This window comes from Rhea americana, unplaced genomic scaffold (genome assembly GCF_003343005.1).
Source record: "Rhea americana isolate MKP2758 unplaced genomic scaffold, rheAme1 scaffold_65, whole genome shotgun sequence".
Taxonomy (NCBI): domain Eukaryota; kingdom Metazoa; phylum Chordata; class Aves; order Rheiformes; family Rheidae; genus Rhea; species Rhea americana.
Window position 1 is genome coordinate 3479858 of NW_028186812.1, and position 72089 is coordinate 3551946.

Genomic DNA, 72089 nt, shown 5'->3' on the forward strand with positions numbered 1-72089 from the left:
TATATGGCCATCCACAAACTAGATCAAAGTCAATAGTGTGTTCAGCACCGTGGTTGCTCTCCAATTGTAAACGTATTCCTATACTGAAAGCTGTATGAAGAAGACCTTTTCCAGATATCATAATATCATACTGGAGCCTGGAGTTATGGATGTTTCAGGAAAGTATGAGCAAGCCCATTATCGAGTTATTAGTAGGGATGTTAATCCTTTTTATGTCTAAACCATCTGTCTTTTCTGCTGAAGGAGTGTTTTATACAATATTTCTGCCTAGTGTGATAAAAGCTAAGCCAGAAAGGGAGAAAACTTTGGGAAAGTGGGTTTGAAGAGACTATGAGATAATGACCTCTAGCCTGGGTGAAGAATTATTGACTGTAACAGTGAGGAACAATCTTGTCTTGGCAAGGACATTGACAACATGATCTAATAAGACTTTTCCATCTGTAATGTCTCTGATGTTCTGATCTGCAGCTGTAGAAATAATAAAAACTCATTTCTTGTACAGCTGTATTCTTCCAGACTTGCTTCTGTTTGGATTGTGACATGACGTACGTTTGGCTCACATTTTCAGAAGTCCTTTCTGAGGAAACCAGGAGACAGGGACACCATGCAGTCTGGTGTCATCCCAAAAACAGAGGGCAAGACTAAGACATACAGCAAGATCTAGGATCCTGGAAATACTCCTGGGACTTCTGCAGATTTTGCAGTAGATGTATGCCTTGAAGTGGCTCCACAGCTTTCTGCAAAGGTTCTGAAAATACAGAATAAGCCTTTCCCAAAGGCAGTGCAACCCCATCCACATCTGTTTTCATATGAAAATGCGAAAGAAACAAAACTATAACAAAATACAGATCTTATTTTCAAATACTTTTAGATAGAATTCCTGTTTAAAAATTATACCAATTGTATTTACTGTTTCTGACCAACTGGGATCCAGAAATGAGATATCCCTCTGCCTAAGTCCCTGGGAGGAACAGTCATTTCCAGTCAAAATGTAGCTGTTCCCTTCAGAGGTGGAGCAAGGTGATTCAGAGTCACATTGAAGGCATACGTTAGATCCCACATTTTTCACTGCTGTATGGGCACCTTGTACTGTTGGTCTTTATAAAGACAGAAACAAATCCTGCTCAGTTCTTCAGACATATGGATCTAGGTGTCTGCGGACAAATAGATTGCTGCCTGCTATGTAGAACTGGGGGTTTTGTACTTCTCTATAGATCATGGCATCAGACTTACAGCAGCAAGCAGAGCTGAGGTCTGGAAGACTGCAGGGAGACCCTTAGGCCTCCTTTGCAGCAGAGCCAATAGCCTGAAGGGCTGAGGGTAAGTTCCTTGAAACCACACCTCAAGCCTTCTGTCTGTAGCCCTGAAAATGTTCCTATCTATTGCCAACAGTGTTTGCATTATTAAATTTTTATTCCTTAATAAATATGTTGTTGTAATTCCATGCAGCATCACATAACATGGCTTCAATGTGGCCCTGATTCAGGGTTACTTTTGTTACTGGAAAAAGAGTTGAAAAATCTATAAAATATTTGAGTGAGAAAAAAAACCCTATAATTAGATTAGCAATTAAATTAAAATTTCACAGAATCACAGAATGGGTAAGGTTGGAAGGAACCACTGGAGATCATCTAGTCCAACCAGCATACTCAAGTAGGGTCACCTAGAGCATGTTAGACAGGGTTGCATCCAGGCGGGCTTTGAATATCTCCAGAGAAGGAGACTGCACAATTTCTTTAGGCAACCTGGTCCAGTGCTCCGTCACCCTCACAGTGAAGAAATTACCCCTCATATTCAAGTGAACCTTCCTGTGCTTCAATTTCTGCCCATTGCCCCTTGTCCTGTCACATGGGACAACTGAAAAGAGTTTGAACCCGTCCCCTTGACACCCTTCCTTCAGGAACTTGTCCACATTGATAAGATCCCCCCTCAGTCTTCTCTTCCCCAGGCTAAACAGGCCCAGCTCTCGCAGCCGTTCCTCATAGGGCAGGTGCTCCAGCCCTCTGATCATCTTTGTAGCCCTTTGTAGTCCATCTTTGCGCTGGACTCTCTCCAGGAGCTCCATGTCCCTCTTGTCCTGGGGAGCCCAGAGCTGGACACAGGACTCAAAATGAGGCCTTGCCAGGGCTGAGGAGAGGGGCAGGATCACCTCCCTCCACCTCCTGGCAACAGTCTTCCTAATGCACCCCAGGACACCATTGGCCTTCTTGGCCACGAGGGCACATTGCTGGCTCTGGGTCTACTTGCTGTCCATCAGCACTCCCAGGTCCTTCTCTGCAGAGCTGCTCTCCACCAGGTCAGCCCCCAGCTTGTACTGGTGCCTAGGGTTATTTTTCCCCAGGTGTAGGACTCTGCACTTGCCCTTGTTGAACCTCAGGTGGTTCCTCTCTGCGCAGCTTTCCAGCCTGTCCAGGTCTCTCTGAATGGCAGCACAGCCCTCAGGTGTGTCAGCCACTCCTCCCAGCTTGGGATCATCAGCAAACTTGCTGAGGAGGCACTCTGTCCCCTCATCCAGGTCACTGATGAAGAAGTGGATCAGGATGGGACCCAGTTTTGTGCCCTGGGGACCTCCACTAGCCACAGGCCTCCAACTAGTCTCCTCGCTACTGATGACGACTTTCTGAGCTCTGCCTTCCAGCCAGTTCTCAGTCCACCTCACTGTCCACTCATCTAACTCACACTTCCTGAGCTTCTCTAGGAGGATGTTATGGGAGACAGTGTCAAAAGCCTTGCTGAAGTCAAGGTACACAACGTCCACTGCTCTCCCCTCATCTACCCAGCCAGTCGTTTCATCATAGAAGGCTATCAGGTTGGTTAAGTAGGATTTCCCCTTGGTGAATCCGTGCTGACTACTCCTGATCACCTTCTTTTCCTCCAGATGTCTGGTGATGGCATCCAGAATGAGCTGTTCCATCACCTTTGCCGGGATGGAGGGGAGGCTGACCGAACTAGAGTTGCCTGGGTCCTCGTTCTTGCCCTTTTTTAAAGACTGGAGTGACATTGGCTTTCTTTCAGTCCTCAGGCACCTCTCCAGTTCTCCATGACCTTTCCAAGATGATGGAGAGTGGCCTGGCAACAACATCCGCCAGCTCCCTCAGTACCCATGGGTGCATCCCATCTGGGCCCATGGATTTGAGGATATCAGGCTTTCCCAGAAGATATCTAATCCTACCCTCCTCAACCAAAGGAAAGTTTTCCTTTCTGCAAAATTTCTTCTTTGTCTCCAGGCTCCAGAATTCTTGAGGGCTGCCCTTATTTGACTGTGATTCAATCCAGGAAGAACTAAAATAACTATAAAAAGAGCCAAAATGTGTTTTAATGAAATGTATGATTATCGAGTGGATATGCAATAAACATTGGTCCTCGTAGCTTAAACATCCCATGCCCTGTGACCTGCAGTATTTTCCATTTCATAGTGGTGTCCCCCAGGGGTCAGTAGTGAAGCCAATACTACTTGACATCTTCATTAATAACATGGACAACAGGACATTGTGAACCCTTAAGAATATTGTAGATGATACAAAATCAAGAGAAGTGGTTCATATACCAGGTGGTTGGGCATTCAGAGAGACTGCAACTGGTTGGAGAAATGGGCCGAAAAGGATATCATAAGTCCAACAAAGGAAAATTCCAAATCCTGCCCCTGGGGAGGAATAACCACATGCACTAGTTACAAGCTGTGAGTTGACTAGCTGGACAGCAGCTTTGCTGAGAAAGACTTGGGAATCCATTGATCATAGGCCAACAATGTGACCTTGTGGCAAAGAAGGCCAATGATACGCTTGGCTGCATTAGGAAGAGCATTGCCACCACGTCAAGGGAGGTGATCCTTCCCCTCTGTTGAACACTGACAATGCCGCATCTGGAGTGCTGGGTCCAGTGCTGAGGTCCCCAGTACAACAGAGACACGGACATGCTGGAGCCTTGAGGTCCAGTGAAAACCACAAAGATGGTTAAGGGACTGCAGCACCTGTCATATGAGGAGAGGCTGAGAGAGCTGACTGCTCAGCCTGGAGAAGAGAAGGACCTTTGGGGGACCTTGTCAGTGTGTATAGATATCTGATACAAAGGTTTACAGAAGATGGAGACAGATTCTTCTCAGTGGTGCCTAGTGTCAGGACAAGAGAGTTTTGACCCATGCCAGATTGCAATTTCTGAACCAATTCCATGCATAAAACTGTGAATAACATAGTCTAGAAAAGGTTTCAAAGGAAAATATAGACAAGACTGCATAGTTTGGTTTTCTTTATTCCTCCAGCAGTTACTCCTATGTACTTTACCACACTGCATCCAAAACAAAGCTTTAGTATCATGCTAAAACATGATCTAAAGTAGAAGGGAAAAAAAATCCAGGAGAATAATTAAACCACAGAGGCATCCACTGTTAAAAGAAATTGAGGACAAAATGTTGTGTAGTGTGGGTACAGATTAGGTGGACCACAACGTCTAGAGTGAGAGAAAAATCTTGTTCTTTTTTTATTCAGCAGTACAAAGGTAGTAAGTATAATCAAAAGAGAGGAAATCAGGGAAAGTAAGAGATAGATTAGAAAGTAAGACAAGAATGCAAAAAATATCTAAAGTATTGTAAAAGCAGAGAAATTGTGTGGTACTGTAGCACAAAGTGTCACATAGCTGTGAAATACGATGGGCTAGATCTTCATCTGCTTTGTGCCCCTACTGTATGAAGATGCCAGAACTGATGGGGGGACTTGTTCAGTCCAGTGTAAGGGCCAGATAGACTCCACATACAACTCCATTGTAATGGGCAGTGCTGTGATTCAGTTGATGTGCATCATCCTTAAGGAAAACTTCTAAGTTGCCTTGCTTCATGGAAATTAATTAGCATATAGACTAAAATTTGATTAATCTACTAGAAAAGAAAATGTCGAAAAACAGTGGAAAACAACCACAAATATTCATCCTATCTGAATCACAGCCTTTGTGCTGTACTTACTCTCTCAATCTAGACTGTGTTACTCCCTCAGTGCTATGTGATATGTTCTTGGCCTCCCCTTTCTACTACCAAGTCTCCTGTTTGCATACATGACCTTAAAATCATTAAAAATGATCATTCATTAAAAATGATCACATTAAAAATGATTGCTTTTCAAAATCCACTCTGAATGCAATGGCAAAGGTCAGTCACTGAGGCTGTTATTTTGACCATGGTACCCTTCCCAATATCCTTCCACTGGCTCTTTGTTTTCTAGCATGTCAAACGTCAGTAGTTTCCTCACTTTGTCTATCAGCTCAGGACCCAAACACTGGACTCTGTTCCCCTTTAACCCAGAATGTCATTATCTTTTACCTACTTGTTTTATTTTCAAATTGGCATCTTTGGTCTTTCTCTGTTCATGCCTGAGAGGAACATTTGCCAACCTACTCAGTGTTTTCCTTCAGAATTCTCTTTGTATTTCCCCTTTACTTTCAGCCAAGGGGAAAAAAAAGAAACTCCAAACCTGAGATTTTTTTTCATTTGCTGTTGTTTGTCATTGCAATATGAATGTGCTCTTAGGCTCACATATCTACCTGGCCCTTTCACTGTCCCCTGTATAGTGACACGACACCCTTTTCAAGCGTGCGAGTTGCTCCCCTTCCGTGGCACTTCAGTGCATGGCCAGCTCTTGGCCTTTTCAGTAGAAGATTACATCACCAGGAAGATTAGCTGAAAGCTGAAAATCTCTTGATCTAAGCAGCCTTTTTTGGTAAAAACACCATGTTTTACTCTGCAAATGCAGGTGCCTAAGGTCATGCATGAAATCAGACACTAAATCCTAGATGATGGACAGTATCTTATATTATTGTGATATCATTCCTTCAAAATAGCTGCCTATCTCTTTAGAATTTAATCCCCTGAGATCTGGATGATTTTTTATGCTATCCTGGTATACTACAACAAAGCACAATTCTTGCTCCTTATAAGAACACTGATGTCATAAATATAAGATGATTATAATCCATTCATTTGTCTTGTTTATGTAAGGATGTATGGGTGATTCAAACAAAGGCATCATACTCAAGTTCTCTGTAAACTTTATATCACATCACAGCACCATTCGTGACTCCAGCTGTCAAGATCAATTTATGCAACTCATGAGGGTGGTTGGACTTCATAATCTGTAGTGTTAGTGCTGGTGTCATTCCTTTGAAATACATTCCATTATAAATGTTACTTTTGTTTAATAATGAAGAAACCATAAAAAATGCTTTAGCTCTGTGGTATTTAAAGGATGCCCGTTAAAGCAACAAGAAAAGAAACCATATTCATCTAACATAACATCAGGAATAAATTATAATGGCTATAAAGGAGACCAGAATAACTAAATAAAAAGTACTTTCAGCTTTCAATCATTAATGTACAGGATTCTTCATGATATAATGCCATCTTGATGTTCTTGTACTAATTACCTATGCCATGAGGAATTTTTCTCCTTCCTATTTGAAATCTGTACCTAAAATTTCCTTTTTTTCCCCCTAGCAATTAAATAGAAAACTTACATTGGTGAATTTCTAATTAATACTGATTAAAAAAAAAAAGGCAGAATACTGCTGTGAACCTTTTTGTATATGCTGAAAATAGATTCCTTTTGTTACACTGAAAAAACAGTCCTCGATAAATGTTGGCAAACTTTCAGGCTTGCATACTTCACTTTCCTGAAATGCTATGAAAACATTCATTTGGACAAAGGTGACATAAAAGAGAAGGCAAGCTTCTGAAATTTTGTAATTTGTGACTTATACAGAGGAGAAGGGGAGGCAAACTGTAATTTAATAATTTGCAGTGAGATACTGGCAAATAGTTCAAGCCAAAGTAATAATTAGAGCCACCTGAGCTGAGTAGTTATAGGTCTTGACTATTACAAATGAAACCCTGTGCCCTAACGAAATTCAAAGAGATTTTGTACAGCAAAACAAAGACCAAGCCCTAAGCAGCTGATGCTACCAATGGGAATGCTGGCAACACACTATCCAAAGGAATTAGGTCTTCTTTTGTTTGATATTTGCCTGGGCATTGGTTTCTTTACTCATGCCCTTTCTCTGGGACTGGCATTTAGCAAACTCCGAGCTTCAGACAGTAAAATATCAGTGATAGCACACATACATCTCTCAGGACTGCTGTTTGCACCAACTATTTTAGTAAAATGTTTTGTGGCCCAAAAGTGCAATTCATTCATTCAGTGTTACTCTTCTAGATCTTTTGCCAGATGGATTACATGAAATATAGATACTGCGCTTCCACTGAACAGGATCATTTGTGTAGTACTGTTCCATTTGTCAAATGAGTCCCATCCTGTTCAACTTCTTCATCAGTGACCTGGATGAGGGGACAGAGTGCCTCCTCAGCAAGTTTGCTGATGACACCAAGCTGGGAGGAATGGCTGACACACCAGAGGGCTGTGCTGCCATTCAGAGAGACGTGGACAGGCTGGAGAGTTGGGCGGAGAGGAACCCTCTGAGGTTCAACAAGGGCAAGTGCAGAGTCCTGCACCTGGGGAAAAATAACCCTAGGCACCAGTACAAGCTGTGGGCTGACCTGGTGGAGAGCAGCTCTGCAGAGAAGGACCTGGGAGTGCTGGTGGATGACAGGTTGACCATGAGCCAGCAGTATGCTTTTGTGGCCAAGAAGGCCAATGGTGTCCTGGGGTGCATTAGGAAGAGTGTTGCCAGCAGGTGGAGGGAGGTGATCCTGCCCCTCTCCTCAGCCCTGGTGAGGCCTCATCTCAAGTACTGCATCCAGTTATGAGCTCTCCAGGACAAGAGGGACATGGAGCTCCTGGAGAGAGTCCAGCGTAGGGCTACAAAGATGATCAGAGGGCTGGAGCACCTGCCCTATGAGGAACGGCTGCAAGAGCTGGGCCTGTTTAGCCTGGGGAAGAGAAGTCTGAGGAGGGATCTTATCAATGTGTACAAGTTCCTGAAGGGAGGGTGTTAAGGGGATGGGGACGAACTCTTTTCAGTTGTCCCGTGTGACAGGACAAGGGGCAATGGGCAGAAATTGAAGCACAGGAAGGTTCACTTGAATATGAGGGGTAATTTCTTCACTGTGAGGGTGACGGAGCACTGGACCAGGTTGCCCAAAGAGGTTGTGGTTGTGTCTCCTTCTCTGGAGACATTCAAAGCCTGCCTGGACGCAACCCTGTCTAACATGCTCTAGGTGACCCTACTTGAGTATGCGGGTTGGACTAGAAGATCTCCAGCGGTTCCTTCCAACCTTACCCATTCTGTGATTCTGTAACAAGATGTCAATTTTTTAAAGTTTTCAACTTTCTTCTCTCCTAACTTTTTTGGTGCTTATCTATTGGACTTCAGCTTATCTTTCTCTTTATCTGAAAAACATTGCTTTGGTGAAACCTTCATTCATTACACTTAATCCTGGCAATACTTTTTACTCTTTATGGCTGTCTTCTTTCCTGGTTTTTGTCTTTGTGATTTAATGAAAGAAGAGTCTGTTGCTGTGACAAATCTGAGGTCTTTCTCCATCAACCCAGTTGCTGTTATTATGATATCTATTTTGCGGACTTCCACAATTTAAAACTGCTGTGTTCTAGTGGTCTATTGATGAACCCTATATTATCGTAGCCTCAGGAAATGGACCGATTTGTGTTTTCCTGAAACATTATGATTGTGGTACTTTTTGGGCCCACTAAGCCACGAAACGTATCAGTTCAACGCTCAGGTAGCTTTACCACTCATCGTGAAACTGAGGGAACAGTGTTCATGGTGTTTGTTTATTGAAATAGTAGAGACTTTTAATTATCTTCAATGAGCTATGGATCTGTCATTTGTTACTTAACAGAGTAATGCAGTTGAGGTTCATTAACTTTAGCACAAGTTTCAGGTGCTAAGTGAGAAAGGTAAAAATCTGCTTCTTTCCGTGAAAGCACATTTTTATCTAAAAACTACCCCAAAATGTTTAAGAATATTTAGAAATTACTTAAATGTAAAGGCTTATTTACAAATAAAAGCAAGTACGATTCAGCCAAATTATTTATTGAGTATTTGTTTCAAAACAGAAGTACAAAAGCACACCAGATAACTCCTCTTAAACTTTGGTTTGCAGAATTAAGGCACTTTGAAATTATTATTTGCTTTCCAACTTTTGTTAATAAAGGCAAATGATTTTTATGAGTACAAAACTAGAGTTATAAAAATGACATAATTTACAAACAACCCACATAAGTATCAGACACTAGCAAAGCATGTTTTGATATAAAAGCCATCAGACCTAGCCTCATTTTTTTCCATGCAGAATTAACTGTTTGCATGCATTTTATGTATCCCTTCCACTTTAATAATCAAAAGACACATTTAGGGAAATGTAGGAAAGCATTTTTAAGGATCTTACTATATGTGTTGGTAAAGGATTCCTATCATGGGAATGATTTTTCACATAAATAGATAAAAAATCAACATGATCACAAATACATTTCAGGAAGCTCATTTCTAATGTTTGCCTTTTTTCTTCTTAAGAGCTTCCACTAGCCATGTTACCAGAAGGCATTTGGATATGTCATGTAGAACAAAAAGATACATTTACTCTAAGGCATATTTGTTTGTTTAGAAAAGGTAATGTTGTTGGAGTCATCATGACAGTTTGATGTACAAAAAGCATACAATATTACTAAACTGAAAGTGCTACGTTTACAGCTCATATTTCCTTAGATTACTCATCCTAAAAGTCACTTGAAGTGATTTTTTTCTAGAAATGCTCTAATTTCACTTATATTTCTCATTTAGTGGAAATAATAATAATAGAAAAATACATTCTGCATTGTTCCCTGCTCTTTTTGATCCCAATTCTGCAAACGCTACCCAGCATGAGTGGGAACCTGGTTCTGTTGAAATCAATGGAAGTTTGGAAGTTTTGCTTGTGCCTTCAGCAGTGCCAGGATCTCACCCAGCATAGTGCTTACTAACAAGAGTAGTCACACCAGCTCCAATGGACAACTCCTCCTAGTGAGCATTATGCCAGGAGTGAGCATTTGCATCTTCACATCTTTTGTGTGGACTCATGGTTCAGTTTATATTATGTTATCAACACTATGTTGTTTTCTTACTTTCTCTTTTTCAAAAGAATTTCTCTTCTTCTCCAAGGCCATGCTATTAATTTGTAATTCTGTAGCTTCTATCCTGGAAGACTTTCAGGGACGAACTAATCTCGTCCTCCGTCTTGCTGCTCCTCCTGGGAAAAAAATCAATTATTAGCTATAATTATATATAATACAGTTGTTATATACAGTATTTACTATTGAAACACACATGTGAGAAGGAAAGAATGCAGCCTGATGATGAATCTTTCACTGTTATGTTGACATCAAGGAAATTATAATAATCTCTCAGCTTTTCAGTTGATCAAAATTATGTGGAATCATAGTGAGTTACAAATGTGGAATCACACAATGCCTTTTCAATAGCTAGATCCAGAGTCAGACCTCACTTCGATGCTTTTATTCTAATCTGAAGCAGTGTTTGATCAAAACACATAATCTAAGTGGTTTTCAGATAGCAAAATATAAAATAAATAATCTAAATTGTAATTAACACCCTGTAATAGCAATTACTTTGTTAAAGAATATTCAACGTATAAATACAATTCTTTCATTTGGAATTCTTTTTTCTTACTGTTGTAGGGTTGGGGTTTTTTTGACAGTCATCATGCTTGGAGAAAAAAATATCTGATGTCTGTTAAAGCATTTTAATATATTTTTTCTTTTACCTTGTGTCCTTCTGGTTGCTTGTACTTTCCGTACTGGTGCTTCTACAAAATAGAAATGTTGCAGTCAGAAGTTATTTTTAAGAGCATTTTAGTTAAAATAATGAGAAATGTTGGACCCCATAGCTGACTTGAAAAAGTCTGCATTTTTTTTTTAAGGTTATTAGTAAATTAAATGTTTCCTCCTGTTACCTTGTTGACTCAATAACCTGAAACATGAACATGAATAATAAATACAGTCCACAGATTTCCATCATGTGCATTCATCAAATCCTGTCAACATATCAATTATATCTTTACTTTTTAAATAGTTTGAATTAACCCATTATTCAAACTCGAGATGATTACATGATACATTCTAAGCAGGTACCCAGGCATTTTTCCCAGGCTCTTCACTCAGCAAAAATCGTCTGACGTGTAAGCCCAGGCTAATGTATTGCCCAGGATTCAGTCTTTCAGCTTTCGGCATAGGAAGTTCAGGTCTGCTCGTGCTATGCTGTGTACATATTTCTTCAGAAATTATAGATGAGTAATACACTCGGAACTCCATCATCACAAGATGCAAGCTGAATTTCTAGCTGACCTTGATGTGATTTCCAGTTTGCTTGATGTATAACTGCAATGCGACCTCACAGGATCATTCTGCATTTATAGGTCAGTTCATTTGCTCAGATACACTTTTAATAAAGTATAGAGGGATGCAAGAGCCATTGAATAGATAGTACCCTCATTAGCAAACACATCTATTTTCCAAAATACTCGCTTTGTGAAAAGCAACAGATACTTTTTCCTCTTTCTCTTCAACCTTGAGAGATTTTCTAAATATGGTATCCCTTAATCAGGAGGAAAAATATTCCATAGACTTCGGAGAAATTTTTTCTGTCATTATCATAGAAACGTGATGCCAATAGAAATGAGTCTGCAGTAACTTTTTTTTCATAACCGTGGAGCACCCTAGTACTAATGTGGAACAGTGATTGCTCTAGGACACAAGTTAAGAATGCATTTTTCTAATTCTCCTTTATGAAACTTTGTGAAATAAGAGTTGTGCTTACAAAGACAAGCAATCAGACATGTTTGTACTTTCACTTAACTGACTGCTCCTAACAGTCTTTTCATTCTGAAGTATAAAGTATAAGGCGTTGCCCTGAGACATAGGCTGCATGTCATCATAGGTGCGCTTAATCTGTGCACCTGGGTACCTGCACTGAGGGGAAAGCAAATTTCAAGCTCTGCACTGCCCTGATGAGGGCAGAATATGGTCCATCTGAATGAGTACACTTTTGAATACAACCCCATTGTAGAAGATCATCTCTGCTGTTAAATATCTGTCCTTCATATTCAAGAAATATTTGATTTTTCTGGATATTTTACACTATTCAACACTGAAGTTATGCAAATAGTATGATATAGCTTCAGAATGTAGCATCAGCTTCAAAATTTAGTTGGTTCTTTGTAGCTTACTCTGTGCATGTGTCTATATACATATTATACATATGTATATGTATGTATATGTATATACATATATATACACGCACACTTCTATACCGTATTGTTTTATATATACAAATAGCTGGCATATTATATCAAATGGCCTACATGAAATTATGATTGTAGGGAAAAAAATCAACTCATATATTTTACCAATGGCCCTTGTGAATTTTTCATATTTGTAAAGCTTACTTACTTATACACTAGAAACTAATTCATTTCTGTAACTTAATTCCCCATGGGACATTTCTTTCTGTGAATCTGTAGTTCAAAGACTGAAGGAATGAATAACTTCTTATTCTGCCTTACTAGAATTAGAACTGGAAATGGAAATACATTCAAATACAGAAGAAATCCAAATCAAACCACTTTGACTTCTGTGAAGATTGTTTTTTAAAAATGTTGAACTTGAAAAAAAGTTCCTAGGATATACCTGGGCTGAATTTTATTTGCCTCCTTTAAGAATTTCATTTTGAACCTCAGTACTGTTAAACTTTTTTTATCCTAGGAGTTTCCCTTGTTTAATAATAGTAGAATGGTAGAGAAAATCCAAGGCCTGTGAGATGTTTACTTATTCCCAGAGGTTATACTTCTTTCCCCCTTTTCCCCCAAATTGAGAACCTCCCGCATCAACAGATCACATTAACACTGACAAAAAAAAGTACACTCAAGTTAAAAACAACTCACGTGGTCTTTTCCTGGATGTGTTGCTTACAGAAAAGGCAATTCTTATGGTGTGTGTTCTTTCAAATACATTTCCTAAGCTTTGTGGGTAGACATTTCCTCTTGTCTACTATGCCTGCCACACCTTTTATTTACTTTGAGCCGCAAGATAAGCCTCAACATTTTTCTCTGCAGTGTCAGTAAAATAATTCCTTTTCAAAACAATTATAAAATTCTTCTTGCTGAAACTGTGAGTTTAGACCTAAGAAATTGTCATTCATAGATGCTACAAACCCCACCTGGAATGATCCCATCAGACAAAGGAGGTCTTGGTGCTATTAGATTTTCAGGCAAACTAACCTTCCAGATGGACTTTCTTGATTTCTCTCTCGAAAATCTGTGGCTCTCCCTCAATTACTTTAGTAACCTTGGTGTACTCAGTTCCAGCTATGATAAGCATTAAAAACAAATGAGTTAAATCTGGGATAGCATTTTTCCATATGTAAGGAACCTTCAGTGGAAACAATGTAATTTGGGGGTATAGGTGTATGCAGGCCACCATGTTATACGTGCTGTAAAGTCCTGCGGATTTCCTTGGCCTTGACATATGAGGTATCAGCTTCTCTAGGACTGAGAGTCATTCATTGCAAGCTTGGCTTGAAGTTTTGTTTCGGTAAAGAGTTCCAATTGTAATAAGCACTGCTGGATGTTATATGAGGTGAATTACAGCCCATGTGAAATCATTCTTTTTCTTTAGGCAATGGGAATACATCCATTCGTGACCGGTCTCAGGTTTAAGGGCTTAGGAAATTTTCAGTAAAACAGAAGTGATCTGATGTAGACAAGGAGGCCATAAAGCACATCTCTATTATCACCAAAAGCCACAAAGCAGCATGTGTATCTGCTTTTTTTGGCTAAGGGGATAGTTTTGTCATGGCAGCCAAGGGTAGCCGACTGGATAAATCATGGAAAAGATTAGAGAAAATTGGATGAAAACAAGAGCCAGAAATCTGCCTATTTGGTCCATTCTGTAAAGCAAGATGCTTACACAAACTAACTTATAATAGCAAGGAGAAGAAAAGAATTCAAGAGACAATGTTGTCTTTTCCAAATTTACTACAGAGAATCTATTTATCTCTATTCTGCACACCTATAGGATCACTTTCTAAAAAGTGAACATAAGGTAAAATGAATTCAGTTAATCTAAACCAGAATCAGTCTACTGTATGCCAAGAGAAACATCCATATACATTTTTCTGAGTTTCTGACTCAAGTTTACCCTAACTTTTACTAAAAAAGGACACTTGAATTCTCTTTTTGATGCTCCATTGCTATTATAGATAGTTGTTCTAAACTATGCATTAAGCAGAGAACATTCCAGATTTATAGATAAAGATTAATTTCATAAGCACAAGTTCTTTTACCAGTTTTCTACAACTACTGGTTATACATTGCCAAAATTGTTAGAATTAAGAGAGCGAGAAGGAAGAAAAACCATTCCTCGGTATGCTAAAAGAGAATTAAAGTTTATGCCTTGATATCCATCACCTGTAGCATTTAAAGAGAGATGCTTAACATGCCTTTCATTATTAACTTGAGGGCAATGAATATTCATTTCTGGAGAACTGAAAAGTAAGTTGAATTTAGCCTAGTACAATACTTTCCACTTCATAAGTGTTTTCCACTGATTTAAATTTTTTGGGAAAAAATGGTTCACAGCTAGTGGAATAAATCTTCATTGCTCCCCTGGGTTATAATTAGATAACTTTTTAAAGACTGAAAAAAACAAATAAACTTGTATTTATTCTGATCAATATCATAATAAATTGGATTAATCAAATTTTGACATTTAAATCTATTCCACAAACATCTGGCACATTATCCATGACATTCCATTTTTTTTTCCATTAAAATTACACTTCAGTTAGATCAGTCTTTAAAATGTTGAGATCAGCATATCTGAGATAGGTTCCAGTTACCATAACCTGTTGCAAAAAAGGTTAGTTTTAATACACCGAATTACCTCCCTGCAGAAGTCTTTTGATTTCTTCATCTTCAAGTAAATGACCATCACCTTCAATGAATTTGGTCACCTTGGTAACCTCTGATAGGATACAGGTTTATGGCAAAAACAGACTTATAGAAAACATTTGACAATCCTATAACAGAATATTACTGAGTTAATTCTATTACAGCATTTTGTTGAGTTACAAAATCTACATATTATGATAGTAGTGAGTGCCATCCTAAATACTGAAAACTGTACTGCATGACAAGTATAGCTTAATATATAGTAAATACAAACAGTCTCGGCTCTAGTCATCTGACTTGAACACCAGGCTCAGAGATTCAAAAAAGATCCCTGGATCTGAACATTTCTCAGTTTCTGAAGTTTAATCTCTGGATCAGATTTTGTAGGATAAACAACTTGGCTGAAAACACAGAGCATCCATTCAGTAATTAAACACCTATGCAAGGAACTTTTATTTTTAAAGGAAGAAAATAATGATACTAACCTTCTTCAAGCAATTTCTTTAACTGTTCTTCATCGTCTGAACTACCTGCAGTAATTCGGGTGTATTTTATTTCAGGACCTGGAACAAAGAGGTTTAAGAGAGAGACCTGAATCAAATACAATGGCTTTTTTTTGGCTTTTGATTTTTTTTCTATTTAATACTTAGGATGGTTTTATCTTTAATGCACTTTAATCTGCTTTATGATGGTTTTATCTCTCACTGTGTTCAAAACTGAGATGCAAGATGGCTTCAAACAGTATTTAGTGCTATTTGCCAAAGTGTTTAGAAAAATTTAACACAAAATGTAAATATCGGCATACATTCTTAAACTAAGACACATTTTTAATCACTTTTTTTTTTGTATTAGGCCATAGACCAGATATTTCCTCAGTGCAAAAGGGTTTGGATCTACTGTTATAAATAAATGCTACTGCTGTTATTAGTGCCATGAGTCATTTGAGAGTTTAGTACATCTATTCTTCATCAGTTTCTGTGAGGGAGTAAGAGAGGAACCATCAGCTCTGGAATCCTGGCGTTATGTGGGCTGTAAACACTCTACATGATAATGTCCATTTTAAAAGGGATGCTAATAAAACTTGCATTTCAGCAACGAGAAAACAGTATTTTCCTTTCTCTCACACAAATTTTCTGTGTTGAAGATTAGTCCCTGATTTATTCAGAAATAATCATTCTTTTTCAGCCTGTGATTTTCAGTGGAGTAAATACTTCTATGAAAACAAATTCTAGTTTCTTACTCATTTCTTGCTTGAATGTCATCTTAAATTGAATTATAACATTTTCCACATAAACTGAATATTAAGACTTTCTGATAAGTCATTATGCTCCTATAACATTGTCTTTCTTTTATAATTATTCTTGAAGACAGTACTTTAGCTGTAGCATTCAGACTGAGACATGAAACCAAGAGGGTCAAAATTTATTAGAAGATAATCTGTTAATGTTCAAATATCCCTCTCTTCGCTCTTCAGTTTCTGTGATTTTTCTAGGTGTCTTAAACATAAAAATCACAGGTCAAATACAATGGAAATTGGCCAAAGAGTTTAAATGTTATGGTGGCAGAAGATAGAGGGACATGAATACACCTTAATTTTATTTTAAGTTAGCTCAAAATGGATTTTTATCCTGTGGATGTCAGAGCAGCCTTGGCATCTTTTACAAAAAAAAATAGAGAGAACTTGTCTTCCTGAAAGGAATATCAAGGGAGCTTGGGATGACATGCAAAACTGGGTAGCTGCACACTGAAGGTCCATCTTTGCTGCTGATGAAACCTGCCCAGAGATATACAAACAACCCCAAAATTTGCAAAAGTCTTTTTTTATATATATATATATAGTAAGTCAGACTAAAAATGAAATGGTAGCATTTGCTACTGAAGTGGTAGCAAAAAGCTTGCAAAAGTAGATATTTTTCAAATACAGCAGAAAAAAAGATAAATGTTAATGTTTCTGCACGCTGTTAAAATATTGTTTCTATTTCTGCATATAAGTGTGTGTCACACACAGCTAGAATTTGAGCCATACATAGAAAGTGAGAAAGATTTGGAGGAAAATCCACCTCTTCAGGAAACGTCAGTTTAGACATTGAGATGAGACTTAATTTGTGTTACTTTTGTAAATGGTGAACTTTACTAAGTATGAACAGCTCCATGTGACATACCTTGAATAATTCTTTCTTCTGTTACTTTTTTCTCTGTCACTTCCACAGGTCGTCCATCAATGATTTTGGTGTATGTTTTAATAACTGGTTCTACAGAGATTTTTAAATTGAAGACATTAATCAAGTGATGAACACTATTTCAAGTGCTGTTTTGAGACTCCTTTTCACACTGAAATTTGATGAAGCACATGGGAACTACCATAGCATATTTTATGAAAAATGATCAGAATAGACCAGAAACTAAGTTTTCCCCCAATTTAGGGTGGCCAAATTCAATTTTTCCTTTAAATCACCCTAGACATAAATGCCTCAGTGGTTTTAGCATAGTAGGAGATGAAGCTTATTTCTTTGACTGATACTGTTGCTTTTCTGTCACAGCCACCAACTGCATTTCTGATTGCAGGACAACAGCCAGCAAATAATTCTTAACTGAAACAGACTGCACGCACAGCATTTCTAATACTGTCTTGAATGTAGCTATGGAATACACCCAGGCAAAACAAAACAAAACAGAACAAAATAAAACATTGAAAGGTATGAGAGGTGAGACTGAAATGATAAAATGAAATTACAGCACTTCCAGAGGGACCTGTTAGAAATAGATCAGTCATTTAATATATCACACAAATCGTCTACATTAGAGTAAAAACCTGACTGGGAAGAGCGAATGTTTCAAATGTTAACTAAGAAAATATAGCTGCTGAAAGCATACGAACCTCCGTGAATCACTTTAGTAATTGTCTCTCCTTCTCTGACTATTTTGAACTCAGGTTCTCCTTCGATTAATTTTGTCAGCTGTGTAATAGATGGGTCTGCAATATAAGAAAAAAAATGTTACAAATATTCATGAAAATATTCTATGGGGCCAAGGAAGAGCTAGTATTACCCTCCTACCCCAAATAAACCACATTACCACATCAGTGGCTTTTTAAAATCTCAGAATCCATGTGCAGTAAGGGATGTACAGTCTTGTGCTTCCTCTCACGGTATTTTAAACTTGCATCCTGCTGAATACTTACTATTTAAAAAATGGTTGAATACTGTATATCTGTTATTTTTGATATCTGTTGACAAGTCTGAGGCAAAACCAGATTCCGAGCAGATTAAAGAAAGCTTTGCTGGATATGCAATGGTAAGATGACTGTTCTGTGGCACAGATATTGCTCTGCTAGTGATCAGCATGTAAAATATTATGTGAAAACTTAGAAGAGAGCTGGAGAGAGAAATGTTTGTCATATTTTTTCTACTAACTGTACAGATATCCATGATGAAATTAGGTCTTTTAACTAGAATTCCCTTCAGATTTCTTTTTAAGTTATCAATACTCAGCCAGTGGTCACTCAGCTTAAAAGAAAAAAAAAATCCAGATGTCCACCAGATGTCCGTAAGGATATATACCGGTGTTAGTAACAGTTATCCTTCATTTGCACGTGGAAAGTCACCTTGATTTCTGTGGCCAAAGTAAATCATTCCAAAACCTCTTAATCTTGTGCACTACCCATAGACCGTGCTTATCCAAACACATCTCTGGCTGACAGTCTGTTGCAGCGAATACTGAATAAATTAGGAACATACTATAGATGCAGTTACTTAAAAAGAATAGCATGATGCTCTACTTAAGATGTTTCTACAAACCTTGCCTTATTCCCTGCTCAGAGTAGAAACATGACACTATTTCTATTATTTTATTGTCATTTCTTAAAAATCTTTCTTTAACTGACTCCCCATAGAAGTTGGTTCTCCATAAAGATTTTACTAAATTACCCATCAGGATTTAACGTTAGTGTTTGAACATGTGTGCTTGGTGTTGACTTGATGAAAACAGTGCAATTAAGGCTTGCTATTGTCCTTCAATAGTAACAAATTCAAGAATATATATATATATATATATATATTTGCTTTTCTAGTAGAAGGTGATTTTATAGGTTAGATCTTAGAGCCAAATAATTCACTTATTTGTTGCAGATGAGAACATATGATGGGATCATAATGATATTCAGTATTACACAGCTCTGTTGATCTACTCAGACTTTGAATAGCTGAACATCTCATTATTTTTTTTTAAAAAAATATTTTCTAACGGGTCTGTCTGATAAACCTTTATAAATATTGTAAAGAAGGAATCTGTCAAGTTGCACTCACTTGCTTCTGTTCTATACTTACAGGTAATTTTGTATTTTGAGAGTCCATTCGATAATATACACTGATACACCTGATCAATATTAGTGAAAACATATCAAAGGTATATTGTTTACCATTTATATTTGTAAATTCTCATTTTAGCTTCTAAGTTACTTTACACTCCTACATGATCAATATAGCAGATGTACATGGAGCTGAAGGTAAAACCATAGTTTGCTGTCTAGGCTGGGATCAACCCTTTGAACACGTAATCCATTAAGAGTTCAGTTTCAATCAGATTTAACTCTTTACATCTCTCTGATTTTTTTTTTTTTTAACTGAAATCTCTCTTGCATCATGATCTGATGGAGCTTCCCGGTATACTTTGCGAAAGTTAACATGCAGCTTTACTAGATTATTATACAGACAGTCATGTGCATGTGTGGTTTTGAGGGGAGCTTCAACAGTAACTGTGGTTGCTATTAAGAAGCTCAGAATGGCCTAAATTGGCTTTATTAGGACTGTTTCTGAGTCATCAGCAGGAAAGCTTTGCTTGCCTGGAGCATAGCCCAAACAGAAATACTGTGCTGGCAGTGGGACAGAATGACTCTTCAATGTTCACTAATTTATACAATTACTTATACAATTATTTATTCTCTCTTTGATGAATAGCACTTATTAGTACATTTGGTTATAGCAGTGATCAGACATTTTGTTTTTTCTTTAAGGGAGGTTTTTGTCTCACCTAACTTTCAACTTCTAAATGTTATATAAACAGCCTAAACTATCTACCCTGCCTCTGGAATTAATGGATAAAAATAGATACCTCCAAAGAGTGAGTCACTCTTTCACAATGACATCACAAAGACTGATTTCACCCCAATCAAAGTTTCTAAACTATCTTGGTTGAATTGCCATATGGAAGAATCCATTTATATTGCTCTGTCACCCTCTCTAATTTAATAATGAAGCAAAGACAAGCTTCAGAACAAGAAACCTCATGTCACTTCTACTGGTAGGAAGTCCTCTCAGAAACAGTGATTAATAGATCTGCACAAAAACTTTGCAAGATGTTTTTAACTCCCTTTCTGATGGGTTGAGCCCATCAGATTCCCTTTGAGCAGTGTTGTTTCAGTGGGAAACACGAGCTCATTCCAGTGGCACTGGTCTAGTGAAACCAAAGGGTGTTTTACTTAAGCCATTAACCACAAGTACTTTTGACAGTCCCAGCCCCACTTTTTCTTCTCTGTAGTCCCACCACCAATCTTAAGGTCATGCTTTTTCTTGAGAAAATAAAAAGAGAATAAAGTTTGGCTAACTGCCCTTTCCAGGCATTTGACAGATATTGGTATTTAGAACTGGTTGGAAATTATAGAAAAAAGAACTGAATTTTTAAAATTCAAAGCATAAGGAACAAGCCTACTTCATTTTTAAAAATAATTTATTTAATATAAAATATTGGAAATACTCAGCCTTTCATTTATTGAAAGTATAGTTGGGGCATTTAAAAGAAAAACTTTGAAAAAGGATAAATTCTTCTGAATAAGTTACATTAAAAAATGCCAATATGAAAAGAAGATCCATTTGGGGAGAGTACCTCTGGGACACTTTTTCATTTAAAATATTTCAGCCAGTTCTAATTGCAATATTTGTATCTTTGCTTTTCAAGCAAAGTGATGAACATCCTGGAGTTATTATGTAAAAAATGCATTCTGTTACAGAAATAAATAAAACAATATATATATTCTGCATATGTATATGTATATATACATCGATACAGAAATATATTGAATTAATATGGGCCCCATTTACCTTCCTTTCTGATGATGGGCTGGACGTTGCTTTCAATTATGTTAATCTCTGAAAGTATAGAAATTGGAATATAAAGCACATTCCATTCTTACAGTTTCTTTATAGTAGTGATCAGTTAGATTTGGTCTGGTTGTAAAGATTTAGGTAAAATCACAATGATTAATGGATGGAAAGTAATTTAAAAGAATTTACAGTGTGGGTCTCAATCCTAGTTACTAAATAGTGTCGTATACAATTTATCTGCAGACGGCGTCTACTTGCATGCTATTTTGACTTTAACTGTGCCTAATGAAACCACTGCTTTCATGACAATGTAAGATACAGAATAATAAAAGCATGTACAATTCCCCAGTGTATTTTAAATTAGAATCTTGTCCTATTCTTTTTGTTATGGAGCTCAGCTGGTAAACAGAAAAAAGCTATTCAGAAATATTTCTACATTTAATAGACTATTACAGACAGTGGCTCTATGGTGGCCCTGGGAATCAAGTTCAATTATTAGGTTCAATTATTCTGAAAACGTTTCTGACAGATCCTTATCCAACTCTTATTCATTCCTAGAAGCTTTAACTGGCAGAGCTTCCAGCCTTCCCTGCTGCAACGTTTGACTAAATCACATTACATCAGTCAAACATTAAGATAATTGCTCTCTCCTGCTTCAATTTATGCACATTTCCTCTTGTGCTGCCCTCACTGTCTGTGGAAGATAATTTATTCCCTTCTTTATTCCAAAAGTCTTGACTTCAGGAAATCTATTCTGAATTTTAAACAGCCTAATGCAATATTCTCCATTTCTGTTGAGAGATGTGGTGGAATCCCAAGGAAAAGTAATGATCTGCCTAACTTCACTTTCTGACACAGGCCCAAGACTCAGCAGCATCTGTGCCTTCTAATAATTCGGTTCAACAGACTGTACTTTATATTAGCGATTAAATGCAATTCCTCAGAAAGTTTGCAAGAGAGCAAGAAAGGTTCCTCTTTTACATCTGCTCCCTGTCAGAGGAAATGGTCAGGGCAACTGTCTCTCACACAAGACTTGCACTTGCATGTATGGGAAAAAGGTGGAACAGATAAACTCTCTGTCCCTCTAGAAGGATTTGTGAAGAGGAAAGCTCATCAGCATAGGGTTTGGTCAATGGTACAACTTGAGGAATCTGTGAGGCAGTACAACTCAGCTGTGCACTGTGCACTGAACTGCGGTAAAATCTGAAAAAAAATATATTTTCCATGTGTATCTTGCCTATCCCAATGGAATCGAACAGCTTACTTCAGGGACACTTCCCTGTCACACATCTGGAAAGGGAAAAAATACATACAGTAACACAATAATCAGAAACATTCTGCTCAGTGTCTTTCTCTACCCATGCTTCGCTGGCCAGTGTTAGTGGAAATCGCTGTCTTTTTAATTGAAAAAAAAAAGATTTATAATTCAAAATTTGAATTGGCAACATTTTAAAAGAAATATCAAACCCATACGGAAATATTCAAAACGAACTTACTATAAAATGTCAGTGGAATCTCTTTGAAGGTACTGTCACGAACAAACTATAATAAAGAAAAGCCATTTTAAAATTAAAAAAGAGCACTCGCCTTTTCGTTTTCTAAGCAGTATTGGTACAATTCATAGCTTCACTGATCTAAAAGCTGGGTTATGTTATTTGCTGAGGTCCTATCATTTATCATTGAGAGAAAGTAATCTCAAGAGGGTGCCTGGGATAGAGGAGCATAGCTAATTTTCTCCACTGGCTGTTGAGACTGATGGGTCTAATGGCTTAAGAATTTAGCTGCTCAGTATTCCTTTCAGAGAGGGAAGCACTCTCTGCTCTCGGCACTCAAGCACTGAGAAGTGATAGACGTTGCTGATGTGATGTACCTTGAGCAAAGAGCAGGTCTGGGCCAGTTCTGGAGTTATCTGCGTGCAAATATTCTATGATCATTTGCTGTTGACAGCTGTAATTTCTAACTGTAGAATGCAGTGTATCAGTCACCATTACTCTTGGGTAACTAGAAGTTGTTAAGGAGTTGCCCACTGAAGAAACAGAGGGACCAGAGAATCATTTTTGGATGACAGTGTATATATGCCTTTACAGATCCTGACAAAGTACAAGCTGTTTAAGAGTAATTTATTTAAGAGTACCTTAATTTGAATGTACTTAATCAACTTCTTCAGAATTGTGAGCAGCTGATCATTTCCAACAGGCAGATCTGACGAAAGAAATAGGTATGTAAGAGGACATACATGCATCTGTAACTAATCATTTTTCTTCCATTTACAGTAATCAGGAAAGGTAATCACCCTCGCTCGCACAATATACTAGAACTTGCACATTCTCCTCTATCAGTGGGAAATATATCCAAAACCATCTTGGCTATACTAGTCCATATACTAGACTTTATAAAATTTCAAGGAGTTGCAATAGTTTCAGGCAAGGGTCTTCCATAAAATGAGTAGTAAAGTTAAGCTTTCTGGTTCCTATCCCACATAGGAATTGCCTTTTTAAATGAATTAACTTTTTAAAGTTACTGCACCTATGCAAGGTGTAGACAGATTCAGAAGCTCTGTGAATGAATTCTATACATTTTCCTCTAAAATAAACTAATACCTACCTGCTGGATACAGGAGTTTATCAATAACATGAATGACGCCATTGGTTGCCATGAGATCAGATTCTCTGGATTTCAGCTCGTTAACCAGAAGTGTATCGTTCACCTGGGAAAGGATGAAAAGAGAATGCAAGTTATCAAATGAAACAAACCCTTTAATGTCACTTTCAAAGAAGTGTGTTGCATTCTCTAATGTGGATAGACAAGGAGCATCAAATCCCTGTTACAAGGCCGTATCAGGAAGACTTCTTTTCCAACACTTAACTGTTTTCAAGTACAGTTTGCCTCCTTGGATAGTTTTAAGAATGTTTGTCACACCAGGTTCAAAGCCACTTCCAATGAAAACTCCTTGTGTCAGGTGGTAAAGGATAATGTTCCTGAGAGCATTTTTGTCCCCTATGAAAAAAGAAAGAAGAAAAATAAACTGTACTAGCTAGTTCCTGTTGGGAAATATTGAGAATTCACACAGGCTTGAGCTATACTTAAGCACAGGATGAAAGAAGCTACCACAAACATATAATTTTAACTAGCCTCGTAAAATAAAGGGAAAAAAAACATCATATGACTGAAAGGACTTGTTATTTTCTCTTATTTGCTTGCTACTCTGCTCAGATTTTTTTTCAATCTCTTCCTAATTAACCTCCATAAAACATTCACAAACACAGTAAGTTTTAAGGACCACTAAGCATACTGCACTATGTAATTTCACAAAGCTACTAGATAAACTCTAGGCTTGATTCTCTTGGAATTAAGGGGAAACATAGCTGATAGAGTTGGTATTTAAATGAATGTAATTATCCTTTTCCAGCAACAGTCTTCTGAAATGGCTGGAGATAATTGACAGCTTTGTAAATGCACTCATATTTTCCCATCTAGGGCAGGATAAAGTTACTATTTCATTCAGGGGCAGCAGAAGGAAGCCATCTGAAGTTCTGGTTTTGCTTGTTCCTATAGAGAACAGAGGTAATGTAGAAGAAAAAATGAGGAAGGGGAAACAACCTTATTTTGTGGAAACTTTCCACATTTCAAAGTTTGATTTCGTTCCTACTTGGGAAGAAAGAATTAAAAAAAAAAAAAAAAAAAAAAAACAGCCCTCATTTGCAAGATTGTATAAGAAATAAAATGGAAGCAGAGCCCAGATTAGTGTCATGGCAGGGCTCGCCGAAGCTCAGGGTCTGCAGAGGTTCAGAGTCGCAGGACTGGCCAGAACTGCAGCATTACACACAACCTGCCCAGGAGACAGGGTTCAAGCAAAGCAATTTCAAAACACATCTGCTTTCCATTACATGGAATATTGATCCTTTCTATTACATCTTGCATATTAACATTACCTGCTGATACTTATTCTTCTTACTAGGAGTTTCAACCTTGACAAAATTGCAATGGAAATACTATCTGCTTGTATTTTTTTCCTGGTGTTTCTTTCAGTGATTATTTTCCTTTTTCTGATGTCTTTTTTGATCACTGATCCTGCAATTGGCTTCACTACTGAAATGCAATTAAGTATTCTTTTGTCTCTGTCAAATTTCCTTTGTTCTATTGCTTACTCCATTATAAATAAACTCATTTTTGGATCTGAAAGAGAGAATATTTTTCTATACTTCTTCAAAAATTATATATTTTAGAGTTAAGTTTATTCAGAGAAAGCAACATAATGTCTTGAGAGAAAGCCAGGATAGAGTTACAGAAAGTAATCTGACTCAAAAATGGACTTTCAACTGCAAAAGTCAATGAGGCAGGTTAAGGTCTCAGACAACTGCCAAAGAATAATAAGTAGAAACTAAGTTACAGTGATAAGAAAAGCTATATAAAACCCTTGAAAACCAGAATGAGAAATATGTTTGTATTCTCAAATGTAGAAGTAATTCAAAGTGACACAAACATGGGATACAAAGTCAAGTTGTAAATTGAAAATAGAGCATAACAAATAAGACAAACTCAATTTCTTTCATTTCTTAAGAAAATCTAATCTTAAAGATAAAAAGTGAACTATGGTATGTCTTTCCAGTTACTTCTGTTCACAACCTTGAGAAAGCTTCATCCCACTTTACAGCTGTCTACTGTTAATCAGTTAGGCTATCTGCTAATTTACTGTTAGCCAGCAGAGAGATTAGAAGCTAATTTAGACCAGAGATACAACTTTAAGTGTCTGAAGAGATGGTTTACATTCAATATCCTTCATTAGTGAGTTAAAAGCTATACAGAGCTGGGTTATGCTAGGGCAGCTGCTCATCTGTTCTGTGAGCCGGACCCTTTGAAGTCATTAAGGATTCATGAGATTTGGCCTCATGTGCTATGAACTGTGATCTGAAAAGTGCAGGAGTGGAAACTGTGACTGACCTGCATGTGGAATTCAAAGCAACAACTCTTCTCACACTTTGGCACGGGCCAGATTCACATTAACCAAAAATAATCTAAAAACGTTTGTAATGCTGTGGCCACAGTCTGTCCCTCTAGTGGGAAATACTGCAAGAGAGTTTGAACCAATGTGCATTCCTTTTCTTACTCAGATGAAGCATGACAATAAAGAAGTTGCTTCAAATGCTGTGATAATCTATATAATCCAGAATTTAAAAGTGTAAATTGGAAATAAAAATTTGATATACAACTTATAGCACAGATGATGTCAGAGATTGCTGGATAGGGATAGGAGGAAAAGGAAAAGAAGGGGAAAAGGCAGGAAAGGCAGGAAAGCCACACTGCATATCCTTTAATCCTCACAATTAGTAACTATATTAAGAATAGAAATTGGATATAATAGGACTCTACAGCTTAATAAGTCTATAACAAGGCTGAATGACTAAAAGTTGATGCTAAAATGAAATACAGATTTTAACTTGGAAGGTAGTTATTCTTTGGAATAATGTATCAAGAAATGAGACTCATGGGCAGATTTAAATTAAAGTTGGATACTTTTTTTCCAAAAATATATTTTCTCTGACAGCTAGGGATTAATTTTGGTAAGTTATATGACCTGCTGCATGTAAAAGGTAAACTAGGTTGTCAGATATCCTTTGTGTAAAAATTACAGTAGATAGTTTTCCCATTGATTCCAATAAGCCAAGATTTTACCCTCCTTGGTTACATTTCTAACTTTCTTATGCTACTTACTTATCAATACATCCTTGTCATCATCAGTTAAACCTTTAAAGGCATCATTAGTTGGAACAAACAGAGTCCATTCTCCAGGCCGTGACAGAACATCATCTAAATCAGCAGCTTTCACCAGACTGAGGAAAATGCTGTTTAAATGAAACAAACAAACCATAAATGCATTTTGTTGAAGTCTACTACCTATTCTTTGGTCCAGTTACTTAGCCATCTCATTTGTTCTGGCAGTGCATTGATCTTCAAACACTCTCACTGTTTCCCAGAAATAAAGACAGTGGAGGAGGAAAATGAGAGGGGAAAAGATTGTCTTAAAAGTAGTAGACTGAAGAAGAAAGGATTTGAGAAAAAAAATATTGGCAACCTTGATCACAACTGAGTTCATTGAAAAAAAATCCCACAGGTCACAGAGATGAAGGGAGGACTCCAAGAGTGATTAAACTCTTGATGAGGACCAAGATACTTACAGGCAAATGAGCAAAAATACATACTGTGGGGCACAGGCTTGCTATTACTCTGCACTGTTAAGGGATTGTACTTTTGGTTAATTAAACCTTCAGACTCTGCTGCCTTTATAGCTCTGGATATGTCATCTAATCCTTTTGGACTCTTGCTCTCTTACCTGCTTAGCAGAGAGGAACAGTATCAGATGAAAAATCATTGCTAAATTGTTCAGAAAAGCTTTCCTAATAAAGGCAAGTAGGTCAAGATCCTGGCATCGTGTTGACACTTGAGTGTCATAAACAACTGTTCTTGCATAAAGCCTGGGAGCTCTTTCAGCATATAGTTGGAGAAAAATATATTTTCTCCTCTTTTTTCTCTCCTTTTTCTTCTTCTTCTTCCTGTTTTGTTTTTTTTTTTCTTTTTTCTTTCCCCAGGAATGAATGCCTCCACTCTCCCTGAAAAACCCCACAGTCCACAACTATTTCTCTGGTCAGCTGTACTATATATAGATACTAACTCTCTGGGAAAATCTTAGTGTTTTCAGACTTACTACTCACCTAAAACGCTTATCATTTTTCAGCATTTCATGTAGTGTCTTTTCTGCTGGCTTGATGATCTGTCTGAAGACATGAATAAAACCATTCCTTCCTTCTTTACTTCCTCTTACCATACATGAATTTTCAATGCATACAGCCTAATTAAGAGGAAGACAAGACACCCAAGTACAGCCATTTACAGAGTGTTATGCATTTAAACATATTTGAGAAAATGAAATGAATATATATCACATTAACCATTAACCATCAGACTCCTAGGATTAAAAATAGTACTAATGTGGATTTCTTACAGTAAAATTATGCATTCTTTCTAGGAAATCTGATCTCACTTGAGAAAGTAAAAGTAGAAAAATCTAGAGTGTATTAGTGCGATATAAATATTTCCAAATTAGATTATTTTCTCCTGTTTAGTTTTTCTAGAGAGTCTTCCATACAAAGGTCCTATAGAAAAAGATCAAATTTTCATTTTTTTCTCGCTTAAAAACTTCAGAATAGATTTTTGCTAAATACTAGTAACAAATGGTACATGTTTGAGGTTTAATTCAGCTTTGTCTTTATTCCTTCATGCTGTTCCATTTTCTTAGTTGTATTGTCTGACATAAGATTTAGAAAGTCTCATTCACTTACTGTGCGGTACACAAAAACTCTGAGTAGTTTTCCTCCAAGTGTCTCCAGTTCCTGTCCATTGTACAGCTCATTCAGCCCAATTTTGAATTTTATAATATGATTCTGCAGGATTGTTCTTAGAAGACGTTGGTCCATCCTTAAGGTATCATCTACAAAACCATTTAGTTATTAATATATAGCAATTTATGCAGTAAACTGTATGAATTGTTAAGTAACTTTTGTAAATTGTCCTTTCTTACATTTAGAAATGATCAGCTGACACAACTCTGATTAATTACTAGAACCATCTTCTAAATTATACCTGAATTTCTTATTACTATTGTTTTCTGTGTTTGCATCTGAAATCCCTTCCAGATCTGTGATGGTGAGTTAATATGCAAATCCTTTGGGGGAGAATAGGATGCCCATGCAGTCACTTCTGCAGATATGCAAACACATATTTTATATAAACACATATTTTATAAAGTGTTTGTACCAATCTCTCTCTGCTTCAATGGCCTGGCAAACATCAGCCTCCTTGCACAAAGCTGAGAATAAATAATGCAGCAATGAATCTAATATAAGTGGCACAAAGACTAAGTGAACTGGCAGTTCAAGAACATATTTTTTCTTTCCTCACAACCTGACAGTCCCTGTTTGGTATCTTATTTTAGTGATTACATTTCCATTAGCAAAAGATAGTACTGTAAATAATCTGTTCAAACTGGTGCTTGGGCTTGTCTTGTCTCTCTGCACAGTGTGCATTCTAAAGGGATAAAATGTCCCTTATTCTCAACTGATTTCTTTCCTTGAGCCTTGGAACAAAGACTAGTGATTATTTTGAAAAACTGTCAGGCTGGTATATATTCTTTTTATTTAATCTGATGTTCAAAGCATAATTTTTTAAGGCTACTAACCTGAAAAAGCACCATTCAGCGGAGCCAGGAGAGTATATTGGCCTTCTGGTCTTAGGGAAGATGCCAGTCCTAGCTGTGCCACCAGGTCTGTAAAGGTAGTTTGCTGGGCACCCCCAAGCTCAATGACTTGCTTGGCTGCAATTAAATAAGGAGATAAGAAATGATCTTTTAACTTATAATTGATTTGTTCCCTTGATTTGAAATTTCTATGCTCATATATTCTTTTTCATGACAATATAAGTGAGGGAATCTAGGTAAGATTGTAGAAAGCACATCACTCACCAGAATCAGGGATTAGCACTTGATCAATGAGATGGATAACACCATTGCTAGTCACAATATCTTTGCGTTTCACCATCTTCACTCCATTCACTGTCAGGCTTTCGCCGTCACAACCAACTTGAACTGTGTTTCCTTCCAAGGTTTCATAGACTGCTCCACCCATGATAGCTTCAGAGCACTGGAGAGTGTTTAAAATATGGAACTTCATGAGAGCTGCAAGGAAAAGAGCAGAAAGTCCATGTCTAGGTGTTTGGATACAATCAGAAAAAATTAATACATTGTTTAAATAACTTTCAATTAACACTTCAATTTCTAATATCTAATTTCAGTTTCTAACAGTTTACTAGTTAATTTGACATATCACTTGCTTATTTACTTACATCTTTACTGAAAGTTGCTTGTAAGGAAACTCATAGTATAGATCTCTAAATAACATCTATGGTTAGAAATTTTTAGCACAAGTTATATTATGAAAACTAGGGTTATTATATTGAGATCTGTGCATACGAGAGAATACATTCCAGCGGATGCAGATGTTTTGCTTAAAATGAACCTCAGAGTGAAAAACTCTATTGACTATTCAGAGCCAAGCTCAGGATTTATTTCTTGTTATGTGTTAGCATATAACATTGAGATAACATTGTTTTCAGAGAACATTCAGCTCCAGTGAAGATGACGGGCTCCAGAATTAACCACAGAATTAAGTAGTTAGTTCAAAGATTGCCTATGAAGTTCCAGCTACTTTCTGTTCTACCTGGAGAATTTATCTGAAGGCAGTGCAAATAATACCAAGAAAATACGTCTTTGTGAAAAAATCAGTAGCAGCTCTGCTTTCACTTTTCTCTTTCAATATACGGATGAGAACAGACCATTGATTTCAGTCCTTCACCTCTTGATTTGGGAGGGGGGAAATCTTGGAACTCTTCAGCCCTTGTGAAGGAGGACTGAACAGGATAAGTCAAAGAAAGCATCCTTTGCATATCTAACCCACCTCTAAGAGGATTCTCTAATGGTGTCTCCAAATACTTTGCATAGTTACTGCGACATGATTGTACACTACAGTTTCAGACTTCGTTCCACTGTTTCCACATAATGTTTCCAGGCATCCTGCTTGTGTGTGCATCTTGAATCAATTGGCCTCTTTATGTGTAATTTAAAGCGAGAAGAAAATGCAATTCTACGTTGCACAGTAACCCTTCCTTAATAAGAGGGAAAGATGCTTGTTATAATTCCAGTTGTAATGATTCTAATGGGACTTCCTTTCTTGTTTTATGGAAAGTAAATTTCTTGAAGTACAAATGCAGTTAGTGAATGTTGATTAAATGTAGATGCTTATTTTTCATTTGTTGATTTGTTTATTGTATTCTTAGCTCTAAAAGGCACAAAATTACAGTTAAATGTATTAAGGAGAATTGTAATAATGCATTAAAGATAATTGTAATTAGTTGTTATTTGGCTTTCTAAAGGAGTAAAACATATGCCATCTAACTCTAGGCAGTTAACTGGAGCACTTCAGTCAGAAAGCAAAGCTTGTTGTGTAGAAAGAAAGAAGGGTTACAGAAAGTGATATATCCCAAAGGTCTAAATTATCCCTTGGAGATGCACTTTTTTTGTCTGTTAACTCTGGATGGTCAAGTGAGCTATCTTAAATCTGTTTGGACAAATCTGAACTTTATTGCTCAATAGTATTTTTAAGAATATATTCTAATCTTCAATCTCTCTGCTCAAATATGGAGTCAATATCACCTCTTTTCTTGACCTTTTCTGTAAACTTCTTCAGCCTGGATAAGTGGAAAACTGCTATCTTTTCTAATGTCAAAACTGCATGATGAAATGAGCCGCTCGTCCATTGTCACATGGTACTTCGTAAGGAATTGCTTCAAATGAGTGTAAGTCTGATCTAGTTAGTGAAGTTCTTGGGATTATCTTGGGATTTCTCTGGCATCCTTAGTAAAAGGCTTAATACTGCAGTTCTCATGCGGGCATTGCTTCTGAGGAAGTCAACAAATCACTGCTCCAGTAACGCTGTAAGTATCCAAAGTATTCAAGTCGAGAGAACCTGATTCCTGGTAGAAGTAATTTGGATTTTTAAAATACTTAATGATGAACAGCAAGGTGGACCACTGGAAGCAGGAGTGGTCTGCATTTTTGTTAAGGAGGTTAAAATGAGATTATCTAAGATTCACTTCATATTACCAGTAGCATAGTCTCACATTTATTAGTGATTCATTTCATTATTGTTTATATAATAGATTGTTTCAGTTATTATTTATTTGTATTGTAGCTCCCAGAAGGACAGGTGAGCTGTGTGTTGTAGTTTGTCAGAGTACATTGTATAATGTCATCTTTGTTTACATGGCAGATTTTGACTTTTACAAGAACATGTTCTTTTCATGTGGAGAAATAGTTTATATGTGCTACTATCTTACGAGGGAAACCCTGAATTCAGATATTCCTCCATTACTAGAGGTAGGAATCTGTATCTGATCTATGCAGCCAAACTATTTAAAACATCCAGGTGTTAAGTCCTTTATTTTCACATAAAGTTTATTTTAAAAAGTTCTAGAAACTAAGTTTTAAGTTAATTTGAATCCTTAGGTAACTGCAAGAAAATAAGAGACACAACAGCTGACACCTGAGTTATGACAGTTCAGTTGCTTAATTTCAGACATACAGGGATAATGTAGTTTCTACATCCTGATCTACTCACCTGTATTTGTCATTTGCAAAAAACTTTCCACATACCTTCAGATGCCACCTTGTCACCCATGATCCTTTCTAAGACGCCCCTTGGAAGTCTCTCAAAAGCTTCATTAGTAGGAGCAAAGAGTGTGTAATGACCAGGCTTTCCAAGGGTATCCAAGACATCTGATGTGATGGCAGCAGCCTAGAAAATAAATTTGGTTATTAAGATATTACTGAAATACCTTAGCCTTTTAGGCACAGGAAAACAAAACACAGACAAAAAACTCCTCATATCTTTTGTGCCCTAATTTAGAATCCTGAAAAAGTTGAATCTTGTTCTTGAGCACTAATGTTAAATTCATGCTAAAAGCTATGTGGGCTGACCATAGCAGGACAATTACTATGAAGGCAACATTTATCACAATTTTTTTTCCTGTGCTTTCACCAAATGCCCACAGGCATTTCAGTGACAGATTTAAATCAGGGCTAAGTAGAAAGATGTCTTAAAAAACAAAATGACAAAAATTAATATAAAATAGATTTTTATGGGAAAAATATGTCTTAGTATGCTGAGTTTCCTCCTTAATTTAGCTAATACTAATCATAACATAGTGAAAAAGCTGACAACAGGGCAGAAATTGTAATAATTGCCTGAAATTTTAGCTGAAAAATGTGGATATAGATTTTGCCATATACAATGGCAAGTTCTGCTAAAGATCAAAGCAAAGATTTATCAAAGCCTCTAATTTGCCCCTGGAATAATAGAAGATTTGCTATGCAGCTGTATAACTAATTTTATTAAATACATCTCAAGCTTTGAGGCCACGAAAAGTTATCTCCAGGATTTTAATCTCCAAAATATTATTTAGATTTCGAAACAAAAACATAAGAATAAACAATTTTGATAAAAGTCAACTTGTACTTTCTGGTAATAAAGCAGAGGAAAGTAGTCTGAATGAAATAAAATCAAACTTAAATATTTTTCCAAAAAATATAATTTCCCTCCTATTATTTAAATAAATCCTCTTAATTTGTCTATAAAGCTCCTCTGCACAACCTTGCAATTCATGAGTTTCCATCATTGAATAAATCTTAAATCAGAACACTGGAACAATATTCATTTGTCTGGTGGCTGTAGCCTGTCCTCACTAGAATAAAAGACAGAAAAAGGAAAGAAAAATGCAGGAAAAATAGTCAAAAATACTGCGAGAATATATGATGGATTAAAATGTAATGTTATGATTATGCCTGCATAAACTGAGAACAGATTTTCTAGATTTTCTAGAAAAAGATCATATGTAAAACTGAAAGTATCTGGACTTCAGTAAAGCATTTGCTCAGTTCAATATGAAATACTATTAGCTCAACCTAAGATGGAAAGATAAAGTGGTTAAGAAACTGGCCAACCAGAAGATGGGTCTAACTATCTTAAAAAAGTAAATATGCTGGAGAGAGACTCCACTCTCCACCAGAGAGTTTCTACCTCCCTAGTGAAACTACTAGTGGGAGAAACTAGTGGTTTCTACCACTAGATTTTTTCAAGCAGTCTCAGGATTGATTTTGTTTAATGTTTGCATTAGTATTCTTGCTTTTGGAGCAAAAGCCAATAGTGACATTGGCTGTGGACACATAGTTGTTAGCTATAGTAAATGCACAGAAAGACCTTGGCTTCAGTGCAAGAAGAACTGAAAGGAGCTCTGTGAAATGTAGCAGTGTGAAGTACAGAGGCATGCACGTAAGAATTAGCAGGTACGTGTGTTATACAAACTGGGAGCTCAACTTTCAAAAAGTCAGAAGAGTGCAAAGTGATGCACCTGAAAGGAAAACAAATATGATGCTAGTATGTATCTGAAAACGCAGTAAATTTTTCAAGAAGAATTAGGGAGTTATGTAAGTTAATATAAAAGGAATAGGTGAGACCTTATATAGGAATGAATAGAGAGCCTATTTTTCAAGTGGAAACAAGAAAGGCATGGCTTGTACCCTCAATTCTATAAAGAGTTAAATGATGGAGTTGTCTGTAAGAGCAAGGGACTGGATTTGGGGATTCAGAGGGTCTCTTTCAGCTCTATGTCTTTGTATTTGATTTTTTTTGTATTTATCAAGAAGACAGAAAAAGGAAGAGGAAAACAACTATTTACAAAACCGTGGCATATTTTGCCACGTGAAGTATGAAATCCTATTAGGCTAAGCAGAAAGCTGAATCTGCCTAATAAAGAAATTGAGGTAACAAAAACAGAAATTCCAATATCAGAAATGCGTTTAAAAAGGCCTTCTTATCTTCTTCATTTCCTTCCTCCTCACCATCATACAAGAGAAGCCTGCATGTCCTAATTTTTATTGTGAAGGAGAGGGTGATGGAAAAGGAAGATTTACAAAATAATCTTTCACTTCTGGAAGAAGGGGAAATTAATTTCTCTACTGGGACTGAGACCTGCTGTGAATCAAGTTCTAGAAAAAAGATAACATTTTATACTGTCCATTTTGAAATAATATTTATCTAATGCAAGATACTGCAGCTTATGTTCATGAATTACATTACCTCAATACTTTAAGAAAAGGCACAACTTGTTATGAGAAGCAGCACATTCTGTCCTGTTGATATGAAGTGCAACCTTTACAAAAGAGCAGAACTAGACTCCTTATGTAATATATACATTGTCTTTTTATACAGTTGACTTTGCAGTATTAGCTGGCAGAGTCCTTAGTTTATTTTATTTCTGTCCCTTCCTACATTTCATAGAATCACAGAATCAATAAGGTTGGAAGGGACCTCTGGGGATCATCTAATCCAGCCTCTATGCTCAGGCAGGGTCACTTAGAGCATGGTAGACAGGGTTGCATCCAGGTGGGCCTTGAAGATCTCCAGAGAAGGAGACTCCACAACCTCTCAGGGCAACCTGTGCCAGTGCTCTGTCACCCTCACAGGGAAGAAATTCCCCCTCACGCTCAGGCGGAACTTCCTGTGCTTCAATTTCTGCCCATTGCCTCTTGTCCTGTCACACGGGACAACTGAAAAGAGTTTGTCCCCGTCCCCTTGACACCCTCCCTTCAGGTACTTGTACACATTGATAAGATCCCCCCTCAGGCTTCTCTTCCCCAAGAGATATGATAGGTATCATATAAAAATAGAAAAAAAGAAGGAAAAACTACAAGATCAGAGAAGCATTTTTTATTTTTATCCACTTACTCTGAGAGAAGAAAGGTCATCCTCGGCTTCGATGAAGTCTTGAATGGTGGTTCCAACAGGGGTCAGGACACGGTCAATGACATGAACAACACCATTGGTAGCAATTTGATTGCCATGGATGATCCTGGCACAGTTAACAGTAACGACCTACGTTTGAAGAATTGAGCAGTAGAGGAATAAGCGTTCATTTGATCATTCACTTGAAATCTCATTCTTTTAGGTTGGCAATGTATATACCGTTCCTCTTGTGTTTATTATTTCAAATTTTGTTTTAAAATTTAAGCAAAACCTTGTCAGACTTGAAAGACTGCATAAACTCTGAGCCTCATAAGATTTAAAAGGCTGAATAAACTCTTCTGGAAAGCATTCAACTATCAATGGATTTTGCAAGCTGCATTGATTTTATATTCATATTTTGCTATTGCAGTTCTTCAAATTTGTTTTCCGTATGTGGTTAGCATCATCACAGCATTGTTTTCTACTGGTGTAATCTGTAGTCTGACATAGACATTTCCATGCATTTAAGGCAAAAAAGATGAATGACTTAACTGGAAAATTTCTAATAAATTGTCAATGTGTGTCCCCTACAACCTTAATTGCTTCTACCATGCATTCTAATTCAAATAAAAGGAAAAAAAATGATGAGAATGGACTTACCCCATTAGGATAGTGGTTAATAAGCAGCTTCTGGTCATTGTACATTGACACCAGTGTCATGCCATTCTTAAGGTCTTTTGTCAACATGCGCTTGTTTACCATGTGGTGATGGAGAGCGTTATATAGTTCAATATTTACATTGTCAACCAAATTCCTGTGAATTTCCTAAAGAAGAAAGGAGTTTAATTAACTAGAAGCTTCAGGGACATTCTTCCAGTCAGACAGCTGTACGTACTGTTTTACCTTAACATCTGCTTACAGTGTATTTGATAATAGATGCTTCCTGTTAGTAGTCACATGGTTTCCAGTACCTATTGACTTGGCAGCTCTTAAATGGTGCTTTAATCTGATTTTGCTTACGAATGGAAGACTGTGATGATCTCATCACAGACAAGTCACTGAAAGTGCTTTGATTCAATACTGATTTTAAGTAAAAGTAGTAATAAAAGGAGGATCCCATAGTCACTGACAAAGTAGAACAATTGTACTTTACTTCCTGACATTGCTGATTTTCCTGACAATTTTCCCCAAACTATGTTAGTAACATGAACAATTTTCATGTTTGTCATACTAGTGCTTAAATAAGAATCATTTACAGCTGCTTAGTACTACTGAAATAAATTCAGGCTCTCTCTAGCTTCAGTAAGGTATCTGTAAGCATGTATGTTCATTTCTTGTAACTTTTGAAATGTCCATTTATAACTAAAATCTCACTATTGTTTCTAGACTAATTTATAACAGTCTAGCTGTTGCAGCTAACAGAACAATATTAGCTAGAAGAGAAATACGTTTGCACACACATACACACACGCACGCACACGCGCTCTCTCTCTCTTACTGAATTTAATTGCTCCCAGGCTTCGTTGCTTGGTGCAAAGAACGTGAATGATCCTCGCCCCTCAATCTCTTCTCTCAGCTTTGACATGTCAGAATACTGCTGAGTGGAGGTAGCTCCCACAATACCAAGGGTACCATATACGTGATCAATAGGAGCAACTAAAACAGACACAAGACAAGAGAACTATAAATTCTTCATTCAGTTTCTCACAATCAAATCTAATTTGATTGTTTGAGTTGGACAGTAGAATTGGCTTTATGAAACTGTTTAAATCAATATTAAAACAGTGCACTCGGATTAAAATTGCATTGTCAATGTATTCTGAATCCATTCAAACACATCTGTTTGCTATTTTTTTGTTTGTTTAATGAGCCAAAAAAATAGTTGGATTGAACAAAACAAATATTGTAATAATTTCCTTAGAAAAATCTTTTGTTTTGTGCCAAACCCAAACTGAAGCGGGAGTTTATCCTTTTGGGACCTTTGGAGGAAAAGCAGAGTAAATGCCATCCATAATCATAAAAACTGCAAAGGAGTGGCAGGCATTTGGGCATGGTGGACTAGAATTCTTCCTCTTGCTACTCTTGCTAATCTCCAGTGTGTGACTTGTGTAGATATTAATTCAGCTAGAACGTAAGAATGGCTGTAATCTCATCATTAAACCACTGCTATGCAAGGAGTGAAGTCTCTTAATTCTAGGTATCTTTAAGTCAGACAACTGCACATGAGCTAGTTACCCTTGGCTCTTTTTACGGTCATGGAGAGGAATAGGCAATTTTAGAGTGTGACTAACCTCATCCTAAAGTAAACATCTGAAGTTATATGAATTCATCTAAACAAGATTAACTCTGCTCTAGATATGTCTGATTCTATCATATTAACTATAAAGGGATGGTTCAGATACAGGGATCTAAAGTTAGGAAATATATCCCCGTTCAGATGACTCTTTCGTCTTGTAGTTAAGTTTATTTGTGCAAAATATGATAGCACAAGTAAGAGAAATTAAAAACTCCTGTCTTTCTTTCCACTCCTTCCACCATGATCAAATTCAACGCAGGTTGATTTTTAATTGTGTTGACTATATGGAAACACAGTTGTATATTCTCTAGCAACTCTTCCTAAAAAGAGGCCTCGTATCTCAAACTGCCACCTTTTAGATTCTCCTGTGTTGCAATGCTTCTCAAAGATTGACTCATCCGTATGAAAATAAACTTGTACCTGCAGGACATCCTCTCATACCATCCATCTTCATATAGCCAGGACAACATTCATATAAGACGGTTCTGTGGAAAACAGATAAAGGCTCAGTTAAATAATATCCGGGAAAAAAAATATATCAAATTTAGCCCATATTCTCATTTTTATTTTTTATTACTGATTTTTTATGTAAACACTTTCCAGATCGTCTTTTCCATTCAATCTTTTTTGATATAGACTACCAATTGGTTGTAGTACTGTGTACTAAATGCAGGACTTTTGAATTTACAATATGACTGCAGTCATTAAGTTTAGACGAAATGTTAATCATGAGTGGTGATGTGGAACTCATGTAGAGCTATTAAAAGAAGAACAGTTGGAGAAAATTAATTTGATGGGTCTATTCTGAAAAGATTAGTTGGGATTGAGGAAAGGCAGAAGATGGTGGGGATAATGAGTCATGGCAGCAGGACTGTGAAGGGAAATAAAAGCTTAAATAGACCGAACAGAAGTTGAAATGACAGAACTGTCTGAGGTCATCTACGTCCTGGATATAGGAACAGAACAGGTATTTAGGAAAAGGTCCTACAGCTAGATGCTGACAGAAAGTGGGATGGCAGAGCCTTAGGGTACTAAGGAAGACTTTGAAGAAGCTCAAGAATAAAGGAGAAAACTAATTACAAACAGACATAAAGCAGTCCACGAAGAAGGAAGCAGAAAATCAATAAAGATGGGATGTCTGGAGACAAAGGGAAGTTCTCTGGCAAGTTTTGTGAGGATGAAAACCAGACTGCGACAGTTCAAGAAGAGAGTTGGAAGAGTATGTCATCATACATGTATGAGAATTTAACAATATAGGGAACCAGGAACTGTTATGCGATGATATTAATAAGATATCTCCATTTTTGAGTATGCATAAACTAGGGCTAATAGTCATAATTTCATACTGTAACATTCAACTTAACATTTAATGTCTTATAAGGCATAAAGTCTCATTAATGAAGATTACATTACAGAAATAAAAGCTTTAAAATAGACATGATTGACAAATTCTGCTTGACTATAAGAAAGTTTCACTAAAGCCCACAGAATTATTGAAGAGATGATTTTGGCCTCTTCAGGAGAAAATAATGCCAAAAAATTTACACCTTCAGACCTTAGACTTCAGTTATTTCTTTTCAATTATGGTACACTGGGAATTACAAGGATAATTTACAATCTTGGTTTTATTCAATTTATTTTTATATATGTGGCTGATGTCAGCAGTACTAGAGTTCTAAACAGTTAATTTCTTGAAGATTTTTGCTGAGTCTTTTCCACTGCCTTCCAGCTTTTAAACTGGAGACTCTCAGTGGCAGCTGTGTGAGGTTCTCTCACTTTTTATGAGCTAAAGCTGACAAAACATTAGCTGCAAACACGTTAGACTGAAAAGCTTACTCACAGGAAAAGCTGGACTTTGACTGCACTACCTAAACTATTTGAAGAGACTAAAAGATGAAAGTAGACTGGAACAGCGACAGAATTACAAAGTGTGCTTTTAAAAGTGAAGATCATAATTCCATAATATACATCAAATTCACAGAACTGGTGAAGAATAAAATCAACAAAAAACACTCAGTTTCTCTGTGCTAGGAAAATATGTTGTCTCTTGTCTCTGTTTTCTCATATTCACATACATACATGACATATTCACCTTTCCGGCACGTGTATCATTTCAGGTGACAAAACTTATCAAAAATGCTTGTATAGTTTTTTTAAAAACATGTCTTTCTGTATGGCTATTTACTGAATGGCTATCTCATGGGAAGGCAAGATGAGTATACAGTTTGGGCTATAGATTCTTGCACCCTTCCTCCTAGTGGTGCTCCTGCCAGAAGCTAATAAAAAAAGAAATCTGACTAAAGGAAACTGTACAGTAGAATAGCAGTTAGAATGTTCTCCCAACTATATGAACTGTTTTTTTCATAAGGAAATATTTTTTTCCTCTCCTTGCCGGGACCCTGCCTCCCACCCCCCAGCCAACGATGGAAGATTGCAGTCTTAATTAGCTTTTGGAGAAAGGAAAGAGGAAGTTGAGTTATAAGCGTAGCATAACATATGGCAAATTTGCTTTTTTTAGAATATCCAACAATGACACAATTAATGAAACGCAGAAAATTGGCCGAAGAACATAGTTAACCAAGATAATGATCATCCAGTCAAGTATTACAAGATCAGTGCCTTTTTATCCTATTACTTCTAACATAAAGTGCAATATTTTTCAGTTATCTAAAAAATTTGAATTACCATAACTTCCTACTTATAGTATTCATGGTCTCTCACATTTGATTACAGTTAAAAAAGTCCATGTATCAGCTGTGCTCGAAATGTAGTAAGGAAGATGAAATGAGAGAAGTGGGGTCTGTTAAGCACATCATAAGGTAAACTTAGAACCACTTAAAAGGCAATACAAGATGCAGTTCCTCAGCACTATTCATGTACAGACATAATACACAGAGGAAATACCATCTCATACTGTAATTTATCCTCATCTGTATCACACTGTTTGTTCAGTAAAAGATGATGTCCAAGTGAAGAGAGCAATTATTCAGATAACGCATAATACTGCATTCTTAAGCTTTTTTTTTAAGCACTTAAGCCATTCCTACCTTATCCTCATGCATAAAGTATATTCTATAGGAAAAGGAGGCAGAGTTAAACTATCTTACGTCCTCTTTGCCCTTGATTAACAGAGCAGTTGGCAGTTTATTCAGATCGGCTCTGGGACTCATCTGTTTCTTCTTCTTGCTGGCACGGTGTTAAAACATTCTGTACGACACGGTGGACAGCTTTCTAGCCCAACAGACTTCTATTTTAGTAAATCTTTAGATCTATATTCTCACTTGGAAATTTACAGCAGTGGATGGGAAATATAAATGATAAAACAATCTTAAATTTACATTGTATAGATCATATATACAAATTAGAAAGGAATAGTTAACATTGATATTAACACTGAGGAGAAACATTGCCTTTGGATTAATATTCTTCTAGTTAAAAATTGTATCTTTAATAATGTCTTTTTTTTTTTTTTGCATTACACAAAATAGAAAAATTTTCTTTAACAGCTAGAAAGACTGTTATACCAGATGCTCTATTAGAGCCATAGAAATAACAGAAGTTCTATAATTTAACTTAGTCTCATAAATATTGTTTTTTTCCTCTCTAGCCTCTCTTTTAGTGCTTGCACAACTAAAAGAGTGTAAAAAGAGGAGGGAGAACATAGGTGATATTTTTGTAGCACCTCACATGTTCAATTCCATCCGAGTCCCACAGCTCAGTGTCTTCCACTGGTTGGCTAGCAGATTTACTCCTTAAGGCCTTATGTAGGCTCTAGAAAATATTTTTCAGCCTACCTTCCTCTAAATTCTCACCAATGAGGTGAACAAACTCACTATCTAATGAAGGTTCATTGTGTCCAAACTGTCTACTGCTTCAAACTACTTTTTCTGACATATCAAGATATCTCTCATTGCATAACTCATGTTACTGTTGTAGCTCAGTAAGGTAATGACTTTTGCATATGGGAAGACATGACATCTATCTAGGAATAAAACCACAGGAGTAAGTTGTTTTCTAAAATCAGCTTTAAGAATATCCAAATTTCAGTCTAAATCATTTTCAGGAAATGTCCTTCTTCCTAATGTGTCTGTAGTGGAATAAAACGCAATGCCAAAGAAGTCAGTGGTATGGCAGACTTTACTGAAAGGTGAAATATTTTGGATTGGTTACAATACATGCACTGGTGAAAAAGGGAAGTCGGTACTGTAATGCCCCCTGGAGGGGAAGGAAAGATTCTGATAAAGACTGTAGAGCCTCAAAAGCTGAAGTGAGAGGTGGGACAAATGACCAGACAATTGCTTATAAAAAAATAGCCAAAATCAAAATGGGAGTGACTAAGTGGTTAGAATTCCAGATAGTAAATTACATTCTGAAGACATCTCCAGGGATTTAGAATAATCACTTCACTTGTTAGCTTAGGAAGTTCAGTATTACTTAGGCTACTTCTGCTTTAGCATGACTCAATTACTTTCTTCCACCTCCTTAAGGAAGTAAGTAATGAGTAATCCAATAAAGTTTATAATAGCAGAAAGCCTAGGGTGAAAATTTGGCTGATGGAAGTCAAGTGTTTTTTTGGGCTGTGATGGGACCGTGATATCATTCCTCATGTCTAGACTGAATTTAGGATTTAGACTTCAAAGCCATGGCAGTACTTGAAAGGCCAGACAGTGTGTTGGAATCTGTGCCTCATTGTATTAGAAGTATAGCTCAACTCCATCAATTTCTGGTGCGCTGGCAGAGTAGCAAAAACATTTTCTCAGAAAGAAAATAGGAAACAACTTCCTCCTGCTACATATTTCCTCAGTCTTTTCCCTAAGGATCCTTTCCAACATTGTGTCATGACATGTAGCATCTTTTGTGAATCTCAGAAAACCCGCCAGGAGTAGTAGAAACCACAGTGCGAGCCCTCTTCAGATCTTTGGCTGAGTGCTGTCCGCAAATTCACATGTATGACTTTAACAGTGCAAAAATCATTACCGCAGGCATCTCTCATGCACATAATCATGATTTGGGAGCCTTAACCAATTTTACTTCGGCGAGTGTAGGGAGCATGCCCAAGAACTAAAAAATATTTTTTTTAGCCAGGACAGCTGAATCGAGTGAGAAATGAAATAAAAAGGAAAGTTGACTTTGAAGCAAAATGACAATTTTAGATGGGAAATGACTTTTTTATCATTAAAAATTGTTTTAGATGTAGATGCACTGAAGAGAGCAGGAGGGAATGTAGTGCATTTCCCATGTTAGCACCATTACTGAGGCATGCATGCTCTGGGTTACATTACATCATGCCTGTGCCCTCTGTGCCCCAGCACAAACCAGACTGTGGCTGCACTTACTTCTCTGTAGAAATAAAATTCTTTAACGTTCTATAAAAAAACATTCAATGAATTGCACACAAATTCACAAAATCTTACATTTTCAGTTGACAGGTATTTTGTCTGAAAAAGTTCACCTGGATTCAGTGTGAGCTATGTGTAATTGTTTGAAGTCAAATAGATCTATTCTACTTTTTTCGTCTTCTAGAATCTCTGCCTAAGATATACTTAGAAAACTTGAAGGATAGGCTAGAAAATGTGCATCCTATTTATTCTTGATTTTAACAATTAGGAAATTAATAACATGAGTCTAATTCATTGCAAAATGTCAGCCACTTCTTGTTCAAGGTCTCCATTCAAATTTATTTAGGAATTTATTATTGATCAGAAAAACATTTTCAAGAGAATCGAAGAGCTTGTTTACAAAAGCAGTCATTCTTGACTGGCTTATATGGTTAATACTTTCTGTGGACACTAAGAGTATTCCAAATTAATTTCCTGTAAGGAAGACTTTAGCATGGAAAGAGAAATCTCTATTTCACATTGTATTAACATCAAACCAGCAGCTGATGTTAATTAAGATTTTTTTTAATTCAAAATTTAATTTGAATTAATTTCATCATGCATATAATTAACACCTTGTGTTAACACTTTCATGTCTCAGGGTAGGCAAGCCCTAAGTGACTTTTTGAATTGTGTATTTAAAAGTTATGTGGGCATTTGGAAGAGTGTAATTAACTGTTACTAAAAGACTCCTAATGCACTGAGTCACTGTAGTCTGAATTCCCTATTCACTTAAACATTTCTGAAAATGTCACTCTAGAGCCATCTGGATGCTGTGAAAGGCTAATGGGAAAAATGAATGTAAAGATTTCTGGTGACAACTGCTGAGAAAGTTGTCCAGCAATTGCATTGCAGTAAGAGAAAATGTGGTGTACTAAAAAAGTAATAGTTTATTCTACGGAGTAAAAAATATGCCTCTGTGATAAATTACTGACTCTAAGTGGGAGAGATGGGGCAGAGTTCTGGGCTAGGTTTTTCTAAACCCACCACAGGTTTAGGGTTCAGAGGAAGCTACTTTATAGGTGAAGTGGAAGCAGTGATTCTGGTACTACTGACTCTTCATCAGAGAGAAAACAAGACTTGCATTGTGAGAAGAGTTAATTCAATTAAAATATTCAATCAAAATAGAACACAAATTTCAGCAGAATGCCAGACACACCCAGTCGATGCAGACTGAAGATGCCTATTCCACATCCACAAGCATACTCCAATTTTCGTATTTGTGGAAAGGTATTGTTTGAGCACACAGCTGTGCCGTGTAGTGCTGAGCTCTTTTTACAGCTTACCTATTAGGTCCCTCTGTATTTAGGGGCAGGTCACTTATCCTTGTATCTTGTGTTAAAAATAGAACTACTAAATACTTCACCAAGTGTTGCTGAAACTAATGTTTTAAAGCCCTTTGAACTTAGGAAAGCACTCTGCACTGTGCTGTCATTTTCAGACTTTCCACTCCTTTTGTAATTATTTTTGGCCACGGTTACTGAGTCAGTTATCCAGCTAGTTTTAGAGCTGCTAAAGAGAAGCTGAAATGCTGTAAACTTATGAAGCAAAATTTTCCTGCCTCTTCATTTGAATCAAAAAGGTAGTTTGCCTCTGACTAAAGGGGGGTTTTCTAACAGTACATTGCATTATCTCTGTGAATGGGGAATAGTTTTCAAACAGGGGATACTCACGCTTTCTTTCCGCAGATGGCTCCCTGGTACCAGTTTCTGCAGGTGCTAAAATATTTCTTTTTCGTTCCCATAACTTGCTGAAGGGCACAGACGTTTGGGCTATGGGGAGAAGGGTAAATATTTTTAAAAAGAGCTTTTGTATACCTCTGGAAAACTTCCATGTAAAATAGCGGCAAATACCAACTCTGATGGGCAAGGGTGAGAAACGGACATCGGACTTCATTCCCCGGGGCAAGTGTGATTTCGAGCCGGCACGGCGCAAGCTGCTGGGACTGGGACCAGCTGGGTTCCTCGGACATTCCTCCCTCCGCTCCGCTCCGGCTTGGCCCTCTGCCTCTGCCGGACAGCGACTGCCAGCTGGGCCAAGCTTCAGTACGCTCTACGTTTCACCCCCTGCCCCCCCCCCAAAACTGAATTACCAGGCGCCAGGGTCTCAGCTGTGAATGCCATCAGGCTCTTTTCGCTGAAGGTTTCGTTTTGTGCACATCTGTGCTGCTGAGGCTCACGGGGAATTGGGGAAGAAAAGTGACTTCTTTATGTAGAAGGAAACCCTGTCTTCTGTAAGTCAATCAGCTATTTTGATTACCAACCGTTTGGCATACCACAGGCACCTAAGTAAACATTCTGGGAATTACTGGGAACCAAAGGGTAAAATGCCATGTAAATAAAAGGAGTTAAGAGATTTCAAATGAGGAGAACTTTTCCTTAGCATGGTAATGTACAGAAGAGGAATTACTTAAGAGCAAATCCAAAAAAAGCAAAAGCATTTTGTCACTAATTAGTATACTTTTACAGTACAAAAGTTCAGCAGTTCAAAAGTTAGAACATGTGCTTCACTACGGCAGGGAAAAGTCAACTATTTATTTAAAAAAACGTGTGTGTGTGTGTGTGTGTGTGTGTGTGTGTGTGAGAGGGGGAACACAGCAAAGGAAGACAGGACAGTAAATTATCCTCTTCTACAGAATATCTTTTACTATCGAAAGAAAATGCATTTAGACACATTTGTTTCCCTGAAACCACTTGTTCAAATTAGTTCTGTTTCTCTGAGCAGATTGCCCAGTGAGCACTGCCTCTTGAGTACCTTGCCAAAAAGTTTACCCCATTGCCCTGGTGGGAACAGACGTTTTACAAAGGGGTCCCAGTGCATAATCCCGTGTTAGAGTAGAGTTCATGGTTTTCATCAGGACAGGATGAGGAGAACAAATGTCGTGGATTAAGTGTCAATTCTATTAAAACATTTGATAATAATTATTAAATATCTCTGATGTTCCATTATATTAACCCTAATTAACTTCAGTGATAGTGATATGCATGTGTTTTATTTATTGCTAAGTGAGTTTTTTTCAGATTTTTCCAGATTTTATGAAGTAGTATCCTGTTTCTCTTTGAAACTCTTCAGAAAGTTTTTATTTAGGAATTGTTCTTGTGAAATAGTTAATTGATCTAGAGAGAAAGCTCTATTGAATCACACTCAGTAAGAATTCCTAGCGCACAAATCACGTATAACACAATACAGGGAGAAAAAAGGTTAAGAAGTCCCTTTTTTTAAAAAATATATATATATATAGATAGATAGATGGATAGGTAGATAGATAGATAAAAACTATGTACTTACCCTTGGTCACGTGCCCTTATTCGGCTATGGGTTAAAATCTTGTCATAGTGAGCAGAAGCATTTGCTTGTTCAAAAGCAGAAAATAAAAAAGTGGAAAACATGAATAAGTAAAGGATCTTCATCTTTAGTCCTCTATTGCTTCTGGCAACAGTAGAAGAGAGAACTGGAAAAGGGTCTGGAGAGCTGACAATTTATATACATGCTGGAAGGTGGTGGGAGGGAACCGCAGGATCGACCTGAAACTTTGTACCACCCTCCCTAGAACAGCAGCATTAGCTGCCAGCTTCAATGAGCTAAATTAATACCATACATTAAGCATACAAATGATGCTTTTTTTCCATCCCATTTTGACTAATTTCTTCCTCATTACAGAAGGCTTAGCATTTTATTTTGCTGACACAACAGCAGAAAAAGTTTGAGAAGTGTAGACTCTGATTTATGATTTGGTATTTATAGCACAGAAGCATTGTGAAGTTGGGATCATTTTGTGTGGTTTTGTTTAAACCCAGAGGAAGATGCTGTCTCTTCCCACAGGAATTGTTCTGCTAAGCTTTGCTTTCCCATGCCTTCTTGGTTATCAGTTGAGTTGCTTACTTAGAGAAGTTGATAAAAGTTCCAAACAGTGTTGTTGTCAATAAACTGGAATAGCATTTGCATCTGGAGGAAAAAAAAAAAAAAACCCAAACTTTATGAGCACACATTCTACTTATGAATTAGTAACTTCATCAGCTGCAGCATCTGCTTAATATTCATATTAATTCTTAAAATAATACTTGCTGCTACAGAATGCTTTTATTCAGAACTTTATGTAGACATACGCAAATCACTGACTATATGACAGTTTGAATAATATGCCTGTTATGTACAGAACGTAGTCCTCTTGTGAAGCAGATAGAAAATGTAATTCTGAGCTGTAAATGAGAAAATTGAAGCAGAAAGGTGAAGTTACAGGCACAAAGCTGCAGGGACAGCTGGTGTGTGGACTGCAGTGCAGGAGTCTGTAGTTTTCAAGTCAAGGAAAAATTTCTGCCACTCATATAGACATGTCTGTATATGTATACCATTTAAATGTATATGCTATAGTTCATTTCAGATCTTTATGAAAATAGGTCAGTCTGTAATGGCAATACACTGTAGTTGCTGCCTCCAAACCAGTGAGAATAATTATGTGAATAAGTGGAAACGGATGCAGTATTGGACTGACACATGTAGGACTGACCTCTCTTATTTTAGGACAGAGACAAACGGGACAAAGAACAGTTTTCAGAGACAGTGGGAATTTCCCAGATATCATTATAGGTAAAGATTACAACTATATATATGTATACAGAGAGAGAGAGAGAGACATTTAATAATTATAGTCATACATTACATAACTGTAGCACTTTATGGTTACTAAGGTTAAAAACAGAGATATTTGGTTAAATGGTAGAGGGACCTTTTTCTGCATCCTACACTCAGCCTACCTGCATATGACTGGGGAGAGCTCCCAGCAGTATCAGCATCTCTGGAGTGTGTGTGAATTCAGACAAACTCCATGTCTGGAATCGCCCCCGTCAGGTCAGCTCATGGGGCTGATGGGTCAACCAGCACATACACAAGTTTTAAGAGAATGTCACTGCTGTGCTGCTTCTGTTCCTCTCAGAGCTTTTATCTCTCTCTGATCTTTGAGCAAGAGAGTCTCTGAAAAATATCACCATTTTGATATTTTAGAGCTTTAGAGCTGTTAGTTGGCCTCAGTTAGTTGATCTTGTTTTCCTGTTCCCATTTTATAGATGGGAAAACTGGAAGATAATCCATTAAAGTAATTTACCAGTTAAATCTCAGAATTTCAAATGTGTTTCAGTACTAAATTTCCAAGTGACTATCTAACAAGAATTAAGATTCAGGACTTCTTTACGCCCATTCTGCGTCATTTGAATCAATTCCCAAATCTGTTGGTTTGGGTTATTTAGGACTACAGATGATATTTGTAAATATTATGGTATAGCTATCTGTCCAGTGGGTATTAAAATAACTGTATCCACTTAACATCTGTGGACTGGAAAGCCTTTTGTTCAGTGCTCTACTAAATACACATGAATTTGCTTTTTAACCTGTTGTTCAGCATCTATTCTACAATGATATGGTAATTTTGAAACTGTAATACATGTTGTCATAATACTACTGTGTATTTTTCCTGTGTCAGTTGAACTAAAAGCTAAAACAAGGTGAAAAATCAGTGATAACATACATGGATATTTTTTGAAGAAGCAATGATATAAGAGCCTTCATTCATGGGAAAGTTCATTCATTTCATTCATGCTCTGTCTAAAGAACATCTGGGAATATGGAATGAGATTAAAATAGTAATTCTGGGTTAGGCGTCCCTCCCATGACAGAAGGTGGACAGAAATGCACTTAGATGCTTGGGGGATCCGTTCTTTAAAGAATATACTGTATGGCAAAAGAAGCATTAAACAGTATGGAAGGCTCAAAGTGTAGAAAATATTGGGCAAATCTAGCTCCAACCCAGTAACCTGTATTTTCAGAGCTGCTTCCTTCACGGTCCTCTCATCTCTCAGTACAGCTCACGTTCTTCTCCTCCGCACTTACCAGGTGGCATCAAAAAATGAGCAGAAATTAGTGCTGCCCCATGCACCGAGATCATGTCATTTAAAGAGTTAGCCACAACAGTTCCAGAAGGAACAACCTGGTTAGAGCAAATATTCCAATTTTTTTCCAGCTTTCTCATTACAGACCCACTCCCTAATTGCAGAGAATCCTGGTTGTTGATGTAAGTCTCTCTGAGTGCTTGGGATGGGCAAAGAGGTACAAGAAGTCTCAACTTTTAAACTGGTAGTTCTTATTAATACCATTCTCTCCTCTGTTCCACTTGTCTTTGATTCTTACAGGAGCTGTATATATTAAATCTAATATCTGACCTGGTGGCAGATATGTTAAGACAGTATAGAAAATGGCGATGAAAAAATATCTAAATATTGAGTCATTAATTGACTAAATTAAAAGAAAACCAACATTAATTTGTTGAATCCTAGGTGACATGATTATATTTAGTGAAAGAAATGTCAGTAAAAAATGAGTCAATTCAGAAACAAAAGTTCATGGAAATAAAATCTTTCGAAGAAAAAAATAATAACCATGAACTTGACTCTCTGTAAATTTTCTAAACCACTTGATGAGTTGCTTCACTAAGCAGTGTAATAAAGCACACAGATCCTAATATGGATAAAGACAATCTTTAATTGGAAATGACTGTTCTGAAACTCATCAACCAAATGGAAATTATATTACCTTATCATTTAAAAATACAAAATAAAAAAAAAGCATTAAGAAGAAAAAACACTTCAACTACATGAATTCTACTCTTCATTTAAGTTTATGTCAGCTGAAATATAAACATAAACAGTGACACCAGGCTCTGTTTTGACTGTGATATAATGGTTTGATGAATACCATATCAGAATAATCATTTTCTAATTTGCAAGCCAAAATACTGTTCTGAACAGTGAACCAATACTTGATTTATCTGTGATCATTACCACTTTATTTATTTTAATTTGGTCTGTGGTCACAAGGTGTTTACCCCACCATTTTTTTCTTTCTTTAGCTAATTACTTTGTGCAATATTGTATTTCCTAAAAGAGATGATATTGAAAATCTAATTATATAATTCATTAAAATTGTGCAAGTATTTTAACTAGTTATGTAGTTATAGAACTTTTTGTAATCCAAGGAAATATCTGAGAGTAATATAGGACAGTACAGTATAGGGTTTTTATCTTCTACAAAATCTGAATAGTGTCAATAAGAAAAGCCTAACATATCTGTACTAACTTTTGAGTGGTGCTACTTGTATTTCTCTAGAGACCTCTAGTGGAGAAATTCCTGTAAATGGTATTTTTTAAAAGCCATGTTAAATGTTTACAGTAAGACTTCATCATATGATAAAGCAATTTATTATTCCTAAAGAGGTTTAATTTTATTATATGGTGCAAGAATTCCTGCATTCAGATACTTAGGTGTTTGAATGAATATATTTTTGTTAGATTGAAGTAACAGGAGTATGCATGCATGTATTAACCACTTGTGGCTAATTCTGCTGATGACTTCCATGTAAATTTAGTATATGAGAGACAAAAAAAGTTTGCTTACAGGGATGTCAATGACATATACTGGAAGAATCCTATGTCCTTTAGTCAAAAACAAGCAAACAACCAAATAAAAAACAAAACTAAGATGTTGAGTGTAACAGATACATAAGAAATTAAATGCTAGCAAATGCAAAGTGATATAAACCGTACTTCCAAAGGGTTTAGAAGTAAAAGAGTTCTGAACTAGTCGCAGCTGGGGTACGGGACTTCTACACCTCTCTGCCTTAGTTGAATGTTGTAAGGGAGCTGCAGTCAGGAAATTATTTAATATCTGGTGGTTTAGTGCAGCACCATTTAGAAACCTAGTCAAATAAAGCAAGAGAAAGTTTATGTTAAAAGAAAAAGCTTCCTGTTTCCTTAAGAATGAATATCTAGCAGAGAATCACTAGTGATAAAGATGTTCAGTATTCAGTAAGAATTTGTACCTTCCGGAGATTTCATCAGGCAGCTCAAAAATGAGCTCACCGAGCATGGTGAGCCAGGCTCTAAGAAACAAACTACCAGGGGAAGGGGATCCCCACATCTAGTGAAAGGTCCAGCAATGCTTGAATTAGGTGCAGCTTGGTTTCCACGTAAAGTTTTAGAGTCTTCTGGGTTTCGGAAAAACAAAGGGGGATTGAGGGGGCTGATATCCGCATGGAAACACAGCAGGCCAAAGCTATAGAGTAAATATTAAAAAAGACTTCAAAGGAAAGTTTGGAAAGGAATAAAGTCAAGCTTGGTCTGACTGAAGCCAAGATTCAGTCCACTGCAGGTCAGTGTGTTAAATGTGTTTCCAAGGGGATATATCATCCAAAAACATGAAGCATTTCTGATGTAAGAGCCAGGCAGAGGTTTGCTACTGACAGTTATCTCTTTCTTTTCTATATCCCTTTTAGTTAAGAGGAATGCATATATAGCTATCACCACAATCACTAAAACAGAAATAAACCTCAAGGAAGTAATTGGGAAAGACTTTATGGTAGGTCCTTGGAGAGAATAATCATGAGGGCATGGGCCGATACTCATGGTCAGACTTCCTATGAAATGAAATGCCAGACATTCTAAATTAAAATAGATGAGGAAGGCTTCTGATTATTTTCTTCCATCGTCATGAGTATTTAGACACTATTAAATCTTGCTTGCCTAATTTCTGTCACAGCAGAGTTTTACTTTAAGGTATCCTGACTCACTTCTGAAACATGATGATCCTGTTTAATTCATAATTTTTCATGTGATCGATTTTCAAAGTAGTACTGAGCCACATTTTGGGCAAGATTCATACCATATCATCTAAATTCAGTGATTCCAAAGTCAAAGTTAGTCATCTCAGGTCTCCTTATATTCTAGATGGAGAGAGGGCAATTCAGATTTTAGGTATGGATGATTCATCTTCTGTAAGCACCTCTCACCATTAACAGTAAAGAGATTAGGATGAGAAGTTTAGGCTGGATTCCTAATGTTTAGCCCAATGTCACGGCAGAAGAATCCAAGCCTTTGTATCCTCTTTTGAGAGGTTTAATTTTCAGAGGTTAAAGACTTAGACATGTACTCTGTTGAATAAGATTACTTTATGTGAGCACATGTTTTCTAGTGGTGAGCTGGGATATTACCTTTTCCTTCTGCTGGGTATTCCTCAACCTAATGACTAGCCCGAAAGAGCCTTTTTTCTGTTATTCTGCCTAAATTTTCCCTCTTATTAAGGTATTCCTATTAATCATAGCTACACCACACTGGCAGGAGCTTAATTAACTTCCCTCCTACTATTGGGTTATTTAGTTAAATAGTTTTAGATTGTTCTCATAAATCTCATTAGATTTTTCACTGCCAAGCTATACAATTTGAATGTTCTAATCTTTCCCCATTATCCAATTCTTCTAACCATTTCTGTTGCACTTGTCTGAACTTAGTCTCCCTTGTCAACATCCTTCAGCCAATAAGATATGCAGAAGTGAAAACAAATTCTTAACATGATTATACAATGGTTCAAAAGAAACTGGTATTAATTCTGGATCCATCTCTCTCTATTTATCTACCACAAGAATTAGATAAATGGCTGTACTCCTAATTATTGAATATTTTTGTTTTTTACGTTTAAATTCCATTTGGCATGTCTCTGCAAATGGCTTTTTTGCCATGTTTTTTCTGTTTGCATTAATATTTAAAGCTTATTCTGTATGTTACTCTGTCTTCAAGAGCTTAATTAAGATATTAAGTAAGGTGTTTAGCACAGTCATTTCTTATTCAGCTATTTCAATGGCGATGTGACATGGTTTGTGTACATATATGGGGATTACCCTGCAGAAAGCACTGTTTAATGGAGAAACATGTAGACAGCTACAAGCTATTTGCATTTAGAGGGGAAGGGAAGGAGAAAGGAAGACTCAGAGTTGCAGATATTCTGACTCAGAGTTGGAGATACCAATATCTTGGCTCTTGCAATATCTAAGGAAATACCCTTGGAAGCTATAAGTATCTAATTTCCATGCAAAGAGAAAGGACTTGCAAAATTAGTCTGATCCTTTAGAAAATGTTATAGTCTTATTCTGATGGAAGAAGAGATATTCCTAAATTTTAAAATACTATGTACATATTAGAGTTTTTGTTCATTAAAAACTTCTCTATGGTGTTTATGCGTGATTATTAAATTTAGAGAGTGTTCTTAGATGTGATTCTAAGTGAAGACTTACAGCATTTGATATGCCAAAAAAAATTTTTATAAATCATCAGTAATGTTGAGTTATAAGCCCAAAGAATGATTAATTCTAATAGGAAACCTACAAGATTTTTGTGGTAGGGAATGATTTTTCGTCTGTATTTTGGAAAAATCTACAGTCCCAAACATCAAAATATTCAGTTCTCTCTGTGCAAAGATGGTATTGGAGATCCCAGCATATGATTGTGCATGCTTCAGTCATATATGAGACATGAAAACGGCTGTCTTTCTAATGTTTATATGCCAATACATAGTAATCTTTTATTTAAAAAGTAGAAAAAAAAATCAGCATGAGATATCTGGTCTTTTTCCCAATCTTGATCTGCATATTCAGCTGAGTTACTCTGAAAAATAAAATAAGCATTTAGTAAACTTCAGGAAGTGGGAATGTTTATTCCTCATCCAACAGCAGGTGATGCTCTTGCCATAGGCAAATGGTTTTCTTCAAAGAATGAGCACATCATTTGGTAATGCAGCTTCAGATAAGATCTACAATATTACCAAGTCTTGTGCTTATACGGTACAAGGTAAGCATTATTCTAACTCTGAGATAAGAGCTGGGTGAACCAATCCATGGGAGTTAATGGGCAATTCAGGCAGGCAGCAGTGGAATGTAGTACATGATCCTTAAGAGGTGGCAAAAGCCTGCATCGAAGACGCTTGTGTTCTCTCCCACTAGTATTTCAAGGCTTCCCTGGTATTTGGCTGTAGGAAAGGCATATAGGTAGGAGAATACTATTCAGTTGAACCTATGTAATTTTAATTTAAAGACATCTTTTTTATTTCTTTATGTCTAGTGGTTATTAATTATTAGTTTTTAGTAACATATAGCATCTCTTTTCCGCTGGAGACCCTTCTATTACCATCACTGCTGACATTATAAGAATTTGACTTTTCTGAATCCGGTTTATTCCTACCACATTCATTTCAAGAAGTCGTTTGTTTGAGCCTTGCAGAAGCTTAAGATGTGTAAGTTTTTCTAAGAAACAAAATACCTTTTTCATAATTGCAGTAAGAATTTAGGGTTTTTAACTTTTAACAGTTGTGGGTTTTCCAAATAAACCCAATAAAGAGTTTTGCTAGTAAGAACTCAGTACGCAGCATTGTCTCAGCAGTGAGACCCTTCACTGTGATCGTGTTTGTGTCAAAACAAAGCACAATCGAAAGACAGCAAAAATCTCTCTCTTTCTGTGGCCTAACTGTAATTTCTTTAAACAATATGATAAACTTAATAAAAGTATAAATACTCTTTTTTACAAAAATATTAGATTGTTTTCCTTCTGAATGTCTTAAATACACAAGGTGACTTCCGAGGAGCTAAGTTAGCATGACATTTTTCTAAAGCAAATCATATAAACTGGCTTCAAGGAAATCAAACTTCTGTTTTTAATTGAGTTCTATATTGATTTAGTCGAAAACATTTACAGACAGCAAATTGTTTTGTTCTTGGTAGAATATAAGAGATATATATTTAGATTTCAGTTCAGTAAATCATATGAGCTCGTACATTTATTGTATTTCAAAATTTGTGAAGCATGCACAGTTAGATTTGATCCACACTACATGTGTCCAGATGTAGCTCACCATTAACACATCAGTTTTATTTTTGGTCCTCTTGAGAATGTGTGATTCTCACAGATGATATCTACTGTAACTTTTGCTATGTTCTGTTTTCAGATTGTGACTTTTAAGGCAAAATTACACAGTCAAAACCATAATATAATCTACTTTGACGAATAAGTAGATACAATGTTGCAAGGTTAAAGAAAACTGATTTTTTCCTTGACATGGGGAAAGAATGAAGAAAAAGAGTAAGTATATCGGTATTGCATTTTGGAGGGAAAACGAAATCTTTATGTACAATGTCAGGCACACAATTATTGTTTCAGTGGTTCACTGGGTTACCATAGCAATACAATCCGGTGGCTTCTGAAACACTTTATTTAGCTTAATCGTTGCAAGGAGCTTTTATTGTATTCAGAATCAAGTTTAATGAAAATGACAGAATCATTTCTTCCCACAGCTACAGTAAACAGCCCATAGCTTTGCTTCTTTTCAGATTCACCAACATTCTGGCTTCATCCTCCCTTACTGGATTTAATGTATCGATATATTGGGAAGAGTCCAGAGTAAATTGCTCAGATGGTCAGCTTTCGTTTTATAATAACCTTATCTGTCATTTTGTGTGATTCCCAGCTATTTTGTGGTGCTTGCAGAAGACCAAGAGGTATGGTTATGTGACCCAGCTCACAGCTGTGGATTGACATGGACACTGGTTCAAAACAGTGCCCTCATGAAAGGTATTTTGCCATAGATGAAGTTAGAGTCTGCGTAATGTATCTTTAGGTGCCACAGCTTAAAGCAGGCAGCATTTTCTGCAAGCAAGCATTTTCAATAATCTGATAATCCCTGGTTCCAGGAAAGCTGAATTAATTGTAATTAAACTATAATATTTGGTTTGGAGGGTAAAGGCTATGAAACAAAATAAGCTTCCACATTCACAGAAGATCATATACGTAGGTAACTAAAACTAAGATTCTTGAAAGGTCATGGAAAGATCTATGTATAAAAGCACAGAGTTATTATGCTGATGAATACAATTGTGGTTTGATTCTTCTGGCTCTGAGAAGGAAAATTTTATAATTTCTTATTTCTTCTAATGCTGCTTTCCAGGATAATAAAGTGCAAGTCTAAACATTGTAGTATGTATCTTAGATGCCAAAGATATCTTCCTTAGAGATAACTATTGCAAAAGGGGATGCCCTTTTGGTGAGGGATAGTTTTTCCTTTTCAACAATGCATAAAAGTTTATACCAGATTGTTTGAGAGACTGTGTACATTTATACATTTTGCAGTACAGCTGATGCCATTATAGTGCTGAAAATATATTACAGATGGTGCAGATCTGACTGATCATTACATAAATTTAAATTCCACTGCATATGTTGAATTTTAATGAAATGACAGCTAATAAGCTATGATTAGACACATGGCAGCCACCTCTTTAAATAACCAGACTGTGACTTTCTCAGTTCAATGCTTCTCTGGCTGCTGTGGAGCACTGATATCAGAAAGTTGATACTATGTGACTGTCTCTCAGACTATCCAAGTAAATAATTGGCAGCTGCAGATCATATAAAATTCAGCAGCCTGATTGATTAGTGTTAACAGTGTAAAAAGGAAAAGCTTCTTAGAAACTACCAATATAAACAGAAATGTTTATGAACCCAGTTATACCTGATAAGACAGAAAGTAAAACTGAGTATTTCCTACTGACATTCAGTGGATGGAAGGCTTGTAAGTCACTGAATAAAAAACTTTTAAAAGTTATTTAGCAACTTAAAAGCTGTATGTCCGTATATATATAAAAAAATCCACTTATAGTTTCATGTAACTTTAAATTCTTTTAAAAGTCTGTCTCTAAGGCACTTTTGAAAATCTGGCCTGTTTCTGAGACATCATTTGAGCTCCTGATCTTATGCCTGACGAACTTATCACTTTCAGAGATCTGAAGAAAACTTTTGGAATGTGAGATACCCTGAAACAGACTCAAATTTTGTCCGAATATAACAAGAAGCCAAGTAAAATCCACGGAACTAGCTCTTTTAAGAAAGTCTCCTTCAGAATAAAGTTCTATTAGATTCAATTTCTGCTTTGTTTTTCTCAGTTTGGGGAAAAAAGCTCTGAGGAGATAGAAGATCTTCGTGTAGCCTACTGACAACTCTTACCCAAGTAAAAGACATGATAGGTGCCATGCCTCCAACATCTGGTGGAAGCCTCACCTAGCCATCACATGTCCTCCTTGATCTATCAGGAGCAACCACCCTGGTCAGTGTCTGCAGAAGCACACCAGAGCGGGGAGTCCCTCCCCACAACCTGCACAGGTTCGGCCCCTGTTTTATGACAGGGAGCTGTCAATATCATTAACCCACATTCTTTTTGTGCTGCTCTGTGACTGCCTATTTTTGCTGGAAGGGCATCAGAGCAGGAAGCCCCGTCACCTCAAATACCAAGGTCTACCACTTTGATTCAGGGTGCAGAAGGGAATGCATTTGAGGAAAAAGGGGGAAAAGGAAGGAGAACCCTAACGAGCAATCAACACCCCTCACTCCCTGTTAAGTTTCTGGCATAAATACTCCTGTGTATTTATGTCCTGGGAGTATAAGCATCCTTTTTGAAGATTCCAAAAAGTGCATTGCCAGTCTGAACAGATGCTAAGTAGCAAGCTGACTTACAAACCAGGACACATGCAGCTCATACAAGGCAGCAAGAGAAGCTTTATGGTGTGCCTTCCTACTTTTTCATTCTTTACTATTCACTCTTTATCTCCTTTTATCCAAGACAAACAAGAAACAAGTTTCAGAGGAAGAGGAAAAAACTCTTGTCATTGATAGGAGAAAGAGAGAAAGAAATCTACCGAGTAACAGAAAAAAAAGTATTCTTTCACTTTTAAATAATATTCTAAATACTCTTTCTCTGCACTGTCATACTGTTCTTTCACAGAGTGTCCTGTTACATGTTAATCAAGAGACACCTCACTGGCTGGTCAGAACTGTATTAGTTAAAATAAAGATGTCAGTTTGACAAAGTTCTATTTGCAGAATTTATAGTTTGGAGCAACAGCTGTCTCTCTCCTGAGATAAACAGCATAGTGACCAATGCCGGATAGTTAATATGAAGTTCAGTTCTGCAAATGCCTCTTATGGTGAAGTCAGGATGTTCAGAGGAAAACTTAGCTGTGCAAGAATCAGGTAGACATTTTTCAGTTTATACTGCTAAGAAGAAGCTTATTTTCTACACTTGATTCCATCACAGACCATGTTTCATCAAATGCTAAACACTGAAAAGTGACTTCAAAAACCATACAAGATTTACATTTTCAGTTTTATATTCTGTTAGTAACAATTGCATAAAAATATTTCATAAAAGGAAAAGAAAAAGGAAATTATTCTAATACTTTCTCATCAGACCACTAAAATTTGGAAAGTTGCTTCAGAACCATTAGAATGTTTATGAAAATCTGCTGATAAATGTGAAATAATGTAAGCCTTCAATGACAGATTAAATCACTGAAGAATAACCTCTTCAGGCCTTTGTATTGGTGAGGACTGTTGTCTTCCATAACAGCCCTGGCTTCACATCCAGTTCCAGATGCTACTATTCACAAAAAGGTAAAATAAATAAATAGTTAAAATGTGTTCCATATAATTTTGTAAGTCCCTAGTACATCTCCTGTATCCTTACAGCCTAGAAGAAAGCTTAAGAACAGAGATATCTGCTAGAACAATCTATTTTGCAGATTTGAGTAAACAATCTACTTAAAAATAATTTTTCATGTTAATTATGTTCCAAAGCAGAGATCAAAGATAACTGATAAACATTTGCTTGTCTAGGCAATTACTAATAATGCCTGATACTAATGTTGTGGCTTTTTCAACTTAGTGAGCCACTGTACTTTTTGCACTGACTCAGCTGGTAACTGAGATCATAGCTGCCTTTGTATGCAGAAACAGTGAAGGAAAATATTAATTGACAGATTAACTATAGTATGTATAGTAAATTTATAGATTAGATTCAAAATCCACCTGAACATGATCCTCTGCAACATGCTCTATGAGACCCTGCTTGAAAAGGAGAGTTAGACTAGGTGATCTCCAGAGGTCCCTTCCAACCTCAACCATTCCGTGATTCTGTGATTGTAAAGATAAGTGTTCCTTCCTACTGATTGATTTTGACTCCTTTGTGTATGCATGCATGTTCTGCTGATTGATTCTGTCTCTTTTATATGTGTATGTGTTTTGATTTTTAGCAGGTTGGGTGTATTAGCAGCAGGGAAAAATGCGCTGGGTTTGAAGATGCCCACAGTTTCTCTGAGAAGATGCAAATAACACTCCAGCAGCAATGGTACAAAAGATTTAGTTTCCTTATTGTGGAAATGGTATAGTTGAATAATTATCCTACACTTAAAATAGCCTTGGGATTTCTTCTTCAAAAAGAAATAGGAAAATTCAATAAGGATTTTGAAGTCTGTTACTTCTGAATTAACAGATTAAAGGTCAAAATTTGATTTGATTTTTTCTGTCATGAATGTATTCCAAATTTGAGATAGAAAACCACTTTATCAGCAAAGAGATGAAAATGATGAATAGATAAGACAAGAACAGAGCAGTGTTGATGGACTATTGAAACAAGTGTGGGGAAATACATATGAAACAAGAAAACATATTGTTTTCAAAGCATGAAACCTTAGACAAATTTGGTGACTTAAAGGTCTGGTATGAAAAGATGATACTCTTGGTTATTTTTAGAAAAAAGTGCGTCATTAATTTCATCTAGCTTTGGACATTTAAGAGTTAGATACCTACATTCTCTGTTCTTTTTTCTGTTTCTTTTTTTCTCTAATGGAAACAAGTGCTTCCAGAGAGTCTAATCTAGCTTGAGAAGGATCACTCCCTGACAGTACCTTTCTTTTTTCCACTAAGCACAAAAGAAGCCTAAGGTGACATTTTACTTTTAATCACTTAAGTTAGGGCTGATGAGTATATACTTCAAATATTCCACAATAAAATAAATAATGATGAGAACTTTGCATGGAGAATACAGGAAAACAAATATTGTAAAGCATGTGATAATAGGAAATCCAAAACTGAGATTTTGGAATTAAGAATAATGAAATACCTTGGAAAGGGAACTTGAATGTTTTTGGCATTTTGGGCTCTTTTTTGAAATAAGGAACAATAAGTGCTACCATGCTGCTGCTCTTTATCAGCCAGCTAATTTTACACCCCAGTAAAAATTCAGGTCCTTTTGAACTATCAGTCAACAAAGTTTCCAATACAAGGTATATAGTGCAAAATGTACTCTGATGATTACGTCATGTCAGTTGTAAAACTTCAGGAAAACGTTTTTTTTTTTTAAAAAAAGTAGCAGACAATAGGGCTTACATAGTTAACATCTGATCCAATTCTAACTCAAAATAGTGATAATGTCTGATCTTCCAGTAAATTCTGAATTGCTCTCTTAAACATTAAGTTAACAATGCTGCTTGCCTAGATTTTAAGGTTTATAGCAAAAATTCTTCCATTGGACTGAGAGAAGAGAAAGAGGAAGAACATAAATGCCTGATGGCTTTTCATTTGCAACTGGTTTTTAACTTTGCCACTTTTCAGAAGTCAGATGTATCTGTTACCTAGGTGTGACCGTCATAAAAAGTTAAAATAGAAGTAATCGTCAAATTCTGCTATGACAAATGTTGCCATTTGCATAGCCTATACAAAAAAATTACATGCAAATAGATGGAAGAAAGATAAGAGATGCAAAATTTAAGCCACTAAGACACTACTTTCACAGTGACACTACAGGTTACAAAGCACATGCTTCCATCTTCCAAGGTATAATACTATTTTCTATGATATGCATCACACAAAAAGTGTGCTGCAGCTGGTAGATGTTTATCAAGACAGTCCTTGCCCTGTAGACTTTATATTACAGAAAGCTGACTAGATAAGAATAACATGGTATTCAGTATCTTAGTAAAAGTTTCTCCTGATTTAAGTACTTACCTAGTGTTCCTGGGAGTGAGTCTGGATGCTTTGTTTCAGGCTCCTCTTTGAGATATACTGTTTTTGATGTGAACATACCATCAAAGTTCTATGGAACAATACTTGATCAATATTTTGTCTCGTATTACTTCTAACTGAGAAATGTTCTCTAATTCTAGTTTGAATAATACCAGATAATTCTAGTATGAGTAATGATCAATTACAAGTCTTTTTAATATGAGGTTATTTGGAGTTTCACCCTATATTCTTCTCATGCAGGCCTTAATTTGGATATGATAACCCTCCCATTTGTAATTAAAACCTGGAGTCAAATAGGATAGAGAGCAAAACCAGAAGAGTGAAGATACTACGATTGGTCTGTGTTTCTAAAAAAAAGGTATAAGCATAAGAATTAATAATGCTTTGCTGTGTCATTTTTAGCAGTACTTCCAAATGCTTTGCCCTTGCCACACCACTACTTAAAAACACTTAAGGCCTCCTCCTAATTCACACAGCTCTCTCTGGCAGTATCAAGATGGCTAAAGTGGAAATGAAATAAACCTCTACACATTTTAAGTAAGCCCACCCATAAGACTTCCAGAGTAATTTAAAATGAAAGAAGTATAAATGAGAATCAGTCTGTCAAAATAAATTATAGTCAATCCAAATTGTGTATAAAGTTCACACCATAATTTTATACACACTGCTGACATTTAATGAGAAATGTATCTGTGTGTGGGTTTTCTGTCATTACAGAGGAACTGCAAATTTATGCTGATGCCTTACTCAGACTTTCTTTAAAGCTCACACTGCTATTGGCAAAACTGAAGAAAAGAACCTTGAACTCTTGGACCTTCGACGTGAGTATAGATATGAGAAATGCATCAGTGGGCATTATCCAGCTTCTGAAGCCCTGTTATCTGGGAAGCTAAGTGCATACAGAGTTTAGTAAACTTACAATACCTTTACTTACAATACCATAATAAACAGAACTAGATTTTTCATCTGATATTCAGAAGTTCAAAAAATAGAAGCTTTTGAAATGTCTAATTTCTGTCTGCAGTACCTCCACTCTACCGTTAAGGACTCAGACAAAGATTTAGGAGAGAGGGAAGACAGAAAACTGGCCTCTGATGCCATACATGGCTACTCTTTATCTCCCATAGGAAAACCACAGAGCATCCCGAACAGATGTCATCATTAAATGACAACATAGAGACAAACATGTCGTTCTGCAGTACTATGTACGGTCAGTAGCAGGCTAGAATATTTGTCTAACTGTGCTTTTTAGGGAAACGACAACAGTGTAGGTTTGTCCAAGAGTCTAGCAGTTGTCATTTCCTTAAGCAGTGCGGAGTTGCTCCACGTCTTACATGGAACTCCATGCAGTTTCACTTACTATCTGGACACAAGTTAGCTAGTTCAAAGCCAGGGAAGGAGTATCTACAGAAAACGTAGGATCTGCAGGTTAGATGATCTCTGTTACTTAGATATCTGAGTACCTCTCTGAGTCACTTCAGCTGAGTGGAGTATTTTACTTTTTCTTTCAGATCCCTTCACTTGAAGAACAAAGAGGTCTCAGAGAACATTAAACCAGGTCATGAGTTGTTTTTTTGTTTTTTTGTTTTATTTTTTTATTTGTTTTCTCGGTTACCAAGGATCATGTCCAGTTGGGTTGAATAGTCGGGTTGTCCAGCTGAATATCTCCAAAAAAATTCTCAAAATCTGTTCCAGTGTTCGACCACACTCATTGTAAAAAATGTGCTTCTGTATGTTTAAATGGAATTTCCTGGGTTTCGGTTTGTGCCTGTTGTCTCTCATCCTGTCACTGGGCACCACTGAGAAGAATCTGACTTCATCCTCTTTACACTCTCCCATCAGATATTTATGCCTGTTGATAAGCACCCCTGCAAACCATCTCTTCTCCAGGCTCAACAGTCTGAGCTCTCTGAACCTTTCCTCATATAATAGATGCTCTAGTTCCTTAATCATCTTCATAGCCCTTTGCTGGACTCACTCTAGTAAATTCAGCTCAAACTTCATCAGCTTGTCTATGAGGATGTTTTGGGAGATAGTGTTGAAAGTCTTATTGAAGTCAAGATAAATAATCTCCACTGTTGTCTCCTCATCCACTGAGCTTGTCATCTCATCATAGAAGGCTATTAGGTCAGTTAAACATGTACTGAGGAGCCCAGCAGTGCACTCAAGATGTGGCCTCACCAGGGCTGAATAGAAGGGAAGTATCATCTCTCTTGACATGCTAACTTGACATCCTGCTCTTCCAGGATGCAGCCCAGGACACTTTTTCACTTTGCCACAAGGGCAGATTTCTGCCTTGTGGCCAACTTGTCCATGAGGAATTCCAAGTCTTTCTCTGCAAGCTGCTGTTGAGCTATCAGCCCCCAGTCTGTACTGGTGCTTGGGGTTATCCTTCCCCAGGTGCGGGACTTGACACTTCCATTTGTTGAACTCCATGAGATGCCTGTTGGCCCATTTCTCCAGCCAGTTGAGATCTCTCTGAGTAGTAGTGCAACCATCTAGTTTAGCAGCCATTTATGTTTGAAGCCAAAAGTGCATTTGTTTGAATTTAAATTCCAGGATGTCCTGAGGGATTTTCTTCTCCACGAGATCTTAATTCATGCAACTGTCTGAGCACAGAGTTTCTTTCTAGGTATCTCTTTTCAGCAGCTAGTTACTCTGGAGCTGTATGGTTTATGAAATGAAAAATTAAATTCATATATATATATTAGCAAAGAAATCAGGCAAGCTATGGCTTATATTTAGTTCCCAAGCATTGTTTTGTATATTTTCCTATTAAATTCAAGGCTAAAGCTTGTCAATCATTATTGGATATAAGATTTTATGCCAGCTGGTAATGACTATGTGATTATTTCTACAGGCAAGATTTCTTGCAGAAACAGATTCTGGAAACAGCTGACACTAATTAGATGGTTTTCATAGAAAGATTATTGAAAGTAAATTAGTACAGTTATGGCGATGAACTTTGTTCTTTTCTTGGATTGTAATGACATTGTTGGCACCTTTTACAGAGGTGTGTGTTATGTGTGTTAGGTTTGTGTGCAGACCACAGAGATGTTTGCTCTAGTTTCAGCTGCAGAGTGAAGCTTTTTAACTCCTGATGCATGATTCAAGCTCCCAGTTTTGGAATTCCTCCTTTCTGTCAGCTGTCAGTCATCAAATCAGAGATTGTGAGGTGGGAAGATCATGACTGCATGGATGTCATTGCTGGACGGGTGACCAAACCTGTACACATGAAGATTTGCATGTCATGCCTGTCAATACCATTCTTAAGAAACTGTTAGACTCTTCAGCTGAGAAAGCCTACGCGTACGCTAAACAATCCTTAAAATGTGAAGACATTTGGCAATAAAATAAATAGGAAATTTAAAGTCATTTGCAATATTCTTATTATTCGTGAGTAACCACAGTCTGTCTGACGCTAAAAGAAAGTGAATTAGTTTTTCTAGTCAATAAGAAATCTGAGTGTGGTTGTAACAACAGATTCATCTGTTCATCTCCTTGTGTGATTAAAACCTGCTTTGCCTATATGAGATGTGGGATTTTATCTGCTAACTGGAGCTCACTATCTAAGTTCAAAGTCAGTTCTTTTAGGAAGGGCTGCACATTCCCTTCCTATAAACCATCAAGGGCTTGTCAAAAGCAGCGGGGAAGCAGATCTGTTGCCACTACTCTTGCTGCCCTCAGAGCAAAAGCTGTGGCTGAGGAGGTATGTATGGCTCTAGAGTGCTGTATTCTTACAAAGCTACTCAGACAGCCCTTGGGATTACTATGAATCATCAGAGCTGCCCTTTCTTGAGTCTGGGCCAGTGCTGTGGCTTGGGATCAGCAAATTATAAATGGAAACTGAATGCAACAGTTTATTTCGATCGGATGTCTTGCATTTACCCTTTCTCTAACTACTATATTTCATAAGTGCTTCTAAGTGTCACAGACAAGGTCATAAAAATCTGAAGACTAAACTTATTACACAAACCAGATAGAAGTGAGAGGAGTTCCGTGTGCAGTTAACAAAAAGTTTAGCAGCAGTTTAATGTAAGATAAATGGAAAAATGATTAAACATTTTATAGTTGAATATTTAAAAATTGTTTTCCGAGAAGCATCCTAAATTTAGCAGGATTTTTTTTTTTTTTAATAAGCTAAGCTTTTTTATTCTTCAGCTTTATAGCTGACCTGTAGTTGGTTCAGATTAAAAATAAGCGACGACACATAAACAAGAAAAAGGAATTCAAAGGCACCTACTCTATTAAAGCATGTTATGTTTGAGGACAGAGCGTGTACCCTCATTTGTTTTGCCCATTATAGCCTTCTCAGGTTACTGATTGGTGAAGTAAACATTTCTCTAAGGCTAGATGCTGGAATAATAGTAATGTCTCAAAGAAAACTTATAGTTATCTATGGCAGGGGTCCCGTAGGATGTAACTAAGTATCCTCTGACATAATGAATGGAAAGAGCTTTAAATGAGCCATTACAGTCTATCCTGTTAATAATGGTTGTTTTAAAAAAGCCTGCTATTATATCATTGTCCATAGCAACAATTACAGATTACCTGGAAAATAAAATCTATTGCAATAGAAATAGCACAGAGCTCAAGGCATTTACAAGTTGCTTAATTTCTGCAGATGCACAAAACTCTTCTTGTGCTCACTTATTAATAAGGGAAAGCACATGCCAATCTAAGAGAGAATTGCACAGGCAAGAACAATCAGGTGCTTCGCTTGTCTTCTTCATGGAAGAGGAACTGATCATGCTGGACGGAGATCCCTCTCAGGGATGGATGGTTTCAACCTGTGGAGAAACTAGACATACTGCTTCCCATAAACAGAAAATCTCAAGCAGGTGATCCTGAGATCATCCACAGGGAAGTGAGTGAGAGAAGGGCTGTGATGGCAGCCTGACTTTGATGGGACCTTTTGACACTGCTCTCGGGATTAAACTTCCTCCTTATTCTCCAATTTTGTTAATAAATTGAGGAAATTCTGTAGAGAAAATAAGCCTAGTTTTACATAGTTTTACATCTGTAAAACAATGCACAAATTAAGAATAAAATACAATCCAATACAATCATATTAGCAGCCAGACGCTTTCCTTCTACTGTAAAGAATTGATATACACCAGATGATAGCTCAATTTTTGATATTGATTACGCAAAAGAAAGTGCACATACACAGTCTGCAGACCAAAGTGTATCCAATGATTTATTCACTTGGATAATTTTGAATAATGAACCAGTCACAGTCAACTCACAGAAGATGCATGACCTGAGCAATAAGAGAAATAGCCATATAGTTATGTATTATAAATTACAATTACAAAGTAAATTATTACACTCATATTTAAAAACTGCATGTGAAGTGGTAAAAGTTTAATTCAAAATTACTGTAGTGTTTTAAAAAAACCCTTCAAACCCTAATACTGTCTTTCTTCTCAACTCGGTGCATTTAAAGGCTATTTATTTAAACTAAGATCCCCCCTGCTCTGACTTTCTAGGGCACTAATATCTTAAATATTTTTCTCATACCATTTCAGACACAGCCTGAAAGAAGAATAACATTTTAATTATGTAGCTCCTTAAAAGCTTTAATTATTTCACTCCTTTTCCCCTTTACCTCAGTTATACGGAGGAATTGAGAATTTAATAAATTTCTTTTAAAATGTCCTGAATTCCTTTTTCTAGCTGTAAAGTGAAAGATTTTTTCCACACCTATGTGATGTAATGAGTGGCATGAAGACTTTATGGCAGCAATGTCTTTGGTTAATTTAAATGTAAGTCCTATAAGTAAAGTTACATTGTCCCTTTTTGCTCTACTCTCAGTGTTAACAGTAGGATCAGATTGTGGAATGCCCCAAATTTGCTACTTACATCGTTGTGCTCTTGTTTTGACTTAGAGCAGGAAGCAGACAAAATTAAATTGTGCAAGAGTGATTGTCTGATCTGCATAGCACCATATGGCTACCTCCGGAATCAATGATGCAAAACTGAGGTAGGGACAACAAAAAAACTCTGAAAATGAATGTGACTGAGAAATTTAACGAACTTGATTGTCCCACAGGTAATCAAAGCTTTAAATGTTATCACAGCATCTGAGAATTAATCAAAAATACTTGTCCAGAAGATAGAGAAAGAAGAGATGGATAAGAAACGTATTGTTACAAGCTGAAATAATGTATCTCTGTACTGGCAAAATACAGCAATACAGGGTATTCACACTGTTGATATTTAGGAAATACGACATTTTGTATCTAAAGATGGATTCCCAGCAAGGCCTGTGCATAAATTCTGCTTTACCATAACAACTGCGTAAAAAGAGGCCCTGAAAGAAGAAGGAGAATTCTGTATGGCACGACATAAAAAGAAAAATGAGCCATGATCACTGTCAAGCTAGACTCCTGTATGACCCTGGGGATGTGAGACCAAATAATTTTTGCAGAATTTCATTATAAAGGCAGAAATGAGTCTTGCTGGTAGTGTGTACTTACCTCAGAAGGTAGATAATGAACAATATTCAAGAATTTCTGGAACCTTTTCTATAAAGGAGAATTATACTTCACATTCATGGTGTTTCTCAGAGGCTGTCTACGCTAACGGTAAAAAAATCTCGGAAACATCAGAACAAACTATTTAGCATAAATCCTCAACAGCCTCTGACCATCACAGCAGAAACCTCTAGCTTTCTATTAAAATTCTAGATAATTTTTGGGAGGGAATATTTCCTCTGAGTTTGATAAAGCAAAGCACACTTGAGATTTAAAATATTCTGTATTTGATTATATGAGGCTAAGTCATACTGATCTTTTGACATGAGAAACTAATAGTAGCTCACTGCTTTTTTCCTGAAGATTCCAGTATTTTTAAATTCAGACAACTGAGTAGTTGTTAGGGTCCTGCATTAGAGTTCAGAGAGACTTCTGTTGCTTCATTGAGCAATTAGCATCAACTTAGCAATATAAAAATGAAATAAGCTTGGTCCTCTTACAAGGAGAAACTGCATATGTACATTCAATCCAGTTCCATAGTTCAATCCAGTTACATGTTCACTGTGAGTACTAATACATGCAAAGCTGAGCACTGTGATGTTTGTTTTCTGAAACTTGAATAAGAGTCAGTGAGAGCAGAATTTACAAAATATTAAATTATTGGAATAAATAGAAGTCATGTTTTTCAGGCTAATTTATTCCAAGACTTAGAATAAAAAGTCAAACTGACTTTTCTGTTTCTGCCCAAAACTGTTTTGTAAATAGGGCTTAGACTTCCAAGTGCCTTGGGCTCAGACTTATAAAGTTACTCAAATGCCTCATTTATTTTTCTGGATCTACATCCTGTAGGTGTGTATAAAACACTTATTTTGACCTATAATCTTTTTTATCCTATCTGTTTTTTAAATATACTGTTTTGTGAAAGTATTCAAGACTGTTAGATGTTCTATACTTCTTATACATAATGTTAGACCTGGGGTCTGTGTATAAAGGTATGAAAATTCCATTTGAGATTTTATAACACTGAAGTGATAAAAATAGGTAAGAAGTCATTCTTGGTGAGCATCAAAACTTTACACATTTCTATCAAAAACTAATGGGAATTTAAAAATGGAGAGGCAGCAAAAATTAATCACCAAACACTCTTCATAAATTCATTTTTTTATAGTCAACGCTAAGCCAAATAGGTATTTCTCATATAATGCGGCAAACACCATGTCATGTGTTTGGAACACCATGTCCTGTGTCCAGCTCCTTCTGCTATCACGGGACATTACACATACATAAACACCCCAAATCTTTGTTCAAAGCAAAAGCAAGGACAGGGATAGATAAGTTCAAGCTGCCTCTTAGTTTTTTGTTACATTATTTGAATGAATGCTCAACATTTGATATATTTATTTTTCCAGTGATTTAATGATTAGGATTGGGAGGCTACAATAAATATTTGTGTGCTCAAGTTCACAGTGGAGATACTGCTTTCACAGCTGTTCCTAAGTTAGCTCTTTGCAGGTGAAGAACCCGTCACTAGGTATTGACTTCATGCCTGGGCTAAGGCACTGTTCAAGTCTATTATGCCAGAGGGACAGAATCTCTTGCCCATCTACGTGTTTTTCCAGTACATCTGGGTTATACTTTTGTCTTTCATACCAGAATAGGTTAATGTTGAGAAAACTTTGGTAATCTGGGGAGAAATAGTTGCTTGCTGCTGCTACCATGATAAGATCCCATTGCAGTCCCTAGTATGTGAAGTCTTCTCTTAATCTTATCTGAGAAAAAAGGTAAAACAACCAAACTATTTGATATTAATGAATATCTTTCTCAAGTTCTCCTATTAGAGGTTGTCTGCATTGTAAAATATCTTTTTTGTATAAGAAGAAATGGACAAATTGTTAAGGGTGCTTACGTGGGACTTGGGACAGCTAAGCTTCTCTTACAGTATATCTGAGAGTGAGAGGCTTGCCCCAGAGTAATCGAGGGGAGTTGATAGAGGAATGCTTGAGATTTAATTTCTTTCTCCCCATATGCTGTGAAGGAAGCTTAAGCGCTAAACAAAAAGGTAAAAGGTTATCTTCATGTTTTTAATGGAAATGCCTAAATCAGCTTGAAGATACAATGATGAAATTTTTAATTTTCAGTATTTTATTTAGTTAACAGTCACAGACAGTGCAGTAAAGCAAGCATTAATTTCTCTTTTGTGATCACTTCAAGAAACTACATAAAAAGATGGTAGAGATATTAGGTGGTGTGTTTAGATGTTAAGAATATATGCTTGTTCACTGCCTTGATTCCCAATCAAAAAGCACATGCTAAACAAGCCCAAGTCATTTACTGGAAAAATACAAAGATCACAAGGTCATGATTAACAAATAAAACACGAAGAACAGCAGAAAATACACTATCAAAATACAAGATATTTCTGTTCCCATGTATAACCTCTATTCCCATGGAGTGGGAGGATAAAGTATTTGTGGGAAAGTATTAAAAAAAAAAAAAAAAAAGTAGGTTATTTCAATTTAGTTTTTAAGACTCAATTGTATCTTAAAGGGCTTACAAAGAAACAAAGATCAATTAACAGATTATCCTAAAAATGTGGAAATGTGTTATGCATTTTCATGCTCACTTCCTCTTTCCATTAGCTGAATTGATTCTCAAGGCATCAGCATGAAGTTAAGATAGAAAAATGTGAAACACAAAATAGATCCCAGGCCATAAATTATAATGATGAAATATAATTCCAAATCCTGATTGTTTGTCCTCATTAAAAAACAGATGGCCCTATTGTGTGAGTAGGTGTATTAAATTGAATGTCTTAACCAAACTGCATTGGAGGTAAATTCCAGCTGCAGTTTCAGCTGGATATGATTTTGTTCATTTTCAGCTTAAGATTTTCCAGTACTCTTCAATATTTGGAGTGTCTATTTAAAAAATTACCCAAATTTGGTTGACAACAGGGTCACATAATATTGTGACTCTCTGACATGTGGAAAAAAGTAGATTTAAGGTGGAAGAAATGATTCTTTGCACCAGTTCAAGATGCAGAAAATCCCGTTATCTTGTGCTGATTCAAAGAAGGCTGTGGGTATTCAAAAAGGCTGTGGGTAATTTAAAAATTACCTCTTTTGGCCACATAACATGTGAGGTGAAAAGCAGATTAAGCAGTCTGAAAGAATTGTTGCATTTTTGGTGATAAATGAAGAGGGAATAGACTGCAGGTTTAGCTCAGTTGGTTAGAGTATGGTGCTGCTAATGCCAAGGTTGCAGGTTCAGTCCCTGTATGGGCTACGCTGAGGGTTGGACTAGATGATCTCCAGAGGTCCCTTCCAACCTTACCATTCTGTGATCTACTACTGTGTGGAGGAATGACTTGACTGAGTGAATATGGAAGACAGGAAGAAAAGAAAGTATGAAAAGAGACAAAGAGATGTGAAACAGGAGAAGAAGTGATAGAAGAAGAAGAAGAGCTACGGAAGGACTGAGTATAGAAGGAGAGAAAGAATCATTAATAAATAGGTGTATAAAGTACAAGGAAAGAAAAAGTGGAATAGCAGGGAGAAGCCTAAAAAAGAAAGAACCAAGTGAACACAGAGGTATGTATGATATTCATCTATGTCATTTAATGATTGAATTAATTTCAAAGAACTTCTGCTAAATGACTTCATTTGGTTTCCAAAACAGGTGTGGGGAAGAGACTTAGTAACCTAGTATTTTTCCCATAAGTTCTGCTCATTGTGATATATTACCACTCACATAATATGGGTACTGCTGTATAGCTTTCCTATTCTTATCATGCAGTTCAGCATGTAGCCTTGCATCAAACTGCATTAGCTGAAAATATAAATATTTCTAATAGGCAGCAGACTGGGCCTGTAGATATAGCAATAATACATAGTAATAACATTGTGATTTACTTCCAAAGCTTTCAGCACACCTATTTAAACAAATATACCAAGATGAGTTACTCTATCTTGCTCTGGAAATGTTCCTACTCCTAGGATGAGTTACCTCATTTTTAATAGACTAATTAGTTACTCTAGTCTGTAACATTAGGACTTGAAGCAAATAAAGTATTTCCTCTGATTGTATTCCTTCCCTGTTCTTCACATTTGGAAAGAAACATGGGCCAGGGGAGAAAATAAACTGAGTCATTTTGACATGGTCCAGAAATAAAATAAGTCAATAGTATTATGTTTTCTTTGACACTGTTGACAGTGTCGCAGAAAATCAGTAAGAAAATCCAAGATGAGTGTATGACTTATGAGTTTATGTCAAATGAGATCTTAATACTACCTTAATGTGGAAAATTAATTTCCCAGGGAAATTGTATTTTTTTTCCCCCAGGTTCTTATAAAAACTTTTGTCTTTTACAGTATTAATAGCTAGTTTCAGGTTATTAATTTGCCTTCACTCAATCTTATTTCATCACTTACTTATTCCGACCACACTGAATAAATCTTGGCTGAGTATTATACATCTGGTTCTCTCTTTATCAGTTTCAGGGCGTGTGTGTTGGAATACTTCAGGTTTCAGAGGTTATTTGTGTTCAGCAGAAACAGAAGACAAAAAAACAAAGCAATAGGTGCCAAAGTAAGGAGCTCATTCCCCACTATTCATAGTCCTTAATGAATAAACTTTTTCATTACTCTTTTCTCTATGGAGATTTGAGCCAACTTTGAGGTTTGAATGTGACCTTCTAAAAGTCTAAATGTCTGGACCGATGTTTTGGATTAGTCTATTTAAGGTAGAAGTCTATTGTTTCTGTACTGAAACGTTTTCTTTTTCCTCTTTTTTTTTTCCCCCTCAACTTACTATGTTTATCCTTTTTCTGCATTGTT

The 72089-nt window shown here is 36.6% G+C and overlaps 1 protein-coding gene across 4 annotated transcripts; it reads right to left on the reverse strand.

Moving 5' to 3' along the window:
- Positions 1-8970: 8970 nt before the first annotated feature.
- POSTN (periostin) lies at positions 8971-46751 on the reverse strand. Of its 4 annotated transcripts, XM_085320725.1 has the most exons (24): positions 46347-46750; positions 44732-44830; positions 38101-38165; positions 36883-37040; positions 36045-36209; positions 35388-35534; positions 32258-32399; positions 29513-29725; positions 29231-29365; positions 28335-28483; positions 27708-27844; positions 26710-26840; positions 23864-23994; positions 23602-23704; positions 23132-23199; positions 22494-22539; positions 20995-21042; positions 17778-17873; positions 17062-17151; positions 15385-15462; positions 14892-14972; positions 13229-13315; positions 10718-10759; positions 8971-10183 (listed from the first exon to the last, which is right to left on the reverse strand). In XM_085320725.1, the coding sequence occupies exons 1-24, from the start codon at positions 46466-46468 to the stop codon at positions 10143-10145; spliced, it is 2574 nt and encodes an 857-aa protein (XP_085176851.1). In that variant the 5' UTR covers positions 46469-46750; the 3' UTR covers positions 8971-10142. The 4 variants fall into 4 exon arrangements, with proteins under 4 accessions (XP_085176851.1, XP_085176852.1, XP_085176853.1 ...); XM_085320726.1 differs by lacking the exon at positions 20995-21042 and having other exon boundaries at positions 46347-46751; XM_085320727.1 differs by lacking the exon at positions 13229-13315 and having other exon boundaries at positions 46347-46749.
- Positions 46752-72089: the final 25338 nt, after the last annotated feature.

Excerpts from the sequence above, each read along its gene's own strand:
- POSTN (XM_085320725.1), bottom strand. The coding sequence starts at position 46,468 with ATGAAGATCCTTTACTTATTCATGTTTTCCACTTTTTTATTTTCTGCT. Across the intron at positions 29,726-32,257 it reads TGACAAGGTGGCATCTGAAG|CTCTCATGAAGTTCCATATT; the intron begins GTATGTGGAAAG and ends TTTTCCTTGCAG. Across the intron at positions 22,540-23,131 it reads TTAAGTACATTCAAATTAAG|TTTGTTCGTGACAGTACCTT; the intron begins GTACTCTTAAAT and ends TCTTTATTATAG.